Here is a 70042-nt window from a genome sequence, read left to right as displayed (position 1 = left end):
AAGATAGCTTATGAAAGCTCAAATAGTAAAATATTATGGCTCTGAATGGGACATGTAAATCAAAGGGGATATCTTTACCATGATTTCAAAGAGTTTCTGAGAGGTTCCCTACTAGAGCATGCAGTTTTATACCGGTTCTAACTATCTCAATTCTCACAACAAATTAGACTTGGAAATCAAGCTCATGCTCCCACAAACCATGATTTTCAATGATAACAATTACTAAGTGCCAACAATTTTAAGTACTAGGAGAATAAAAAGTTGTATACTAGGCACTTGCAAAGCATAAACAGAGCAACTATTCATCATTTTCATGATAAGAACTTACACGGATTTCCACACATATGTGTTGGGAGTTCTTTTATTCAAAATACAAAATAATTTTTTTGGGGTTTTTGAACATAAGATTACTAATATTTTTCTCTTTATATAAATATATATTACTTTATTTATGGCATGGCATGGCATCTCTCAAACAAACAGACGGGTTGAACAACTTAACTGGATACACCCCCCAAGCTTAGATGAAGTTTAGTTTTGCTGGTTGGGGTTGGGTTGCTGCGTGTGGCCGAGGCCCAAATGGGTGAAGACACCAGGGACATCATAGTGCATGGCCATGGTCATCCCCTAATTCTGCTGGTTGAGGTCGGTGTTGTGCTCCAGATCCTAACTGAACTGATCCTGCCTCAGGCTGAGGGAGTTGATGCGGTTCGTGAGGTCCGTGATCCCCTGCATAATTGGGTTCTCGTAGTCGTACCATGCCGAGGTCGACGGACCCACCTGTGGACCATAAGAACTCTGAATACCTAGGGTAGTAGAACCCCTGCTTGTGGCCGTACCCTATGCTGCCTCCAGTGGCATTCGAGCCACCTTGAGTATAGTACTCATAGGTGTCCTCGAAGCTCATGTGTGTGTTGGAAGGTTCAGGTTGTTGGGTAGTGTCTGCCTGGGGTTGTTGCTGCGATGGTCCTGCTTGATCCTGTTGGGTGCTGCATCGTGCCCGGCCTCGTGTTATCAGACCTGCAACACTGCGGCGTGCCTGCTCCTTCTTATCCATCTGCAATGTTAGTCGTTTGACCGAGTAAAGAGAGAGTCTCGGGCATGGGAGCTCGATTTCTCTGTCGTACCCGGGATAACATATGAAAAGAGAGTTGCCCGGCCCCTCGCGCATCAGATGTCCCTGCACGAAATGCTCTAGGCCAACTTGGAGCTGGTACACTTCTGTTGAAGGCAAGTAAGTGACCTTGACATTCTCCAACGCACCGACATGCGCAGCAATGTGCATAACCAGAGAGGTTATGTCAATGGGGTTCTTGCCCGTGATCATCTTCTGCCAATGAGCCAGCATGCTCATGACGGGAGAGTAGCTCACCTTGCTGGCAATAGCAAAGAGGCACTGCAGCTCGAGAGAGCTGCAAAGGCACAGGTCGGAGCACGGGTGGACAACCATGCAGAGCTATTTTCCTAGCAGTCTAAGCGTTGGATTATGGATTGATACTACACTGTTCTTTCTGCTAATAGGTTCTTCACAAATTGAGTTCCACCAGGAGCTACGGTAATATTGATGATCTTTAGTGAGGGCATTTGGGTCTAGCAGGCATTTTCTATGAAAACCAAGTGCTACACTGAGCTATTTCACTGTTAGCTCAAATTGTTCATTAAAGAAACGGAAATAAATTTTAGTTGTTTTAGCCGTTTCTTCAACACTAAGTGTCATGAGGAATTCCATGGTTAGGAGATGCGAACATGTCTCGGTGATGTCAGCGAAGTTCTCCCAACCGGTGTAGGCGAAAGCGCGGTTCATGGCCTGCTTCAGGCCCATCTTGATGAGGAAGAGGGGCTCCAGGACCTTGACGTGACCGTAGCTCTGCTTCTTCAAGAGCTCCAGCGCCTCCCACTTGTAATCGTTAGTCGTTCCGGACTACGATCTGTTCGATCATTTCCAGGACACGAATGCGAATGAGGATGCGGCTCCTAGGCACCGTGGGACTTGTGTCCTCCTGGGAGATACTGTCTTGGCGGCTCGAGTCCACTAACATGTTATCCCGGGGGGACGCCGAACTCTGCGATTGCCTGGAAGAACCGGCGGAGTTGATCTTCTTGAGCGTCTTCTTTATGGGGTTTCACATGATGCCTGCAAAATAGTGCACGAATACCCAAAGGGCTAGGAAGAGAGATTAGCCAGTCGTTAGTCGTCCTTGTGGGGGTTTAACCACCACAATTGTACGTTGTTCAGACGTGCCAAAGCTTTATGAAAAGAAATATTTTTGTATTTTCTCAGCTAATGATGATTAGCACTAATTGCTTACTATTTTTTTATTAGCACTAACCTTGATTAGCGCTAATTACTAGCTACTAATTTTTTTTCGAAGGTGAGCTAGCACTAAGACCCTTCACTTAATTAGCTCAAAAGAGCTTGATTAAGCAAAGATGCTTAGGAAAGGGAGAAGAGAAACTCAGGCGCAGGGAGATGCATGCAAACCTGAGATGGTGGTGCGACGTGAGTGCCGGGAGCTTCGGGTTTTATAGGCGCGCAGAGTTGGGAGGCCGGCCGGCCTGGGGCAGGCCGGTCGGCTTAGGAATGGCGCCGGGACGCCACCACGACGTTCTACGCGTAGACCTGCAGATGATCATGAGATGTTGGTGGCGACGGGATGTGAGCGGCGAGGAGGCCGGCCTGCCTGCATGGGGCCGGTCGGCCTGGTGCTGCACCACCACGCGCGCTCCTTTCTCTAGCGTATTCCTTGCTCATTATTGTGGCCTCCTACATGTGCACTCAAGCTCGAATGCTGCCACGACAGGACAGAAACGGCGAGGAGATGGCTGGTCAACCGTGATGGGGTCATTCGGCCTGCTCATGCACTACGTTAGGTGCTTGCTCCCCTAATTGGCATCCTGGTCATTAGTGCTCTTCCCTGCAGCTGCACCCTGGCCATATCATGACATGTGGGGCTGGCCGGCCTGCAAACTGCAAACTGGCCAAAATTTTTCTCTTTTTTATGCAGTTCAATTAAACCAAAGGTTAAAAAAATAAGCATGCACTTTGCAGAAATTTAAACATACCATGATGAGGTTAGAAATAAAATTATGCAAGGAAACAAACTATCCTATATGGAAATGCAAAGAATGGGTAACTACCATGTTACCTCATGGCGAGAGCTCGGGGTTTGAGTCCGGAGCGGGACTCTCTATACCTTGGGTTCGATTGTCGTCACCGGATGGAGATGTCGTCGGTGATGACACTTTCTTTTGCCATATCTTTCTTGTGGACGGACTTACTTTGATCTCTTTTCACTCGAGTTCCTAAAATTTCTTACGTTGAATCCTTCATGTCAGACCCGGAACTACGAGACTGCACATGTAGCATAGAATATTCTGGAATAAGGAATGGGGCATGTCACATACCTTATATCTGTTGTAACTACTCGATGCGAGTAGTACTAGTCGGAACAGAAGGAAACTACCCAAGTAGTACTTGGGTAGGACTCCTAAGCTAGTATCGGTCTAGAATTTCATGTAACCCTGTCCCTCCAGAGTATATAAGGGTGGGCAGGGACCCCCTCCAAAAACAATCAACCACCAACAACCAATCCAAGGCAATACAAATCAGCATACAGGACGTAGGAAATTACGCGCATAGCAGCCCGAATCTGTCTAAACCTTGTGTTGCTTGCACCTTTGAGTTCCTGATCTCGGCGACACCCTACCTACAATCTACCGCCTTGGGGGTATCCCTCGGTGGGCTTGCCGACAGCTGGCGTGCCAGGTACGGGTGTTCATCGAAGATCCCCTAGCGAGCTTGATGGCATCTTTTCAACCTCACTATCGCGCTGGAAGAAGGCGCGGCTTTCATCTTCGGGTCCTAGGTCGCATCACCAATGTCTCTGGTAGCTTTGACAGCCACCTCGTCAACCCTAGGGAGCCGGAAGCATCAACTCTGACATCCAGCCGCGACATTGATGAACTCCTCGACAATCTCAGCAAAATCCAAATTACCGATCTAATCGGAAATCACGAGAGCGAATCCGGGTCCAACTCGGCTCCTACTCGCAATAGGTCCGAACTCGAGTCTCCGTTCGGACATCACGTTACAGCCACCGTTTATCGGGAGGCACTACGATCCAAATACCTATCCGCGTTGGAAAAGGACTTCGATGATCTACTTCAACTTGGACTCTGACCTCAGCTCGCACGGCAACATCGACCTGCCGCTACTACTTTGACTTCGCGAGGACACTCAGCGACCCGCCGACGACTACTTCGACTACTCATCTCGACTAGAAAACTAGTCGGGAGTAGGCCTCAGACCGTCAATAACTAGTCGGAATCAACTCAGACTAGTCGAGCTTCATCAACAAACCGTCACGGCTCCATCGACGAGCGCTATAGCTTCATCCACAATCACCCACGAATCAAGCTAAGTCACTTATACCTTTCCTGACTTGTTGTCCAATTCTTCCTCCCATACCGATCATAACGAACCCCGCATAGAGAAATCCAAGTCGAGCCATGAGAGACCCTCAACAACCAAATCCAACCCTTTACCTTCCACATCCCAAGATTTGCCTGTTGAGCCCTCTCCCGAACCACGAACATCGAAGGAAGAAGAAATTCCACCTTCGAAGTTCTCTTCCCCATTCGAGGATGACCCTCTTGAAAATCTTCAGAATACCTCAAAACATCTCTGTAGGAAGGAACCTTCTTCTATCCATATCTCTAGATCCAGAAATCCTTTGACAGAATCTTCGCTTAGGCTCACGGTACCTCTTTCTCCTCCCGATCCTCCCAATGAAGCATTTCTCAAGAAGACATAATAGAGGAATGGTCGAACGGAGTAAGATACTTTTCCGAAGCAATTTGGATTGATTCACCCTCCACGATCATTCCATGTTCCACAAGGGGAATCGCCATGGAAGCCTAGTTTATCCCCAACATGGAGGCTAATATCATGCCATGGCACTTAGAATACACTCTTCTCAGTAGTGTTCCTCTAAAACCATCCGACAAGCTCTTTAAAAGTTGTCACTTAGGACACATCCTTGAATGTCGGGGGGTCACAAGTGTCGCGCTGATCACAATAGACAAAATTGAGGTCAACTTGGACTTTCACATCTTTGATATTCTCGATGTTGATCTCCTCATAGGCTACCCTCTAGAAAACCTACATCATACACCTCTAGGGAACCTCTATGAAAAGCTTGGGAAACTGACTTCCGCCACACCTTGCTTAGAAAATCCTTTGGCAAAGCCCTTTCCCAAGCAAAAACCACTTGAGGAGATGATGCATGTACCTCCGTTCATATCATTGGAGCCCGTTCTCTTCAAGGTCATAGAATCTGCCACTTCAAAAGAGTACGTCTCGGGAGAAACCTTTCACCTTAGTGAAGGCGAGCAATCCTCATCATCCTCGATCAAGTTTAAGCCTCTTCTCACTGGCCTACATTATGTTGTTCTCGATCATGATCGGGATACAACCATGATCTTCCATGATGAATCTCTTGAGATCGAGAACCCATGGGCCATGGAGTCTAGTAAAGCGTTGACTTTGGAGTCCAAAGAAAAGGATTTTGCAGATGAGCATGACAGCTTTATCCTTGAAACACCACCACCATGCCCATATAGCACCCCTCCAGAGTCATCCACGGTTAGCACCGCGAATACTTTCGAGGGCTACAACCGCCTTAAAGTCCTCTCTAGTAAAACATTTAGAAGGCTGGTTGTAGATGAATATGTTTATCATAAGCATTGTAAATTTTGTCGATGCGCTGTGTCACTAACCTTACAACTTAAGCATTAATGGCACAATCAACGAATGGTGGTGAAGGTGGGAACTACATCGCCAATGGTAAGCAATGGGAAGAATCCCCATGGTCGAGTTTTTGATCGTAAACGAAGCACTGCCGAGAGATGGCCCCGAATTCCATTTCCCTTTTCCAATAAAATCTCCCTTTATCCAATATAAGCAAGAACATATTTCTAGGATAGTATGCACCTTCGGGTATTTTTGGTCGCCAACCATTTTAGGTTGAGATTAAAAAGAACGACGGGCACGTGATGCCCAGAACATGAGAGCTGCACCAACTACACACTTGGTACTCCTTGGTGATGGAACACATGCTGAAGGAGACACCGACATCACACACTTGAATTTTGGAATTGTGAGACACAAAAGACCAAGTGTGGGGGAGATTGGTGAACACATGCCAAAGGTGTTGGTTTTGTCTTCCCAAAGACAAGGAGAAAAGGAAAAGATTAGAAAATAGGAGATGAAAAAAAGGAAAAAAAAAGAGAAAAGGGAAGAAAAAAAGAAGAAAGAGAGAGAGAGAAATATAGGAAAAAATAATTAAAAGAGAGAGAGAGGAAGAGAGTGAGAGTGAGCCAGCAAGCTCTACACGAATCAAAGGCAGCCATGTGTGCATGCCTTCAAGCTATGGCATTATACTTCAGCAGAAAACATTTTGCCGCCTAGCTCCACCCAACCTTGCTCTCGCGCATGTTTGCAAAGTCTTGTCATAATCCTCATCCGCTCCCAGCAAAGTGTAGCTTCACTCTAGCAGCTCCTGCGCACATACAAGCAAGAGGAATACTCCTCTTCCTTTTTAGGCCTTTTGGCACTTGCTCACGTGCACGAGAGGAGACAAACTTTGCGCCTCCAATCCCAAACTATTGTGCCAACGGACCATGCTTCCAATGAACATGGTTCCCACACATGAGGCACAAGTACCAATCCCTGAGCTGGCGTGATCAAAGTGTCTTCCTCCACTACAGTCCACATCAAAATGGAGGAACGATCGACCACCATATGTGACCACGTCACAGCTGCAGCAATTTTGAGACATCCATCCTATATGCTGGCAGTAAGTACACTCAGGTACATTAAAGGTAAACCAAAGTTCACCACTCCTTTACTCATTTTTTATCTCCATGTGCGTGTAACTTGATCGTGTAAAATTCATGCTTCCTTTGTTTACGCTCGTACGCTCTAGTTTGGATGTCTCTTAGCTAGATGCATCCATAGGCTTTTTAAATTAAGCATGGTGATTAGGTTAAATGACCTTCTTTAATCAATTAAGACATGGTGTCGAGTTCGACTAATGAACAATCGAGTTACTACTATCAACTATAACAAAAAGAAATTTAAGCACTACTCTCCGGGATTCAAACCGGTAGAGTTTTGTCTCCACGTGTGTCTTCTGTTTTGTTGAATTAAAACTCGTACAAAAATAAGTGTGGGGGAGGACCTCACCCAAACACATTGCATAGACCAGTGGAGAGCAACACACTGAAGCCCAAGGTCTAGAGGCCCACCCCAGCCGAATCCATGGTTCGGTAGAACCAAGGCAAAACCCACAAGATGCCAAGCTTCCTTCAACACACTGGTTTGCACTTCAAACTCGCACACCTCCCTGTTCAAATAAAATTATGACTCTGAGTGTTCAAATATAAAATTTATAAAGTGGCTCTTGCACTCCATGCACTTCATGATAGACCTGCATACTCTTTATTCCTAGACTTCACCTTCTATTTGTGAAAAAAAAATTATAGGGAACCCATGCTATCTAATGATTGACTTTTGTGATATGGTTGGATGAATGGAACCAAAACTCTTCCTTTCAAAGTACTTGGATAATTTTTTATGAAAAGTTTTCAAAATGCTCTGGCTCGACTCCTCAGTTGTTAAATTCCTACCAAAGCCAAAGAATGATCACCTTGAAAAAACCTTATGATCATGCTACTTGTCTTTAATTTGAGCTTTGTCAAACTCTGTGACCCTTGCTAGAAACCTTTCATCTTTTATAATTAGGATCACATACACTCCACTAATTTATATGCTGACTTCTACACTGGAAGTGCGAAAAACATGCCATGCTTCCATCTCCTAAATAAAGACTTCATGCACAATATGACTTTTTCCAAAGTACATAAGAAAGGTATGGGCTATGCAAAAGAAAAAAATGATGGAAAAATAAAAGCATGCTCAAAAGCATGATTTGGATATATGCAAGTCCAAGAAAAAAGAGGGAAAAAGAGAGAAAGATAGCCGAGATCCTAAAATAATAAGAAGGATAGAAAGTCATACAAAAAAAAAGAGAGAAGAGGAGTTCATACAGAAATCCACAAAATTTCCACACACTTGCACATCCTGATGAGATTGCATGACTTGTTTCTTCTCAGATCCAGCTTTTGACTTAGTAACATATGAAAAGCAAGTATGCCCCTTCATCCCTACCCTGAGCTCCACATGATTAGAGGTAGGTGAAAAGGAAGGCATCACTTGGCCTTGGTAAGATTTCCAAACAAAAGAGAGATTCGAGAGAATAACTCGAGGAGCAGAGCTATCTCTTTAAAAGATGCAAGGAAGGCTAAGGAACCTGAAATCTGCATCATTCCAACCTTCAATCACTAAGATAAGTTTGGTAGACACTTAAAAAGTTCACAGGGTTAGGAGAAGCTTGGAATAACTTGTGTGCAGGTTACTTTCAAAGGAGTTGCATCCTCCTTAGTCCTTAAATCTTTACTTGAGAACGAGCAAAGTGCTAGTGTGGGGGTGTGTTGTTGATGGTCCTTAAGTCACAAATCAACCGTGAACCTCTGCATCGATCAACACTACTTAAACACCAAAACCTAGAATAGCGATTTAACTCTAACCATTTTTACAAGCTTTGGTGAATTATGATATGCAGGCACCCTTGAGAAAATACAAGGAGAAAACACCAAAGAATGCAGAAGAATGCACAGAAGATCACACCCTGCGTTGCACAAGGATAGAAGGGCCAACTTGGCAGAGCAAACTGTCGTAACTTTGTGGGAAACCTTGAGAATCAAGCCAATGGTCCACTTACCAATCTCACAGCCAAAGGCGGTGTTAGGAGGGCCCACCCAGGGGTCGGCAGAACCCCAGGGTAGGCTGAACCTGGACGGGTTCCTGGCCTTCTTAATCTTGGCGGGAAGATCGATCTTATCCTCCTAAAGGTGGTTCTTGGTGTTTCCATACAAACCTCCCCGGGAACCAACCTATCCAAGCTATAAAAGGAGGAGAGGAGACCCCCACAACACACACCACTTTGGAGAAGAAGAAGAGAAGGGAGGATTCCACCTTTTAGAGCTACTTTATAGAGTAGGTTAGGGAGTGTGTGCAGCAGAAGTCCAGGAGGAGAGCCGGAGTTGTCGGCCTCCCTCTACTTGTACCTCGACAGATACGAACCTCTTTTGAGTAAGTATTCGGGTTCTTCTACGATGGTGAGTTCTTATTAAAGCTAGGTCGTTCTTATCATTCGTTCGTAGGATCATTGTGCACTCTTGAGCGGTTTTTTCTAGCTTCAGGATTTGAGTCTTAAGACGGAATCTGGCAGGGGTTAGAAGCAGTAATCGATAGCTAGACGTGGTGTCTAGGCTTGAAGTTACCTTTGGTTGCTACCCTTCCCCATGGTCTGTCAGGGTAGGCGGCAGGTGGTGAAAGCCATGTCCGTCCCTTGTAGTTCCCCACGTTTGGGTTGGGCGTAGAGCTAATAACCGGATATACTTGGTAGACTAGGAGTAAGCCGGTGCCAGAAGCAAGCAAGTAATAGCTCAGCTTATCTTTCCTAAGAATCTGTATCCTTAGTCAACCACACTACCCAGAACCATCCTATCTTCTCTTTTCCTTGGGTAAACTAGCTAGCAGACCGTTACACCTCCGTTCCATAAGATTTATACAATACCATGAATACTTTCCTGGTGAAGTGCTACAGCGGTATATCTGTGCGCTTGCGGATTTATTCGTGAATATTAAAAAATACCTACAACAAGCTCGACTCGACTCTAACTACCAGACTACTAAACCTACTCTAAAAGTGAACTAAGAGAAGAGAACTCCTACATGTGTCCCAACAAGTGATGGATGCCCCTCTATTTATAGTGTGGAGATGCTGAGGAGGAGGTCGGCGAAGCGGTTATGCAGGTAGCGTAACTCCTAGGCCGGCCGGCCTAAGGGAGGCCACCCGGCCTCTGATCTGCACCGACTTCAATCTAGCGGGTTTTATTGAGTCCTGGAGGCGGTTGGGATGACTGTTGAGGCGGGGTCTCTATCTTGACGCGAAAGAAGAGGCCGGCTGGCCTAGGTGGGGCCAGCCCACCTGGAACTTTGTCCCAGGTCATCAGATCAACCGCCATCGGTCTTCAACGGTCTTGATTGCTTGCCCACAACCGGCATTGGTGAGAGTTGTGCTCGGTTTTCTGGTGTGTGAGCCCTTCAATCCATGGGTGAGACCTTTCGGTCCATCCGATCAAACCGTCTTCAAGTGCACGGCCTTAAGAGCAAGGTGAGTGTGTTTCCTTACTTCTGGATTGATGATGTGGCAATCTGTGAAGGTGCCAGGCCAGCCGGCCTCTGGGAGGCCGGTCGGCCTTGGATTTTTCCCGTTTTGCCTAAAATTTCCATCACGTATTCCTGTAATCACAACTCATCCAAAACTTGTGAAACTTGATTAATTTTAATAAAATATGTATGGAACATGGTGCAAAGCTCTATTTTATTGCCGAGAAGTTGACGGTTACAATTTGTTTCAATGGCCATCAACAACCACCACACACGACGTAGGGTATTACACAACACGCGGCCCTAACATATCTAAATCTTGTGTTGCTTGCACCTTCGAGTTCCTGGTCTTGGCGATACCCTGCCTATAATCCTACTACCTTAGGGTATCCTTAGATAGGCTTGGCGGTAAAATAGAGCTCTAGAAGCTGGGTTCCGGAGGGCTGAACAGGGAATGTGTACAGAATGAGAATGAAGTGGTTTTCTTCTCCCTTGAACTGATTGGTATCTTGACTGGGGCGGTTGGGTATTAACAGCCTCAACCCTTTACATGTTGGATGCATGATTACACTTTGGCCGTCTTGGGAACAGCGCATCCAGTGTCTCCGGCACCAGCCCCTCCCGGGAACACTTCTATAGTTCTTTATTTTATTGGTGTTTAATAGGAGTTTAAAATGAACACGTGCACATGCTATGTTCTCACAAGATCACCGGAAATAATCATAGTTTGCCTAATACTTTTGGAATTAAAATTTTCCATAAAATATCTAAATATCTAACAATTCCTACTGAGTGGGATACTGGGATGTGATTTGGCACCCAAACTTGCTGACTCTCGCTTCTTTGGTTGATGGAGGAAAGCCATCTCCAAGGTACCAAAGAACAGACGCAAGGGACTCAATTCGTTCATAACTCTGATGGCCTGGGAGCACTGAAACACCGTATTGCATGTGTGTTTGAAAACGCCAGTCAAAATATTCAGGAGGTGAACAGGGCTGTTAACATCGAGAGTAGTTTTTGGTGCTTGGTAGGTGCCTCTTAAGTTTCAGGAGTTCCTAGGTCACTGACCCGAGTGCTTAAGCTCTGGAAGGTCTGGCCGGTTTTCTTCTTTCCATTTCCGTGGCGCGTCTGTATTTTTGGTGCCCTGGTGTTTGTGTGTGGGGTGTTCTTCGTACTCTGTTTGGGTCTTTACTGGACTCACTCGTACTAGCCTATCAACCTGTGCTCCCGCAGGTAAGAATTAGAATTAATATAAAAATAAAATTTATAACTAATAATTATAATTATCTATCTTAAGCTCTCTTTCATCTATTAAATATTCAAAGGTACCATACTATAAAGATACACGCTTATCATTATCTAGTTGTAATATATTTAGTTAGTAACAATATTTTCACTTTGTATCACACCTCCATATATATTTGATATATATTTAATTGAACCATATGTTTAATCTATGTGAGCAATATAAAAATTGGTATTCTTATATCTTCCCTCGTACATGATACATAATATGGGTAGTATTTTTATATAAGTAATAATATAAATAATATATTAATAATGATAGATATAGTAATTTATAATTTTATATCGGTACATTTTAATAGTTTGTTATAATTATATAACTTAGATTCAGATTTAGGAGTTATTTTGACTTTTAATAACGACATAATTAGATAATTTAGATACAAATTTAGAGAGTTATTTGATATTATTTTTATAATGGCATATGTGGATAATTTGCATGAAGATTAGAGGTTAATTTAGCCTATTTTCATAATAGCAAAGGTGGGTAATTTATTAGAAAAAGTAACAGATTCAATAGCTATTATGATTGCCAAATATTTCTTTTTTTATGAAAATTTCTAGAATTTCTCTATTTTATTAGAATCACCATCCAGGATCCTAGATGGCTTCACGTCAAGGCTTTAAAAGCAGCCTCCAATTAGTAGTAGTAAGATATTCCTTTCTCTACCTAAAATGAAATGACATGCAACTCTCTAAATGAAACGCAGCTCTCCTGCGTAGTTCGAGAAAAAAAGATTATAGCACATAGTTAAACAAACATAATTTTTTTGCATAATCTAGAAAGCATGACCCGTCTAGTCCAATATATACGATCAGGGAAAAAGACACGATGACGGTGAACGCACAACCATTGCTTTTTTTATGCCACATAACCATTTCTTTGGCCTTTGCTTGGAAAGGTGTTTTCTTAGACAACACTCTCTGTGAAGATCAAGGTAAGGAGATGAGATGTCACATGTTCTTTACAGGCAAGCCATCAGTAGTGCGGCTACTCAACTTCTCTAATAAAATGCCATGGGATTTTCCACCTGCTAAACCAACAAGGTGTGATTTGTTTATCTGTAGTCCCAGCATGGACTGGAACTACTGGGATTCAAAGGTTGAGACGAACTCTTCCCAGCTGCAAAGTGCGTGTGCACGGATGAATTTTTCCTGACAAAACTTTTGAAGAGACAACAAATGCAATCGTGAGTGACTAGTTTCATATAAAACACACCCAATCTTGATCTGGAGACCCCGGCCCCACCAGTGGGGCGACTCAGGCAGCACCCTTCCTCCACCGCCGTCACCCCCCTCCTGGCTTCCTCTCCACCTCGCCGCCGCTCTGCGGGGCACCAGAAGCCCACATGCCTGCTAGGATGGCGGCGGCGGTGGCCCGCGGCGGATCCACAACGTCGCGCCGGTGCCGAGCTTGGGGCGGCGGATCCGGCGCCCTAGGGACCGGATCCGGTGCCCCCATGGCCAGATCTAAGGGGCCACGATCTCTCTCGCTCCTTCGTCCTCATGGTTGATCTCAATCCCTCATTGACATGGCCCCCTGCGGGTCGGTGAAGGCGGCGGCTGCGGGGCAGTACGCGAGGAGCGGCCGCGTGGGCGTGCACCGACGGCACGCGATGGCGCGGCCGCGGACTGGCACGCAACGACAGCATGCGAGGAGGGAGCTGTAGCACGCTGGGCGCGGCCGGCGCAAGGAGCAAGGAGGAAGCGATGGCCGCAGCCGCTGCGGCCATGGTGGTGTGACGGCCGGCGCGAGCAGCGAAGAGGAGGTGGACGCTGCAGTAGCCGTGGCCACGGTGGTGGCGTGTTGGAGGCCTCGCTGCTAGGGCCAGCGAGTTGTGTGGAGGCTGCGCGGCAGCGGTCCGGAGCGGAGGCTACATGGCAGCAGGGTGAGCGGTGCACAGTTGGCGTACGGTGTGGAGGTGACACGTCGGCAAGCCGGCAGCTGGCGCGACGTGTGTGAGGAGCTCGGGTGTGGTGAGCGCTTCTGGGCGACAAGCGCAGCGGAGGTGGAGGTTAGCGGCATGGTGCGTGGAGGTGGCGGAGCCACCCCAGTTGGCTGTCGTGGCTGTGGTCCTGGAGTGCTAAGCCGTGACCAAAGGATCAGAATGTGTTGACGAACGTTATTTTAAAATCGCCCGCTAATTTCTTGGTGAATAAATGGGCCATAAATATAGTTTGTATTGGTTTGTATCTAATAAATTCCATGAGTTTGGTGGTTTTGAAGTACTTTGCAGGAATATGATCAAAAAGATATTAAACAAAGCATTTATAATTATGGTGCAAAATGAACTTGAGAAGAAATCCAATTATATCATCACAAACAATCTCAAGTTTCAAGTTGGAGTCAACCATTGCTAAGAGCTCGTCGAGACAGTCGAAATGGATATATTATTGGCATAGTTTGGAGTCCACATGGAAAATCTATCAATGAAACAAACCATTAAGAGGTGCTGACATCATCGCTGACGTCATCACCGTGGCGGACCCCACCAGCAGGTCAGCGCCGGCCCGCGGGAGCTCACGCAGGCGCGCAGGCGATCCCACCTGGACGCGTGGCGGCTTCCCAGTGGCGGGGAACCGCTGCCGCGGATCGCCCCCACCCCCCCGGGCGCGCGCTCGTTCCGCGCGGGAGCCGACCCGCTGGGACGCGTGGCACTGCAGGAGAGGCTGGCGGCCGGTTTTTCCTCTGGATTTTCTCCCACAGCGCTGCACGGCTCCGGTTTTCCTTCCAGGACTCCGGTTCAGATGGCTTTCTTCCGGTTTTGCACACCCACCGCCTCCAGGAAGCTTGGCGCGCGAATTTTGGGCGCCAACCGACCTGGGAACGTCGTCGGTTCCCAGGCCAGGTTGCGTGAGGGGACAAGGAAAAGGGGAATCTTCCCCTAAAATCAAAATCAAATGTAGCTTCTCCACTTCTCCAAGTTTGTTTCCATTATAAATAAAGATCTCTCTTTCACCGTAACACACACAACCAAGGAGCAATTCTTTCATTCTATTAAAATGTAGAGTTAGGCTAGTATATTTGGGAGTTAGAGTTGGGTTGAGCGTTGCCTCGGAGTTCCGGAGTTGTCTTCGGAAGTTCGGTAAAAAGCTCTTGTATATTTTTTCTTTTCTTATGTAAGACTCTTGAGTTATTAATATAAAATATCTTCTGCTTTTATTTTGAGTTAATTAAGTTCTGCATTTATTTCGTGGATAATTGTGGAATGTCTAGTTAGACTTAAGTCAGGTTAGATTGGCACTAGCGATTGTCATAGTCCCTTGTATGCGAGTTTCACGTTCTTTCTCTTAGGCTCTTTTCCTTGGAGCCTTAGGGATAGGGTGCTCTCTTATTTGGAATTCCAGGAGAGTATTAAGTTATATCTATAGTTGTGGTGCTTAGAGCTATCGCTTAACTTGATTTGCATCCAACCCTACGAATACTAGTGGTAGCCGGCAGGTGATGACTGCACAAGTTCCCCTTCTCATCCCTTTTTGGAGCTTGTCCGGTCCGAGCGCCCCAAGCATACTTGAATTAACTATAATAGTTTCTCTTCCCTCTGCTTCCACTTATAGTTCTCTACTAGAGTTGGCTCAAGTACATAAGAAGTATCTAGGAACCTGTCTCGTCTCATTGTCCTCACACCTAGCTAGACCGCTCTACTGTTGCTTATTTAGGATGTCTCCTGTGTGTGTCTTTGAATATCACTCCTATCATTCCGTTTACCCCCGCTCTGGTTTAGCTGGTATTTTAATTACTAGATATATCCTTGTTAGTTATCGATAACTTTAGCTATTGCTTCCCTGAGGAAAAATACGATATTCCCTGAGGAAAAATACGATACTCTGGAATATTTCCGGGTGAAATGCTACAACGATAATTTTGTGCGCTTGCAGAATTAATCTCGTATTAAATCTGTGAACATAAAAAATACCAACAGAACGCTCCAGGCGAAAACCCTTGCTGGCATTCCTGCTGGTAGCGTCGAGGCGGCACCCTAGGATGTCGTTTTTCCCGTTGGGGGAGTCTTCTTGGAGCTACAACCTTGTTGCACGGGACTCTCTGGGTGAAAACCCTATCCAGATCCTGGACGAGTGACGGCGGTGCCTTTTGGCGTCGTGCCCTCCTTGGAGGCGTCATCTCTAGAGACCCGTTTAGGCTTGAGGTATTTATGGTCTATTGGTCATGGGCGTCAACGGATGGTGTTGGCTATTCCGCCGCGTGGCAAGCTTAACGGGTGTTGCCGAGCCTTCGTGGTGGTGTTCATAGCTATGGTAGTGGCTGGAGGTTGTCGCATGTCTATCGTTTGTGGCTGCTTGCAGCAGACCGCGGCGGCTGGCGTTGCTTGGCAATTGTCAATGCGGCGTGGGACTGCGTCGAAGGATGGCGCTCGCGGCATCAGCATCATGGGATGACTTGGCTTGTAGCGGACTGCGACAGGCTGCTCAGCTTGGCTGGGCTTTTCGGTGCGGTACATCATCGAAAGACAGCGCAAGCGACTTCTTCGGCTTGCTGGCACGGCAGCAGAGGTCATGGGCGCGGCTGAAGCAAGTAGGTGAGGTTGGCCTACGGCGGCGGCTCAGCATTGATGGAGATCTAGGGATGTGGGGCAACATTGATCTCCACTCCGACGGCAACAAAGGAAACGGAATCGTGGCATGGAGTACTGCGGTGGGCGTGGCGAGGCCCCCGCGCCCGGTGATTCTTCGAGGCGATGAGAGCGAGGTTGAAAGATATCTAGGCCCCTTAGTGGGTTTTGGTGGTAGATGACAAAGCACATGTATATTTAATCATGTTATCAAGCATGTGTGCAGGTGCTAAGGGTGATTAAGCAAAGAGTATTATGAAGCATGATCCCTCAAAAGGGAAAATAAAAAACGGTATTTCAAATTTACTTGAAGAGGAGATTTTATTTTGAAATTGAGTATAGGAACGCTATATTATCAAGAGGGACTTTGATCTACAGATGTTGACGTGGTAGTTGTGCTCAAGAAAACCTAAAAAACCATGAGAATCAAACCTACCACTATAAATAGTCTTCTTGTGAAATTCCCTGCTAAACCCGAGTGTCCGGATCCTAGTCCGGAATGTCCGGACAGAGACATACGGAGTATCCGGACATACACCCGGAGTCTCCAGATAATTGTTCCCTATCCATAAATTGCTCTGGTCCGGAGTCTCCGGACCCCATTGTCCGAAGCATCCGGACAAGTACCCAGAGTATCCAGGTACCCTTTAGCCAATGCCTAGTTTTCTGTGAAAGGGAGTATAAATACCCCCATACCCCCTCACGCAGACCTCTCTCTTGCTCATTTAGACCAGAAACGCCCACAAGCTAAAGAAGAACTCTCTCACTCCCCCTTTCTTCATTCTTGAGTGATTACCTTTGGGGGATTCAAGTGAGATTGTTGCGAGAGCAAAGATTTGTGCTAGTGAGCTTCCATTCCATCTCTTGAGCACATCATCCTTGTCTAGCCGGTGGATTCGAGTTTGTTACTCTTGGAGCTTCAAGCTCCTAGACGGCTAGGCGTCGCTCGTGAGTGCTCAAGCAAGTTGTGAGCATCACGGAAAGTTTGTAATCGTCATTCCTCTCGGAGGAACTCATACTAAGTGACCTTAGGTTTGAATGTTGGTCTCACCCTTGGGAGAGGGGCATAGGGGTTCTTGAGCACCATCTCTTGATCCTTCCTCAACGGAGATGTAGCTCCTTTTGGAGTGAACTTTGGGAAACAAATTATCTCTCTCTTGTGCTCCTTACTTGTTTTATTGGTTAATTGCTTGTGAGACTAACTTTCTAGGGTTTGAGGTCGATCTACTATTATACAAGTCTCTAGAGCAAGACAACTGGTAAGATACACTCCAAAGGTATCACTAGCTCTTCTAAATTTACTCGATCATCAGTATCTCCTTTTTATGTATATTGTTTCATACTCGGATAGTCCGGACGTTATCTCCGGAAACTCCGAACACAAAGCCCGGAGTATCCGGACATCTGTGTTACTGACAGTGTTCAGAGTATTTTAAGTTTCATATTAGCCTATTCATCCCCTCTCCTAGGCATCTTGAGGTCCTTTCAGAGGTCCAACGATGGAAGTGGCGAGGTCCCCGCACGTTGTGTTATTGTGGTGGTGACTGCGAGACAGCCTACCAGAAGTCCAGTTTCGGTGGTATCACTCCGTCAGGTGGAGGGTGGTGTTGCAGCGGCGTGGTGGCGGAGGGTCCAGCATGGCGGTGGTCTGCCCGGTGCGGTGTAGTCTGCATCTTTCGGTTCCCTATCGACGCAGGGTCACGCCTAGAGGTTCTCGGCGACTACATAAGTGTGGATATTTTGGCGGGTGCTGCGGGCTCTGGTTTCTGCTGTGTTTGTTGCATGGAGTGATTTCCGACCAGGCACGAGTTGTGCGGCTTGTGTCGTTGCCTCAATCTGACCAGCCTGAGTTGTTGAGTAGTGTTGAGTTCGACGTATGTTTATGCCCTAATCCAACCTGTCGGTGCTATTTCTGTGGTTTTCTTTTACCTGGCTATGGCCTTCTAGGATATAACCTTATATTTTTCTGCTATACCAGTAGAAACACACTCATCGAGTGTTGTTTAAAAAAACAAATGCAATCGTGACCAGTGATCGGAATAAGTTTCAGGAGACTTTGAGCCTGTTAGACCTACCTTTTGTTACAATAACAAAAAGGAAAATAACAAACTTGTCATTGGCTCATTGCCCTGCCTCTTTCGGTCCTCTTCTAGAGCCGGAAGGGAAAGGGTCATCTTCCAGCGTTGCAGCAAAATTCAACAACGCCCATTCGTGCTGCTGTCCCTATTGTGCACCAACCGACCGGGCACCAGAGTACAAGATGGGGGGTCACCACTGGAGCTCGTGAGATGAGGTCTCATGATCCTCCTCCTCCTGCATCGCCTCCTTCCAAGAACCTGAGGTATCCCCTTCCATCGCCTCTGTTTCCTGCTTCAATGCAAAACAATTTTTTTTTGTCTACATGTTTCTGTTGGCCCTGGGAGGTCTACTTTTAGTTTTGCTGATTTTAGTCTTGAGTTTGTAAAGATGTCCTAATTTTGTATATATTTTTATGTGAAGTAGTTTATTCCAAATCGTAGTTTTTTTTTGTTTACTCATAGAATATGGATCCTAATTAGAGGAGGGACGAGGGCAGCCTTCTTTTAGGAACCATCGATCGATTGGTGTACGCGTGTGTCCATCTCTTGATCTACTCTTTATCCTACTTGGGATATCTTTGTAATCAACTTCATTTCTCATTGGCACAGGCTCTAAAGGAAACCTCAGGCTGACTTGAAGACAACTTCTGTCGAAGTGAATTTGTATATATCTGAGGGTTGAAACTTTTTAGTTTAGTTCTTAAGTTATAAAAGCCTTCGACTACTATGGGTGCGATCCAGAAGCTTTATGAGGTCTGTAAAGGATCGTTATCTGAAAAGGGACCTATATCTTCTGAAGCCATCGATAAAGTCCGTGTTGTATTAGGTAAGAACTACTACCTACCTTCTGGTATTGATATAATCTTCAGAAAATCAAAGCTGGAGGACACAAAAATCGATTAGAACGAAGCAAACTTCTATGGAGTGAGAGTATAATTTGCACAAAGCGTGTTTCTTTCACTGAAGCTATGTATTGGTTGTGAAATTAAAGTACTGTGAAAAAATTGAAAGACACAAGCATGGCTCATGAAAAAATTAACAGATCTGTTCTTATTGTTCAAAACTTCCTGGCAGACAAGATCACACCTTGTGATGTTGGACTAGAGTGTGAAGCTCAAGCTGCACGTGTTTGGCGGAGTACACAAACCCTGAGTAGGAGAAGAGTTTTTCCTTCCAGCCCTGCGATCAGATACCGTCACATTTATGAGTGCAAAAGCTTCTCAGTAAGCCATTAACAACTTCATCTGCCATACATCTTTTTTCTGCATTGCATCATTCAAGTGTTCAGCAGTCCTCCTTCACCCTTTGCCTAAAGGTTGTTGTCGTTCATGTTGAATGTACAGATTGGGATATTTTGCATACCAGCATCGTCCAACATTCCACTCCACAACCATCCTGGAATGACTGTACTCAGCAAAGTTTTATATGGCACAGTGCATGTCAAAGCATATGACTGGATTGATAAAGCTGAACCTCTTAGCTTATTGAAAGGTAAGGTTTCCTTAATCATAAGTATTTATGATGAACTTGACTAACGAATTAAATTTACCCTTTAGGTTGTTCAAAAATGTATAAAAACCACGCTTTTGATATAGTACCCCAAACTTGTTTGGATGTTAGACCTGCCCAATGCCCTCTGATATAACAGTATTCAAATATAGTATTGCCAAGTGAATGCCTTCAAGTACATGGCTCTGACTGCCCGGTGCTTTCTATCAATTTTGATTGCACACTTTCTTTTGTAAATTGAAGTGAGACATGCCAAGGTTGTAAGAGACGGTGAAATGTCGGCGCCTTGTGGGGCGATGATTCTTCATCCAGAAGAAGGCGGGAACATACATGCTTTCAAAGCCATCACACCATGTGCTATCCTAGACATTTTAACACCTCCTTACTCTTCAGAAGGTGGGAGGCACTGCTCCTACTTCCGGAGCTGCCCAAAGTCAGACACATCGGGTTAGTGTAACAATCTTTATGCATGAGCATATATGTACAACACTTGCTCTACTTATTGTGATGTGAATTCAGGTTCTTACTCACCTTTTGGATTGCTATTGTTTCTCCAGGCGTTTTATTGAACCATACAAAGGGATCTGAATTTGTTTGGCTTGAAGAATACCAGCCCCGTGACAGCTTTGTCATTAGAAGGGACCTGTACACAGGGCCTGCATTAAAGTTATGAGAAGATCATGCTCAGCACAATAATTGCTTTCTTAATTTCTTAAGTTATAAAGAAGTACATAGCCATGCAAAGCATCCCATTTCGCCTTTGTGCTTTGCACTTTTATTTAGAGGCACGTAATTATTCCATAAGGTCTGATTTATGTATTTTAAGGTAATTTTATTGTACATTTTCTATGTAACTCGCTGACAAAATATTTATATAATTATATAAAAGTGGAAGGTATTTTTGAGCCTTCCTTTGGATACAGGCCTCCCTCTTGGAAATATTGTTAGCAGTGACCTTAAGAAACTTTGGGGTTAGCAGGGTACTGTATTTATTTTATTTTTGTTCGTCATATTGCGTGAGTTTGCAATTTGGCATATGCTACTAATTTTGTTATTCTGTTCAATTCTTTTTCTGTGTGTGTAGTGTACATGATCTTTATATATAAGGCAATTGCAGTGTTGAGTCCTACCTTTCCCATACAATTCTTCCTGAGAGAACATAAATAACTAAAGTAAAGAACTTTGCATCTATCGTGTACATGTAATGGTCTAAAACCAATAAAGCACATCTATTATGTCAAATTCTTTTTCTTCAATTGGTGTTAATGATGTTGTAGAGGGGAAATATTCGGGCTCATCATGGCTTTGCTCTCCTCCATTTGTGATATCATCCGGATCTTCTCCTACTCCTTGATCAAATAGCTTCTAGCTATGCTCCAGGATCTCTCATTCTGTATACTGCTAACTTGATGTCCAAAATTAATTGGCATCCAATCAAGTTGATCCAATTCCTTCAATGGTCTAGCATTCTTCAAACTTGGGCCTACACTCATGTTAGTTTCAAAAGCTCCAATACACGTAACAATCTTTGTTACCTCGGGAAGTGGTTCTTTAACTCCTGGTGTGGTCGTTTCATCTTCCTTCAGCTATGGTTCATCTTTTCGAAAAAGAAAAAATTCAGCAAGCATCTCAGGCTTGCTTTCGTCGTTACGCCCCTCCTGATAATGTTTCTAGCGGTCTATAGATTCATTTCTGCCGCGTCGCTTATCCTTTGTAAGATCTGCAGCTTCTCTAAGCGTTTTTTCCATCAAGTTACCTCCTGCCCACATATCTACATACTCGGCAGAGTGACAGGTTAGTGAAAATAAGATGATTGCAACAGCACATCATTAGGAATTTCCAATTTCTGGTCTTGTTCGAATAGTACATTAAACCGATTCCAAGCTTCATCAATCACATCATATTTTCCTTCTTGCTTGAAATCAATCACTTGCAGCTTTAAATCTTGAAACTTTTTATGGGAAAATATTTCAAATAGAATTTCTTCGTGAGATCATCCCACTTTCCCTTCACTTTAACAGAAGCAAGTGTGCACCATCTTCCATTTCACCTATAAGAGAAATGGAAAAAAAAAATCCACTTGAACCAAGCTGTCGGAACTCCTTGTTGCGACATGTTGCATATCATCTTGAATCGCTCAAGATTTCTATATGAATTGTCCTCCTCCAGTCCTCTGAAAGGATTTGTCGCTACTTACTCCTCAAAACTTGCATCTCAACTTGCTCCAATGATGAACTTGATAATTCCCTTAATGATATTTCTTCTATTCTCCAATAACTATGCCATAAAAGCTTGTTGATAAGGACACCAATTCGTCAACCACGTACCAGTTGTAACTTTCCTTTAGAATATTCCCACAAGGTTTATCAATTCATGAACAAGTGGATGCTGGTTTTTATTTTATATTAATCTTACTAATGAAACCAAGCAAATGGATTTGTATAGACTAAATAACAATTAAAGTAAATAGAATAGACTAACAAGAGAGCAAACAAAGATAGATAAATGTTCCCTCCCTAGAATCTTGGTTTGTTACCCTTTCAAAAGAATAAAATCTAGGTTCATTAATATATCAATATATTCGTTTACATGTCATAATATTTACACATAATGAAACACTTACTAAGAGTAGTCTCAGTTAATGATAACACAATGAAAGTTTCATTAGAAGTGGCATAACATCATTCTTAGTGGGAGTTCCATCAGTATTAAATGATATGCCACATCAGCAAATACGATGTTATGATAGGATATTTAAGAAGAGAGAAGAGATAGTTTTATCACCATAAAGCTAGGTGTATATCGTTTCCTAGACACAAAACACATTGAAACTACCATTGAGAGCTATTTGATTTCATCCAATCCGATGCATTGCAATAAATATTTGTACCTTGCATTGAAAATGTAACATAAAACAACTACGCATTAGAGGTACAGTTTCATTTATCAATTAACGTTAGGCTAATCACAATGTGGGTTTCATGTCCATGTTTCCAAGAATGTCACGTCAACTTTGTAGAAGGATGAAACACCCTCTCTCAATAGAGAGTTTCATCTCACTATTTCATATGCCAACATACTACTTAAATACTGCAAATAAATAACCAATAGAATTTACTCAATTGTGTGAAGATGAAACAAAACACTCTCAATGGAGGTTTCACACGGTTTCCAAGTTCTTGGAAATGGGTTAACATAGTTTCATCCTCATGAAATTCCATGAAACTCTTACTTCTTAAATGATATGCCATATTGCTGATGTGGCAGGCTAATTAATGCCATGAAACACCCCATGAAACTTCCATTGTGAATAGCCTTAGTAAAACTTACACTCAGAATGGTCTAATGCCTCGAGCAACGCAAGGGCTTAATCTCGTAATCTCATTAGTTAACCACTTAACCCTGAATTAGAGGTTAGCCAAAGGGTGTATCCGCCAAAATCACACGCGCACGTCTCCTCTTCCTGGGCGCTCCGCGCGGCCCCAACCTTCCAGACATCCGCGGGATCTCCTCGTGCCTGCCTCCATGGCGCCGCGGGGCCACCACCTGACGGAGGTGGCCCTCCTCGCTTCCGCCTCGCCGGACCTCGCCGCCGTGGATGCCGGCGAGCGTGAGGGGTGGCTGGACGACCCCACCGTGCTCCCCTCGCTCGGGCCCCGCGCGCGCGCCCTCGCCGTGGCCAGCGCGACGCGGTCCGTGCTCGTGATCGTCCCGGTCGCGGGAGGTGGAGGAGGCGGGGTCACGGTGAAGCCCGCGGTGGGGCCCGAGGAGGGCCGGATCTCGGCCGTAGAGTGGGTCCCGCTCACCACGGAGGACGGTGAAGAGGAGGAGGGGTTAGCAGTGGCGGTCGGCACGGACACCGGGTGGCTGCTGTTCTACTCGCTCGCCGGCGATCTGTTGCACAAGCAGGTCGCTTAATCCATCCAGTTCTCTCTGTAGATATGCTAGTCTGGGAAATATAAGAATTATCGGGTCTACTTTTTAGGCCAGATTGTTACAATATATATGATAGCTTTTGTACGATCTTTTAGGATTCACACTAATGCTCTTACTAGTGTCAGATAAGATGCAAGGATTTGCTTGAAATGTGAGGAATTCTAGCAGTGCAGATTCCAAATGTACGTTTCGTGTCTAGGTAGGTGGTGTGAAACTGCATTGATGGATTGCTCCCCCTAAATATACTTTGTAATGTAGGCAGCACATGTATTGTAGTGCAAAGAGAAGATACTCTGTTTAGATTGCTCCTACAGTCATTAACTATATTGTCTATCTCCGATCTTTATCAAACACACATCTTTTTAATGTCATCCTTGGATGTGTTTATTTCAGAGTGTATATCCTTCAAAGATACTGAAACTCAACTTTCGTGAGCGGAAGGAGAACGCTTGGGAAGATTCAGGTTCAGATGAACTTTCTGTAGTTTTTCCTGGTGTTATCGCACGCTTTGATGGGGCTGACCTTCAGGTTTGTGTGAAACCCTCCTTCATTTCTCTATTAGAAACGGATAGCCTGATGCTTAATCGCTAGCGTCGTAATGATCAGGCTTTCTGTGTCTGTTCAATGATAATAATAACTGATTTCTTGGTTATTCACAGAACATTCTTCAAAAAGCATTTCAAGATGTAAAATCACGTCTGTGGAAAGATAAGTTTGAAGAGGAAGATACTGAGGATGAGGGTTCCTTTGGAAGGATAGCTTTTCAGATTTGGAATGTGAGCAAGTTTGGTTCTTGTGCTGATGCTGCAATTGTTGGTCTGATGCCACCTCCCTTGTTAGAACTTCAGGTGACTTGCTCACTCATGATTCTTCTACTGTTGTTAGATATCACTCTTACATAAATTCATTATGCGTTTACCATTATTATTTTAGTTTTATCATATCCCTGTTTTGCTACCTTTAGTGGAAGCTTTCTGAAACTACGATTATATTGAATTCAGCTGCTTTTATATTGCTGGGCAGTCAAGTCAGCGCCACTACTGTGCCATCACAGTTGGAGAGGATGCTGTAGTTTCAGCATATAGGTGAGTTTCATTGCGCACTGGCTTTTGCATTTCTGATTGAGGTGATCATGATACTAGCTCTGACATAGTGACATTATTTGTCAGTCATTTCATTGTGAGTTCTGTAGACATGGTTTATCGACTCAAATTATATTGCAAGTTTGCAACAGGAAACTTATCAGCTTCCATTCAAATTTGAATTGCAATCAGTTCAAAATAATGTCCATCTGTTCTAGATGTTGGTAGAGGAAAGTTATTGAGTGATGTTGTTAGTTTTACACATCTCATAACACATTGTTGACTCTGCAGGCTATCAGAAGATAGAAGCAGGTCAATTGTTGGAGCAATTTTGTCAAGAGGTGTAGCTGCAACATTTTCGACAATATCGTCTTTGTCAAAAATATTATGGCGGAGTGAGCCATCACCACCTAAAAAGTCACGGCCAAAGCCTCAATCCTTTGCAAAAAGTAATGGCTAGTAGTTCAAATTCAACATGTTTTAAAAATACTGAATTTATTCCTCACAGTCACATATGCTGCAGCATCACCCCTAACTTGCTTAAAAGACTCGCCGAGGAAGGGAGAACGGCTTACACTCTCCCCAAGTGGTACATTGGCTGCCATAACTGATTCACTTGGGCGGATTCTACTGCTGGACACTCATGCCCTTGTGGCTGTACGGTTATGGAAGGTAAAGTTCTTGAGTTCATTCTTAAATAATCTAATCTAAAGAAATAATGAATTGCCAAGTAATATATAACTTCCAATAGTTAAGACTATTGCCTTCTGGTGTGGTTATTAGTTCATTTTCTTTTGAAGCCATATTGATCTTGATTAGTTTGTTTTCCCTTATTTAGGTATGTTTGTAGCACTTGTAATGCCTAGTCGTCTTGTATTTAGGATTTTAAAGGTTTGTTTTGTCTGAGGTTTAGACTAATATTGGATTCACCCAAAAATAATTGAAGTTAAAACACAACATGTATGGTGAGAATTGCAAGACAAAAAAGGTTGTAAAATGGATTCTCCCTTTCAAAATATGGAAACTTTGTTTTGATTTGAGAGCAAGAGACATGACAGGGAGAGCTAGTAAAATGGATTCTCCCTTTTGCAATATGGATAGGTAGCCTGGGTCAAAATAGGTATCCAATGGTTCCTGGTGATTTTCCAAACCTTGGTTTCGAGAACAAAAGAGAAATTATGTCATGGAGAAAATCAAGCTATAGAAAGTATCACCTGATAGAATTATGTGCCATGTTTTATTAAATATATGATTGGTTGCAGTAGTGGGCACAACTGTGTAACTATGCATTGTGGTGTCCTGTGGTGTTGAGGGCACACCTGGATGTACCATCCTATGATAGAGTGTAAATTGTGGTAGGATCAGGAGATTGCACATAGGTATGGTGGTTCAACTGTGCTCTCACATCTCATCCCTGAACAAGTCTGCAATGGATACACAATTGCTATTGTGGGAGTAGCAAACCAGGGCAATCATGTACAGTCCTCTGATCATGCCACCATTTACCACTAGGTAGCACAGTACCATCCCATGCCACTGCAACTCAAGTGCTTGTATTTCTAGGGCACTATGAGATCTTTAAGTGACTAAGACTCAAGTATTTTGAGATGAGAGCTCAACCTTTATCTAGTAAGTTTATATATAGGTTCCTGCTGGTTTTCCAAACCTAGATAGCAAAAGTGTAGATAGTAAGGGAGAGAAATGTTATGTTGAAAATCTAGTTACAGAAACTGTCACCTCCATCTGATGGCTTTTATATACCATTTTTCAATCAAATTGTTGATTGGTTGTAGCAGTCGGTAAAAACTGTTTGCCAAGCTTGCATCACTTTTTTGGGTTGAAGGGGGTTGCACTGTCCTACGATTGTTGTAAATCGTGGTAGGATCAGAAATCTGCACATAGAAAATATTGTGGTTAAAGTGTACAATGGATATAAAATTACTGTTGTGAGACATGATCCCAGGACTGCACATGATTACTTTAGTCAGCAACTCACAATACCATTGTATTTCCATTTCTTTTATCATTTTTTTATAGGGCTATCGTGATGCTTCATGTCTATTTGTGGAGATGCTACTAAATAAAGACAAGGCTTCATCAAGTACAATGCGTATGGAATATGCAAAGAGTGACTACTGTTTGTGTCTAGCAATTCATGCCCCACGGAAAGGCATAATAGAGGTAAGTCTCATGGTTGCCTAATTGCTGATTTCTTGTTTAGCGATCATCTTTTGGTTTTATCAGTGCTGAACGAAGACATTCTGGGTTGTTTGACTTTCTGTTGGTCTTCAGTCACTTAGAAGAGTTTAAGGATTTATTACATGTTTTCTTCAGAGGGTGATAAACAAGCTGTGTTGTGAGGTTAGCTAAAGGACTATTTACTTTCTGGTTGAGACTTGTAATTTGTTGCCCTTATGTGGCCAGGTTTGGAAGATGCGAACCGGGTCACGCCTTTTAACCATTCCATGCCCCAAAGGAAGCAGAATCTTACAACCCTCAGCGAGGCTCTCGTCGTCATTCTCATATGCCCCGCTGGAGGTTTACTTGTTCAATGGAGACTCTGGGCAGTTGTCAGTTTTGAATAGTCACGTTGGATGACTACTGTGTATTGTTCTTTTGTGGTGTTAAATTGTTCCTGCCAAGTGTTGTACAGAAATATTTGTTTTTTTAACAGTGCTTCCAATTTTGACGATCAAGAAAAATGAATAAAGCTGGGTTTTGTGTGACATGTTTCATTTAGCATTGTACCATTATGGTGGAGTATAACAATCTTGTTCAGTTGACTGCTGTCAGAAATTTTAGCGTCTAACTGTGCTTAAATAGAAATATCAAGGTTTTGCTTCAAGTTGGTTTGCAGTTAGACCTCTTCACTAAGGTTATGTCCAAGTTCTAAGCAAAACACCAACAAAAAGCACAACATGGCAATCTTTCAAACAAGGACTTGCCCTAGTGGAGAAAATATTTGGCTACATGAGAAAACAAAGTTTGTTGATTTTTAGGCAGTAAATTATAACTTGTAAGCTAAAGATAAATGTGGTGACAAAACATCTCTGCAGAACATTAGGGGTAAGGCCCCGTTGTTTGGCAGAGCGCCCTCTGCTCCGTTCCACACCAGATTCAGCAGAGGGCTGCCAAGCGCGAAAATCATTGCCCGCTACTCCCATGAATCAGTGAAGTCGATCTGCTGCAATGTGTTTCCTGTCAGCGTTGTCGATCTCCTGTTGTGTTCTTAGGGTGTTAGAACTGTACATGTGGATTATACAAGCCCAAATTGGCAAATTACCTGCTAGATAATCCCAACAGACAAGGCTTGCACCATCACATTGCAAGTAGATGTTCACAACGACAACCATGACTATCTGCGGCACCAATGGAAGCTGCTCAGCACAAAGCATTCTAATACTGTAAATTATAAGCTTCACATTGCAAAGCATACACAAGAAACAGTTGAACTGCAGATTCTCATATTGTGGGCCTGTTTAGTTCGGCAGGTGTAAACGCAAAAAAATTTTGCGCAAAGCAATCTTACCAATTTGAAGTACTAAATGAAGTCTATTTATAAAACTTTTTGCATGGATGGGTTGTAAATCGCGAGACGAATCTAATGATGCTAATTAATCTATGATTAAGCAATAATTAGCGGATGGTTACTAAACAGAGCCTGTGTATACTGTCATCTCTTGCATAACAAGCCTAGAGTTCACAACAACACATTTTTGCATTTACGAGGTGGGAACTAAACAGGGCCTGTGTATACTGTCATCTCTTGCATTGCATGGCATACACAGCATGAACAACACATTTGAAATCTGAACTGCACAGTCTGATATTGTAGATTAATCAGCTCTTGCATAACAAGCCTAGAGTTCACAACAATAGCAAACCCTAGATGGAGACATTATGTTTGAATCAACATGAATTCACACAAAAAGTAGAACAGAGCGTACATTAGAAGCACACTAACAGGTAGATTTTACTCTCCAAAAGTTCAACAATAACAAACATGTACATATTGGAAACATATCAAGTTTAAAGTCCACCTTAGTCCAGCTTAACTGTAAATCCACCATGGCTGGGTAAGCCCTCCCTGGAATCCTGAAAAAGTACACGCAGGAATTAGGATGAGCTTCTGAGAATGAAAAATCTTTCCAACAGGTAATATGAAACTCAAAGCACCTTAAACGCCCCTGGAATCCACTAGCAAAACCCCTCCAAATCGCACTATTTTTGAGCACTTATCTAAAAAGGATTAGCAAACATGGCACATGACAAGTAGTTTAATGCAAGATTGAAAACTGTGTCCCAAAATGTTGAAAAATTGAAATGCACCTTTGTATTTAACAGTTACACACCAGCGATGTACATGAAAATGAAAAGAAAAATGCAAGTTGTATATTGACTGACTTACTACAATTACACAACTGTCAGCAACCATGAGGTACTGACACGTAAGCATCCCCACTTGGCATTTGTCTTCCCAAATATGCCTAGCGAAATAGAGTGCATAAACTTTGTTGGCAGTGTCATGCAATAACTAATAAGCTTCCCTCCAATAGTCTGACACCTCAGATCGTTGTTTCACACGCAGACCCATCTCACCCAATATCAAGAGCATCACAGAATTCTGTTGAAACGAAATGCCATCTTCAGCATCAGGATGAGGCTCACTTGATCCTACAAGGCTCATCCCTACATCTTTTTCCACCACCTTCTCCTTCATCACCTTCCTCACTTTTTCAACATCATCCCATCTGCCTTCCGCAGCATAAATGTTTGACAGAAGCACATAGGAGCTGAACTCTGTTGGCTTCATTTCAATCAATTTCTTTCCAACAAACTCTCCAAATTTGGAACTGTCCTGAGTTCGAGTGGCTGCTATTAGAGTGCCCCATAATGCAGGTGACACCTTCACCTGCAAATTATTGATGAGCTTCTCTGAATCTCTGAGCAGTCCAGCACGGCCAAGGAGGTCCATCATACAGCCAAAATGCTCAGCCTTGGGCTCAAAATTGTAGAACCTGACCATCCTATCGAAACACCACCAGCCTTCAAGCACCAACCCTCCATGAGCACACGAGCTCAAAATGCAGATGAAAGTCGTCTCATTCGGTTGAGGCCCATTTTTCTCCATCTCCATGAACAACTCTAGGGCTTTCTCGCTCTGCCCATGCAATCCATACCCGATGATCATTGAGTTCCAGGATGCAACACTCTTTTCGCTCATCGAATCAAATATCTCCTTGGCTGTCCCCATCACCCCACACTTGGCATACATTGTCAGCAGTGCAGTAAGCAGTAGTACGTCTGGCACAAGTTTCTCCCACCTCTCTCGGACCAAGCCATGCACCCATTTCCCCCTCTCAAAATCACCCAAATTACCACAGGCTGTCAGAACACTCACGAACGTCTTCTCATTTGGAATGCTTTCCCCCACAGCCATCATCGCATCAAACAGCCTCAGGCACTCGCGCCAGTCTTTCACCTTTGCATATAATGCAAGAACAACATTCCACGACACAATGCTCCTCCTTGGCATGCCATCAAAAACCGTTCTCGCCATCTTGATGTCCCCGGCCTGGGCGTACCCATCGAGCATTGAGTTCCACGACACAACATCCCTCACTGGCATTGCATCGAACATCTTCTTGGCGCTCTCCATGTCCCCAAGCCGAGTATAACCAGCGAGCATTGAGTTCCACGTAACCACGTCCCTCTCTGGCATTTCATCGAAGAGCTCCTTGGCGCCGACCATGTCCCCCTCAGCCGCGTACCCAGACAGCATGGAATTGTACGAGACGAGGTCGCGCTCCGGCATTTCGTCGAACAGACGGCGCGCGGCGGGCAGGAGGCCCATGCGGAGGCAGGCGCGGAGGAGGGTGTTCCAGGTGACGGTGTCGGACCGGGGGATGTCGGCGAGGAGGCGGCGCGCGGAGGCCGGGGAGCCGAGGGAGAGGTAGAGCGCGAGGAGGGAGTTGGCGAGGCGGAGGTCGGAGGGGAGGTGGCCGGAGGCGAGGGCGAGGGCGTGGAGCGCGCAGGCGGCGCGGAAGGAGTGCGCGTGGCGGTGCTTGGCGGAGGAGAGGAGCAGGAGCGTGAGGTGGTCGCGCGGGAGGAGGCGGAGGAGTGCGGGGAGCCGATGGCACGGGACGTGCGGGAGGAGGGAGTTGAGGAGGCGGGAGGCGAGGGCCGGGTGGGAGGAGGAGAGGCCCGAGGTGAGGACGAGCGCCATGGACTGGAGAAGAAGGAGGCGCGGCGAGGCCGGCCCGGCGGCGACGCGGAGACGCGGTAGCAGGGCGGTGATCGCCGCCGGCGAGTGGCGTCGGGGGAGGCCTGGTGGTGCGGAAGGCATCAGACCACCAGAGGTTGTGGCGCGAATCGAGGTGTTCAGGAGGTCGCTCAGTCGTTAATGGTTTGAACTTCGTAGTATTCGTGAAGCTTGATTGAGCGAAGAAATGGAGAATCAGAGTGAAGAGTTGCTGTACTAGGACCTGTAGTGGCAGACCAAGATCTGCACTTTTCAAAACCTGTTCCATTGCTTTAACTGAACTAAATACTGCAGGGTGAGGAAACAACAATATACCGGAGCAACAACTGTATTCATTCGCAATGGAGGCACTTCATGGGCTCCGGTTTCGGTGCAAGTCCGTCAAAATAAGGTGTTTATTAAAATAATGGGTGTTACTGCACTTACTGAATAAGGTAATTTTTTCTGCTAGGCAACTGTGCTGGTGTTACTACACAAATTAAAATTAGATCAGTGTAATGGTGTTAGCCATGCATATTAATTTGCCTAGTACCAATGCGCTTAGATGTACACTATGTCAAAATATATAGAAAAACTATGTATAAAAAAGTCAAAACGAATTGTAATTTGGGTTGAAAAATCTTTTTACTTGGAAAAAAAAGTGTATTCACGTTCGTTTCTTTATTTACGGAAGAAACGCCTTAAGTTTTCTGGAAAGCTTTTCTTTTCTATTAAGACGATCAATATCTTGTATAGATCTCACCCGGTTTCTAACGAAGCGAATCATTATCACAGTATATATCATGTCTACAAGAGCCCTGGAGGCACTCACATTTGGGACAACGGGTGCAAAACTGAAACAGGTCGACAATAGCAAAACAATTACCAACAAAGCGCACATCATGCCAGGACATTCTTTCAAACAAGGATTTATCGCAAACTACCACCAGTGAAGAAAGACATTGACAGGAAAAGACAACCTACACATAGCCAATATAAACTACCTTTTTACACAAGAAAACAACTTTAGCCGGATTTGAGGCGGCAACAAGCATAACACAACAGGGCGATACCAAATCATTCAGAAGGACGCAGGAGCTGTATACTCCAAAACATCATACAGCGGTGCAACTCCTGTTAAGTGTTGTGGTTTTCTCTTTCCATTTTGTTCTTAGGGGTGTTAGGGCTGTACAAGCAGATTCACTAAAACACGGCCGGGAAAAAGCACTGCACATATCCTTTTGGATCTGGTGCATGCACAACGTCTATGTTAGCATCAGTTTGCTCGCGCCAGTAACTTGCCTAGCTGTTCATATAGATCATGCTGCTCCTCGACGGTGAGATTCCTTAGTATCTGCATTGAACAAAATGGTGTTTAACAGCTATATTTCTTTATCGCACAAGTGAATTGGAGTCAATGTATAAACATGGCGAATCCAAATTACCTGCTCCAGGATGGTCTCAACAGATAGGTCCTGTACCATCACAAATGATTGGTAATAGATGTATGCAAAGACAGCCATGACCATCTGCAAGAAATCAATTTTGGAGTTTCTCAGAATATAACATGTAATAATGTAAACTACCAGCTCTCAGATGGCAAAGCACGCACGGAATGAAAAACACAGATGAAGCCTGAACTGCACTTTAATATTGTAGACAATCAGCTTTTGCACTGCAAAGCATACACAGAATAGATAACACAGTTGAAGTCTGAATTGCATGTCTTGTTTAGTTTGACATTGAGAAGTGCACAATGCAGAGAGAGACATAACTATATAGTTTGTTTAAGATCAGAAACTATCAGCAAGCCTGAATTCACAGCAATTAAAACACATATCTATGAGCAAGAATAAATGAGTCAAACATAAGAAACAGATGCAGGTGTTCTCTTTGAATCAACATCAATTCACACCAAATACAGATTTTCAGAACATGCATTAGACTACAAGATGCACAGTAGCAGAACTCATACAATCACCACTAACAAATGTGTACATTTTAGAAACAAATCAAGTCCAAAATGCATACTTGGCAGTCCATCCTATCTGTAAATCCACCATGGCCAGGTATGCTGTCCCCAAAATCCTAACAAAGTATGCACAGAAATCAGGATAAGATCTGGAGAATAAAATATCTTTCGAACCAGTAATTGCAAACAAAATACGCACCTTAAATTTGAATGCCCTCTTGAAGCCACTTGCAAAAAACCCTCCAAATGGTGCTATTATTGAAGCAAACAAGCCAAGAGCTAAGGCATGCCATTGAACAGGCATAATTGCAACTTCTCGCCAGGGAAACTGTAAAGTACAAACAAACTAATTGGAACTCTGACTAAAAGAGAAGGAATGTTAGCTATTATCAATTGGATAACTGAGTATTCAAATTGCTTGCTCACCCATTGTGGCATCCATCCTGGTAAACTATAACTTTCTGGTGTAAACATGGGACCTGGGTCGCAATGAAGCCATCCAGTTGACAAGTCCTACAGAGGGAGTAATGGAATAAGATAAAGATCGGTGGCAGTACATTTCAAATGCATTGCAATGGATGCTGCTCTATGAGAAAGGAGGTTTTTGCCACTGTCACAATTGCTCGATCTCTTATTTCCCATCGGTGTGCCTATGACATGTGGACCCAGGCCCTACATGTCATAGAAAGAGCTAATAGAAAATAAGGGATTGAGAAATTTTGCAATGGCATGTGAAGAACTAATCCAAGGAGGAACTATACCTTTCTTGGGCATGTCAACCACTGGAAATGGCCCATGAAATTAGCAAGCTGCCAAAACATGTAAAAAAGTAAATAATGACACTAGATCCATCTATACAAACACTTAAATTTAAAAAGTATTAGCAAACATGTAAAAAAACAAGAAGTTCAAATGCACTTTGGTGAAGTCTCAAACACTTCTACAATGAAATCAGCCCACACATTCATTAAATCTAAGAGGATCAGTAGTTGCTCTCAAAACACAAGGCCTGGAGCATTTTAATGACCATAAGCGTACAATTTTGTGATTAATTTTGCAGAAAGTAGCCAATTGCAGTGTCGCACACGGGGGCACCAACCAAACAATCCCCACCATTTTTTAGCACATTCCTGGTACAAAATATATTATTACCACAGGACAGGTGGATATTGAAAATTTTATGTTCGATTGGGTTGCTACTCCAGTTAATTAGGCATGTCCATATTTGTAGAAGGCCACCAAGAAAACAATTGAACAAAGATGGAGTATATGTACCACATAAATCAGTTACATGGCCATTAGCAACGGGAACCAACAATAATATAGAAGGCCAGTAAGTATTTACTGACCACAAATGCAGAAAGCATGGTAGTCACTGATGCACCTATAAAGCCTTCCCATGTTTTCTTTGGAGAGAGCTTAATCAAGGGTGTTTTCCCAAAGAAGAATCCAAAGAAATATGCAGCAACATCATTGATAGCAATTAATGAAGCTGGTAGGAGGAACCTACAAAAGCATCTTTCTGTCAGCCTTACATTAATCAACTAGGGCCCAGTTGAATGAGAGAATCTGAATCAGATTTCAAACAAATAGTAATAATCCCCAGAGAAATCCCCCACATCCAGACACAGTTTAGCTGCCAAAGCTTGATCAATACCACTCTGCATGCTACGCAAAACTAAATAAAGATAAATGGAGTAGAGCACAAATCAATAGGTACAAAGATCTTAAAACAAAAAAGTACAAAAGTGCGTAAAATTATTTTGCCTTTTCTTTACCTAAGCTAAATTGATGCTCCATAAAAGTGACATGTGAAAGATTGGAAGAGTTACACAAAAAGAATAGCAGGTTTTTTCTATTGTTTTGAATTCATACAGTTCTAAGAAAACTAATGTAATCATTAAACTATAGCTTGGTTCAAACACTCTTTGAATTGAACTTCTTTAATGAATGAGAACTTTTAAATCAGTAACTCTGCAGCTAATCTCTCGCAAATTTTAAACCACCAACAAAATTTTACGAGCAAAATTACAAACACAAGCATAAAGTAGTAATTAGTAAAGCAAATAGGCTCATAAGCTGGTATGTTTATCCACACTGTTCAAACAGAGCACTGGCATTCATATTATATTATCAGATCAAAGCATCAGAACATGCTGTAAGATAGAAACTTACCAGAATATTCCATCGAATATGTTTGCCACAGTGAAAGATGACTGCGCAAATACCATCAGAAGGATCATATGAGTCCATGCATACTGACTGAACTGATATTTGTATGCCTTTTTCTTTAGCGTGACAATAAACCAGACAAAACCTAGATGATACATCAATTAATATGGTGGCAACAAGTAAGCAATTTTTCAAAATTTACGAGTGCATTTGCCATATCTATGTCAACAAAGGCACTTGTTTTTTTTCTCGAACACGCAGGAGGACTGCGCATCTATATATTAAGAAGAAAAGGGGTGGGGAAAAGAGCCCCAAGTGTTACAGATAAGGGCCTGTAACCTTGTTAGTAAGTCAACTATCCGAATTGACAGTTATGGATTGATGTGCCATAAAAGCTTAAGTGCTCAAGTACCAGACTAAAAGGTGCCAGCATTCAGAATTAAATTGCATTGTACGTCACATTACAAACAACCTACCCAACCACCTTTACTCAATAACAAATATCAACTAAAACGAGCACCAACTTACAATGGAAAATAGAAGTTTATAAAGGAGAAGACTAATACAGTAAAACTCAAGCAATAATCCTCTGGCCTTCCTGAATAAGCCTCAATTGGAGAACAAAGTAAAAAACAATTCGTCAGCCTACAGTTCTATGCAAATGGACTATTTTTTCTTGGCGATCTGAACACATCGGGTCTAACACCTGCCTATCCAAACAAGCACTAAAATGTTGAAGTCCCCCTATGTTGTAATTGTCATGGCCCTTATTTGGGAACACACAAAAAAGATGGTCACAGCTACCTGCTATGTAGAGGAAGTAGCAAATAAACATCTGATACTTGATGACCCCACTCACCAGCTTGTACAACAACTTATCTGAAGTGACAGTGTTGACAAGCTGCCGGCTAAGGAACCGGCCATATGTAAATAGCATTGCAGTAAAGAAAAAATGCCTGCAACAACACAAAAAAAATGAAAACCTCAGCTCATCTGATTAATCAATCGACCATATATCCTACCACCACCTCACCAGTTCAGCATCCTAAATCCCGGGAGCTGCCGATCCTCATTGGCCTTCCTAAGCAGGTTGAAGAGCTCCTTGGCCATGAAGATTTGTATGACCACCACCATGGCCCAGATGTAGAGATGCCCCATGTATATCAAGAACACGAACCCAGCCATCATCCACAGCGAGGAGTAGGTCCGGACTAGCATCGACTTGTACTTGTTCTGGTCGTTCAAGAGCAGGTTGGCGCCATTGGCCTTGTTCACATCGCTGAGAACCTAAACAATAAGGGAGGATGCGCAAAAGATTTCAAAGATCGCGACATATGAGTCCACTACACCTAGACCGAAGAACCAGAGGCAGTGTCTGTATGGATTATGGACAGGTAGAAGGATCACCTCGCTGGAGCGCTTCCGGTGCCTGAGGCGGCCGCCGTGCGTCGGGCTCGGGGTGCCCGGCGTCGCGTCGCCGGCGCCGCTGTCCCTCTGCATTTCTCGGGCCCTGCAGCGATTCCTCCGAGCAAGCTTGGGTTAGTTGCCTAGAATTGGTGAGATCGATCCAGGACCGTATAGGAGGGTGGACGGATCTCCCCTCCGCGCCGGTACAATGCCAGTAGAGGAGGAGGAGGAGGGGGTCGGCGACACTACGCGATAGAGACTTGGATGTGAGGACTGAGGAGGACTGGGTTGTCGTATAACGTCGCCGGCGGTGAGGTCGCCGGCGATGAGGCGCGGCAAAATGGTGGCGGCGGTAGGAGAGACACACAGAAAGGGACAGGGAGCGCCGAACAGGAAACCCTGGGGTCCCTCTCCATTTTGCGGCTTGCCAGTTTTGTCCCTCGTCACGGCAGAATCGATGGCACTTTTGGAATTCGAGGTAGGTGAGGGCATGGTTGGTTGGACTACAAAATTTGCCGTCCCAGAATATACTCCATGGATTTCAAAATGTACGGTTTGATATATTTAGATATATATATATATATATTATATCTACATACATAGTAAATACTATAAATTTAAAAGAATCAAAATGAACTATATTTTGGAACGGAGGAAGTAGGCATATTAAATTTATTTATCAAAATCTAGGTAAGAATAGTAATTAATTGGATGTTAAAATATAATAATTTGGTTTGATACCAAATTACAATATTATAGAAGGAAGTGTGGCCTGAACAGTCAAAATATGGGTGAGCTAAATATTGCCAATTTGGCAACAAATTTGTACGCGCTAAACTTTTAGAATTCTACTAAACCGGCGCTAAAATTTATAGGCTTGCCCATATTTTATCGGGGCAAATTTTGAAACCCAACTAAGTAGGCCTTGAATTAGAATTTGAGGTTACAATTCTTGACCACTTTCTAGAATATGCATTCATGCTTCTAGTGCTGCACAAATATTCTGTTAAGGCCCTTTTGGAATATAGAAAAATTATAAAATATTATTTTATAGAAAAATTTTCTAGGTGGTTCTTTGGAACGAAGGATTGGCCATCAAAAATACTATGGAATAAATCAATCCATAGAAAATTTAGAGAAAATGTAATGTGAAGTCCAACTTTTTTATTAAAAAAATCCTTTGTGTCTATCTCTCTCCTTTAATTCCTCTGTGATTCCCTGTGTTGCATGCAAACACTCTATTAGAAACATTCCTTTATCATCAAACACGTAGAATTTCAAGTGACATGCAACTCAATTTCTATGTTTCTATTCCTATGTTTTGCTAATCCCAGGTTTCAAAGAGGTTCTAAGATCATTCTTCATTCAAGGTTTCGTTACACGGTTTTAAAGGTTGCCATGTCATCTAATATATTTGAATTGATAAATGAAAAAAATCTCTCAATGCAAGGTTTCATAAGCTAGCTATCATTTAAGTGTTGTATCTAAAGTGATCAATGAGAGTTGACGAAAAGTGTGGAAATAAAACTCACACCCTCTCAAAGTAAGTTTCACTTGATTTCAATTCCAACGTTTTTATAACGGTGACACCATTATTATCCTGATAAAACCACTCACATCTCTCTCGTCACCAATACTTTGACATTTTACCATATTAGCTGATGGGGCATCATTTCATTGAAATTTAAATGAACTTTTATCAAACCGCAAGTGGACAAATTGTTAGCTAGTGTCAGACCCGGGATCACAGAATTGCGCATACAGCATAGACTTCTAGAATAAAGAATGTGATATATCTTATACCTTATACCTGTTGTAAGCTACTCGACAACAAGTAGAACTAGTCGGAATAGAAAGAAACTACTTGAATAGTACTCGGATAGAACTCCTGAACTCGTATCTTGCTAGGATCTCTGTAACCCTGTCCCCCAGACTATAAAAGAGCGGGTAGGAATACTCTCCAAAAGGATCCACATCTAAGTCAATGCAAACCACCACATAGGACGTAGATTATTACGCTCCTTGCGGCGCGAACCTGTCTAAATCTTTATATTCCTTGCACATTCGAGTTCCGGATCTCGGCGACACCCCACCTAAAACCTATTACCTCGAGGTATCTCTCAGTGGGATTGGCGGTAAAACATTGGCAGGTAGGGCGCCAAGCAAGGGTGAGCATCGACGATCCCCAGGAAAACTTGATGGCATCATTCAATTTCACCGGCACTATGCTCGACGAGGGCACCACGTCTTTGGCTCCTAGATCTGCATCAACAATAGTTTGGGTGGTTTTAACAGCCACCTCTCCAACACTAGAAAGCCGGAGGTATCTGCATCAACATCCTCCTGCGACATCGACAACCTCGTCGATGATCTCGGCGAATTTTGACTTTCCGATCTAATCGGGAACCATGCAAACCGTCTCCAGGCGATCCCTCATCTCCTAATCGACACCGGCGATCTAATCGACGCGGGAGGTCTAATCGCCGGAGTGAATCGGGTGGATTGCAACATCCTAGGTGTATCAAGCTCGTAGAAGCTGCTCTTAAACGCCCTAGCGACCCGAGTTCCTCGACCCAGAGTCGCGCGCTCCAAGACTCCTCAACACCCTCTCGCCGGCCCAGGCGACATCTTCTCCGGAATTGATCGAGTCGACCGATCCATCACTAATTGCATCAAGCTTACGGAAGCCACCCTCCATCCAAAGGAGTCAGAAGCGACCGCAGCAGCATTCAGCGTACAATTCAACAACTCATTGACCAATTCGCCGAAGTGCCATCTCCTGACCCAGTTAGGGAAATCAAACACAACTCCAAGTCTTTTGGAGGAGGACTTGGACTGTCTACTACAACTTGGAGAAGGAGAAGTCACCGCGCGTCGGGGGTCCTACTTTCGACAACTTTTCAGAATCCGATAGCGACGCCATACCTTTATTAGGCAGTCACCAGAGTCCGATGAAGAGATCAACCCCGTTAGACGAGCTCGTGCACTGGAAGGACATGAAACCCTCCAAACTACTCGACCTCAGCCTACCTCGCTTTGCTACCGACTCTGGTGAACTCCCGTTCCAGGAAGGGAGACCTCTCGATTCTTCTGACGAAGAAGAAGATCAGACCACCTGAAGAACAAAAGACTTTGCACTTGCACTAAAGCAACAATGATAAACCTTTCTGTGTCTTTTTCTTTACAGCTTTGCCTTTTGCCGCGCTGCTATACGTGTATACCTTATCTCTTGATATGATAAGCCATGTGGAACAACAGTTTCTCTCCTCAATTATTTGAGCTAACTAGGTGACTCTGATGTGACCACTTGCTTGTTAGGTTCTGTTTGGATCCGGCAGGCTAAATTTTAGCCCTGCCATATCGGATGTTTAGTTGCTAATTAGAAGTATTAAATATAGATTAATGATAAAACTAATTGCATAACTCCTAGACTAAGTTGTGAGACGAATCTATTAAGTCTAATGTGATGCAATAGTAAACATATGCTAATTATGAATTAATTAAACTTAATAGATTCATCTCACGAATTAGCCCTAGGCTTCTACAATTAGTTTAATTAGCTCATGTTTAGTCCTCCTAATTAGCATCAAAATATAGGCTAAACTTTAACTCTTGGGATCCAAATAGCCCCTTAGTCAAGTCATCTCTAATTGTAGGTATGAGCACTTTGCTTCAATATGGCATCTTTGAAAGAAGCTACAAACATGACTGCAAATACTAGTCTCCCAACTCTCCGTGATGAACGAGAGAAAGATGCTTAGGATATTCTCTCCTGTCAAAAGCTGCACCGCATGGACAGCAAGAATTTCCAAGGTTCCCGCTTGGAAATGCAAACTGCTTGCTTGTATAGCTGCCCTTTTTGACTATTTTTATTGTGCTTAAATTATAAAATCGCTTACTAGCAGATCCAAGTTGATCATTATCTTACCAATTAATGATCAATTCGTGTCTGCTAATAATGCTTTTCTTTACTAGATATCTGCTATAGTTGGTAGCATAAGAATATCTTTCATGTACCTATCGTGCTGTGTTATAATCTTTCCAGATAATTATTGCTCTAAAAATTGCAAACCTTTTAATTATTGCTCTCAAAATTGAAACAGAGGTGTGGGTGTGTATATGATTATTTTATCTCCCAACAAAATAAGAAAATCACACATGGTTCTAGAAATTTCAGTGAAGCTTCAATCATCTCATTTGTTTGACTTCACCGTCACCGTCCAAGCCAACAATGTCCATAAAATTAATTCGAATAAAGTACTCTTTGATCGCCTTCTGTGACTTCCGATGCAAGGATAGAGTTTCAAAAAAAAAAGTTCATTATTGCCTAGTTCTTCTAAAAAAGAAACATAGTTTGACTTGCAACCAACTCCATATACGCTATCACTTGATACGATAAGAAGCCATGTGATATGGTACAAAAACTACTCAAAATATTGTGGCCAGGGATAAAGGGAATTGCTTCATTTTGTGGACTCTTTTGGTTAAAATGATTTCTATAGGAGTATCGGTTCGTTTTGTTTTTTTTCTCAATATGATATGCTCAATGAAAGCAACAAACCCGAAAGGCTCATCCATGTCTAGTAAAGAATAATTAGCATTGTGCCTTTGTCCAATAAGGGGCAAAGATATGCTTGGAATATCCATTTTGATCAACAATGCCCTAGAATAAGTTATAGATTAAATCCACATTCTTTTGAAAATTATTAGAATATAATTCCAATAGGGACCACAGCAACGGCATTATTGAACATTACCCCATAAATTGGAATTGATACCTTAGAAAAGTGGCCTTATACTGTAAGCAAAAGGACACACCTTATTTTAATTTGAAAGCACATCTTTACATATCTCTAGTCCATCGTTGTTAAACACGTGGTGTAGCATATTACAACTTGCAAGGTTCACATCCTTGTTTATGTACCTACAAATCAAAGAAGAATGTTATTCCCTTTTACTTTCTTTGCCACCAAGTGTGCTTTATACGAGGGCATAAAGGACCAAGCGTGCTTCGCCATTTGATTATGTTCTTATCAACTTATCTTATCATGAGCATCTTATATATTATTAGACTTGATCATCCGTCGGGTCGGGTCAGTTTCAGGTTCGGGTTAGGTTAGGTTAGGTTCGGGTCGCAGGTTTTTTCTTCGGCCCGAGCCCGGCCCGACATGTGGTCGGTTCATGTCGGGTTCGGGTCGGGTAAAACCTAATTTTTTAAGTATAATTCTAAGGTCGGATCAGGTTGGATCCGGTTTTTTGGATTTTGGGCTCAAAATTTTGGCCCAAGCCCGGCCCATACATTGGTCGGGTCAGGTTGGGTCGGGTTTTTTCGGGCGGGTCGAGTTGGGTTTTTTCCTCGGGTCGGGCGGCCCATGATCAGGTCTATATATTATCATGAGCATTATCTTACCAATCAACTTTTTAATTGTTCAAAACACATTTGGCTCTTATTGTGCTATAATGCACAACTGATTGTTCCTATTATATTCTAGCACCATGTGTTAGGTTAGCAGCATAAGGCTTCGATCAAGGGATCGAAGCTTTAAACTTACCTCTGTCATATGTGGCTATTCTCAAATTCTTCACTTTGTGTATTTGATACTTTGAGCCTGCTTGGTTGGATATCAATTTTTGGTAGCAAACCAAGCAGACTCTTTATTTCTTCTACGCACCATAAAATTTCTCTCATTTTAAAATCTTTCTTTTAGAATAAGGAAAATTCCTAGAATCAGTCATAGCTGCATCCATCCTCTTTATTTTTGGGTCCCTTATATCATAATTTTTTAAACTAGAGTTTTGCTATTCTTAATATTTTTATACTCACTAAAAATTGCCAAAAGGCATATTATTCACGTCATTTTTTTTAATTTTGCAGAGTCAAACTACTGCTGCTCCACACATCGAGTCCCAAGAAAGTGAGAGCTTACATCACTATTTTATCGCTTATATATATGTGGTATAAAGAAGCACGACAAATACTAGCGTATTTGATGTGATACATTTTTGCTTGCGACGACTTTGATGGAATACCTCTAGAGAAAGGGTACAAGATTGTGAGAAACTCGTGCCCAACCCAACTCGCCCTTGTGATCTTTAGAACTACATGGGGACCAAAGTTATGCCTTTTCTCGTCACATGAAAAAAGAAAACACCTTCCTTTTTGTTTTTTGTTTTTTTGCAAAAGTCAGCATGCAGGAGCACAAACTGGAGAGCTGATGGAGCCTCTCTCAAAAAGTATCAAGAAAGGGAAGTGCAAGCCACATGATCAATCTAGTCACACATCTCTAGCTCTAATAGTCTAATTGGTGCAGTCAAAAGGGCTTGGTCTCGTAATTACAAGGTCGCAATCATAGAGATTATCCTAGCGACCATTGACGTGGCTCATGTTCTGTTCCGGAGAGATTTCTCTTGTCCGCAAACGAGGCCAGCATTGCATAATGGTTATATGTGGACCATTGTCCATTGATCCTGTTTTGTTTGGACTGGGATAATTAAATCACGATGAGATGAACAGCGCTGCAGTTTCTATAGCTATTTCCTTTTTCAACATCTCAAGGACAGCGATGCGTATATGATGACTTTGTTAATCTTAAACCGAACGTGCATACAACACGTATATACATACGATGTAGTCTGCATTGTATTAGGTTTAAAGAAAACCTATATCCTTTTCAACATCTCATGAACCAAATAATAATTACTACTACTAGCTACGAAATGACGGCACTGCAGATGATATCTGTCCTCTGGGGGAGAGGAAATCAGGACCGTAAATCTGGACACAGCAAACTGACAATCTCGAGCGTCTAGACAGTTCCATCTTTCTTTCCCCCCACTCTCTCTCCTCCTAATAATCAACGCTAAATTAAATTAATTTGATAAACCCTTTATTCTCTCTCTCTCTCTCTCTCCCGTACATTCACCCGGCTGTTATCGATCCTTCCTTCTATAAAGTGCCCGCGAGAATCCGCTCCGCCAACCATCCAGCCTCCTCCTCCTCCTCCTCCTCCTCGGCCTCGCCAGAATCCGCCACCACCAGCGGCAGCGCGGTGGTTCTTGCTGCTCTCGGCATTTGGGTTGGGTTGGATTAGGGGGGGCCAGCATGGCGGCCTTGGGGGCGAAGCTGGAGCGGCTGTCGTCAATCGACGCGCAGCTGCGGATGCTGGTGCCCGGCAAGGTGTCGGAGGACGACAAGCTCATCGAGTACGACGCGCTCCTCCTCGACCGCTTCCTCGACATCCTGCAGGACCTCCACGGCGACGACCTCAAGGAGATGGTATAGATGCTACCTTCCATTCATCTCCTCCCTTCTTGTCCCAACTCGTCCGTGCTCTTGCTCCCTTTCCTTTTTTGTCTTTTCGGGTTGAAGTTTGGATCTGAACAATCCAGTTCAGTGTGCAGCTGTTATTATCGTTATTTTTTTTTCCGGTCTTCGTTTTCTTCCTCTACTGTACATATGCCATTTTATGTTTAGTGAGTTTTTACAGTGAAAAAGTACCCAATCATTGGTCAAAGGCATGAGATTTGTACCATTAGTATGTTTTGTTTTCGTACGATTTCCTGGCGTGCAGCTTCAGTACAGGTGGAGACTTAAGAGTGTGTGTGGTTGACTTTTGACTTCACAGTAACTTACACTGGGTAAATTTTAAATAAAAGGTAGTTACTGCTTACTCGGGTTGTTTTGAGTAGGAGTTTGGAAACTAGGAGGATGCTCAGGTTCTTGGTTGATATATTTCTTTTTATTCTTTGCCCATATGATTGTTGCTTAGTATATGAAGGAGGCTGTCCATCTCAACTTCCTTCCAGAATTATCTTTTGGTCCAATCAAGATAGTTTTTCTTTGGCCTTATGAGTCCGCTTTTGTTAACACGTTATCCGTTGATTAGTCGAATATTATTAACACTTTAATCATAATCGTGTTGGTAAAACATGACATCATCTGTGGAAACTGAAAAATGCCTTCGGTATCTGGTATGGATCTCTAGTTAGTCATGTATGTGGTCTGCGAACTGACTTGGACCAACTGAACAATGAAACTTGCATATTTTTTGGTCATCTTTTGACTAGTAGACTAAATCCTCTTCACCTCTTGGATGGCAAAATGTAGTTGAAAGAACATTATCTCCAGTTCAGATATACTGATTTAGTTGAAGTATTTACTGATTGAGAGTGACTGCAGCTCTTCTTTAGGAGAACTGACATACTCCCTCTGTTTTTGGTTCAAAAATGAACTAGTTAGCTTGCCCTAATAATCATATATTTTAAAACAGAGGAAGTATCATGTTACTTCAGGATGTATATGGAATTGTCAATCTAAAGAGATGCAGTACGTTGTAGCTTGTAAAAATGTGTCACCCCTTCTTGTACCTTCTCTAACAGAACTTGAACAAAATGTGTCACCCCTTATTGTACCTTCTCTAACAGAACTTGAACATCCAGAACGTATGACAGATCCAGCCATCCAGGGATAGGCTATGGAAAACGTTCTTTTAGAAATAGTAACACATAGACATAGGTTTGGAACTTTGGATTAAAACAAGCCTATGATGAAGTGGCCATATCAAGGCTTTCTTGCATTCTGGAATTGTGACTACCATATTATTTTTTTTTTGACTTTTGCCAGTCGGCCACAACAATATTGGCAGATCTAATTTTGTTTTTGCGATAGTTATGTAGATTCTATAGAGAGCAGCAACAAAACTAAGAAATAGAGCTATGTTTTCCTTTTCTTTTTCAATCATGGATTATTAATTGGGTTGGCTTGCTTAATAGGTTCAAGAATGCTATGAGGTAGCTGCTGAGTATGAAACGAAGCATGACTTGCAAAAGCTTGATGAACTCGGCCAGATGATAACAAGCTTGGATCCCGGGGACTCTATTGTGATTGCCAAATCTTTTTCACACATGCTTAACTTGGCCAATTTGGCTGAGGAAGTCCAGATAGCATATAGGAGGAGAATCAAGCTCAAGAAGGGAGACTTTGCTGATGAAAACTCAGCAATAACAGAATCTGACATCGAGGAAACACTTAAGAGGCTTGTAGTTGACCTCAAGAAGTCACCTGCTGAGGTATTTGATGCCCTTAAGAGCCAGACTGTTGACCTGGTTTTGACTGCACATCCAACGCAGTCTGTGAGGAGGTCCCTGCTCCAGAAACACTCAAGGTTAGTCAGCCAAACAGCGCATTTGCAGCTGACAAGATTTTGTTTTATAACTTAATATTTATCTTAACATTCTTTTTTTCAGGATACGAAACTGTTTGGTTCAACTCTACTCTAAAGATATCACTCCAGATGATAAGCAGGAACTTGATGAGGCCCTGCAGAGAGAGGTGCTTATTGCAAATCTAATGTTCAGTTGATGCATAAGCATGATCTAGTCATCAAATCCGTTAAAGTTGTGACCAAAGAGGTCCATTCTTAATTTGTTACCTGAACCTTTTCAGATCCAAGCTGCCTTTAGAACTGATGAGATCCGAAGAACGCAGCCCACTCCCCAAGATGAAATGCGTGCTGGTATGAGCTATTTCCATGAAACAATTTGGAAGGGTGTTCCAAAGTTCTTGCGCCGAGTTGATACTGCACTGAAGAACATTGGGATTAATGAGCGTGTTCCTTACAATGCACCTCTTATTCAGTTCTCTTCTTGGATGGGAGGAGACCGTGATGGTGAGGGACATCTCTATCTATTTATCTTGTCTTCCCATGATTCTTAAAATATGGAATATCTGCATTACCTATTATCTTTGTTGCTTGTATCTGTTGCATGACCTATTATCTTTGTTGCTTGTATCGGTTGCATGGGAAGACGACTACTATATGTCTCTTTTTACAACACCTAGTAGCATTTATCTTTGTATTCTAAATTTGGGATGCCTCTACAAATACAGGAAATCCAAGAGTCACGCCAGAGGTTACCAGGGATGTCTGCTTGCTTGCCAGAATGATGGCAGCAAACTTATATTGCTCACAGATTGAGGATCTTATGTTTGAGGTAGCTATTACTTTGATAATCTGAGTATAGTTTATAACTTCATTTGCATCTGATACTTGAAGTTAACAACTTCAAATGATTGCAGTTGTCTATGTGGCGATGCAATGATGAGCTGCGCATACGTGCTGATGAGCTGCATCGCTCTACTAAGAAGGATGCCAAGCACTACATAGGTAGGTATCAGTGACATCATTTAGGTCTTCTTAGTGATGATCTGTTGTTAGGCCATTGTTTGACATTCTATTATTCTAATGATTTTACCTTTTCCATTTTTGCTGCAGAGTTTTGGAAGAAGGTTCCTCCAAATGAGCCATATCGGGTGATACTGAGTGATGTGAGGGATAAACTCTACAACACCCGTGAACGATCACGTGAGCTTTTATCCAGTGGACATTCTGATGTTCCAGAGGAAGCTACACTGACAAGTGTTGAGCAGGTTGAGATTTATCCTTGGTCATTACAAAAATAATATTGACTTTTGATTTTGCTTAGTAGGTTTCTAATCTGTAGAGCCATCTCTTGCAGCTGTTGGAGCCCTTGGAGCTATGTTACAGATCACTGTGTGCTTGTGGTGACCGTGTGATTGCTGATGGAAGCCTTCTTGATTTCTTGCGTCAAGTTTCCACCTTCGGTCTCTCCCTTGTGAGGCTTGATATTAGGCAAGAATCAGATAGGCACACTGATGTCCTGGATGCCATCACCACATACCTGGGGATTGGATCTTACCGTGAGTGGCCCGAAGAACGCCGCCAGGAATGGCTATTGTCCGAACTCAATGGGAAACGTCCACTGTTTGGCCCAGACCTTCCCAAGACTGAGGAAGTTGCCGATGTTCTAGACACATTCCATGTTATTGCTGAGCTTCCTGCTGACAATTTTGGTGCATATATCATTTCCATGGCGACAGCTCCTTCAGATGTCCTTGCTGTTGAGCTCCTCCAACGTGAGTGCCATGTAAAGACACCCCTTAGAGTAGTCCCACTGTTTGAGAAGTTGGCCGATCTTGAGGCTGCCCCAGCTGCATTGGCCAGACTTTTCTCAATAGATTGGTACAGACAGAGAATCAATGGCAAGCAAGAGGTCATGATTGGGTATTCGGACTCTGGCAAAGATGCTGGTCGTCTCTCAGCAGCTTGGCAGCTGTACAAAGCTCAGGAGGAGCTCATCAAGGTTGCGAAGGACTTTGGTGTGAAGTTGACAATGTTCCACGGACGTGGTGGGACAGTTGGAAGGGGTGGTGGTCCCACTCACCTTGCCATCTTGTCCCAGCCACCAGACACAATCCATGGATCGCTCCGAGTCACAGTCCAAGGTGAAGTCATTGAACAGTCCTTTGGTGAGGAGCACTTGTGCTTCAGAACACTGCAGCGTTTTACAGCTGCTACCCTGGAGCATGGCATGCATCCACCAAATGCACCGAAGCCAGAATGGCGAGCTCTTCTTGATGAGATGGCAGTTGTGGCAACTGAGGAATATCGGTCCATTGTCTTCAAAGAGCCACGTTTCGTCGAGTACTTCCGCCTCGTAAGTCCTTGTTCTTGGCCATTGTAAGCTGCAAAACAGAACTTTTGAAATAGGTTTAACCTGATCATTAATTTGAATCTAGCACAATTTTTACTGTGCAAATTTATGATTTGCGAACCTAAAGAAAATGGTCACTGAAGCCATCCGATTGACGATTAACCCTACATTTAGCGAATATTTACTATGTGATGTTTGTGTTGACAGGCAACACCTGAAACAGAGTATGGCAGGATGAACATAGGAAGCAGGCCATCCAAGAGAAAGCCAAGCGGTGGAATTGAGTCGCTCCGTGCAATCCCGTGGATTTTCGCTTGGACACAAACTCGATTCCACCTCCCGGTCTGGCTAGGCTTTGGAGCCGCATTCAAGCATGTCCTCCAAAAGGACATCAGGAATCTCCACATGCTCCAAGAAATGTACAATGAGTGGCCGTTTTTCAGGGTCACCATTGATCTTGTTGAGATGGTGTTCGCCAAGGGTAATCCTGGGATTGCCGCCCTGTATGACAAACTCCTTGTTTCGGAGGATCTACAGCCACTGGGTGAGAAGCTGAGGACCAACTATGAAGAAACCGAAAAGCTTCTCCTTCAGGTCTGTTAAACAAAACACATACATTTCTTGAATTTTGTTTCAACTAGGATTCCAGCATTTTATAATATACTGAACTTCATTTTGGACTTCAGGTTGCTGGGCACAGGGATCTTCTTGAAGGTGATCCCTACCTGAAGCAGCGGCTCCGCCTACGTGATGCCTACATCACCACCCTGAACGTCTGTCAGGCCTACACCCTGAAGCGGATCCGTGACCCAGACTACCACGTCGCGCTGCGCCCCCACCTGTCCAAGGAGATCATGGACTCGAGCAAGCCGGCAGCAGAGCTCGTGAAGCTGAACCCGGCCAGCGAGTACGCCCCAGGGCTGGAGGACACACTCATTCTCACCATGAAGGGTATAGCTGCCGGTCTTCAGAACACTGGTTAGGACAAGGAGGGGATCTATTCCTTCTGATCATCTGCTCTAGGCCTTTGTATTTTTGCCGATGTAAGCTGCATCTTTGATCATCTCCCTACACCGTGAGAAAATAATGGCGTTTTCGCTGAAGTGGCAGTAAATAAGAGGGAGACGATGATCATGTCTGATCTGTTCGTAGACAGTTGTGATGTAACTTTACAATGGAACATGGCAACAGCCTAAAAACTGTGGTGTCTGCTTTGCCTCAAGTATTTCACAGGTTGGCTCTGAATTGTGAGAATTGTGCGTTCCAGCTAGGTCCCAAGTCCCCTTTGCAATCTGTTGCTGGCTTGTGAGTCAGAATTGCATTACGGTGTGCAGTCCGTGTCACAATTCAGCTGAACCGTAAAGCACCTACCTACGCTGTCACATACGGACACGATAAGTGGGTGAAGGCGTGAAGCCAGCGCACAAGCACAACACATTTCAGAATCTGGGTATCTTTTATGTTTCATTTGTTATTGCAACCATAACCCTCATAAGCCTTCTCATCACTACTAGATAGATGGAAGACAATTCCACACAAACAACGACACCACCGACATGAAACCCATAACCAAAACTATCTCCCTAGGAGAAGCAAAGATGACTGACGAACCAGCATTAGAAATCTATCTCACCCCACTATTACGAAGATGAGAAAACAAAATACCATTTTATGTGTTATCCGAGGAGCTCATATATACCAGGTCTTAATGGACCCCATTCAAAACGTGGAGCTCTTTATTACGATCTTAACATTCCATATCCAAGTGTCAATATACAATTTCCCTTGATTTGCAAAACCTTAGGTAAGGTTCCTCAGCCTAGAATGCTATCCAACGTGTACTAGTAACAAAATAGGAGTTCCATTTCACATGAAAAAAAATTATAATGTACTTTAGTATACACTAAAAAAATTAAAATGCAATGATTCTTGTAGTGAAAAAGTGTTTGGTAATGGTTCACTACATTTCACGCGTCGTCCCTCGCAGAAATAAAAAATAAAAAAAAATCATGCGTCGTCAGAATATATGCTCTCATATGAATTCGTACCCTCCAGAAAATAAAAATTCCTCCACGTGTCCTTGATCTGTAAAAACAGTAAACAACAGGGACCAGGGTGCGCAAGCAAGCAAGCGACCATTCTCTTCTCCACCAGCGCCGCCTCCTTTACCCCCAATCTTTCTCCGCCTCCGCCGCGATCCCAAGGACCACCAAACCCTAGCACGAAGGCGCCTCCTCTGTCCAACCATGGCCAACAGCAACCTCCCCCGCCGCATCATCAAGGTGAGGAGTCCTCTCAGCCCCTCGAATTTCGGTTTCTTTCCATTCTTTTTAGTGCAAACATAGTGATTTTTGGTGGTTTACTTCCTGCAGGAGACGCAGCGGCTGCTCAGCGAGCCAGGTGAGATGCTTCATGAAAAGATGTTGGTTTGGTGCCCCCTTTCGTTTGTTTCTTTTTTCCCTAGGATTTAGTTACAGTAAGCTTATTAGCCCCGAAAGGCCTCTGCCTGTTGTTTTTCATTTAGCCAAAGAAATATTAGAACGTCTAATTTTATCATGCATATGGTCTAACTGTGCGAAGATAGTTCCACTTTTATGTCATGATTGTTCCTTTGGAAATTTTGGGTTTTCTTCGATGGGTTTGTGATGTTTCAGGGGTTGTGTGGCTTGTTGTTTTTGCAGCTCCAGGAATCAGTGCCTCGCCATCTGAAGAGAACATGCGTTACTTCAATGTCATGATCCTTGGCCCGTCGCAGTCGCCATATGAGGGTGAGGAACCTATTCCTCTTGTTCTTCTGTTCTGTATTTTAATTGCCTTAGACATCATGTATATGTTGAATTTAATAATATTGCCCTTTAACTGGCTTTAGAAATGTTATGGAATTGAGATTATTGGAAAATTCAATTCCATACCATTCAAAATGTATAAACTTTAGTCAAATACCATTCAGTCACATTAGATCACCTTAATAACATTGGACAAAATGCTTTATCAAGATTGTACAGTGCCTTCCATGGATCCATGTCTTTCTGGCTTGTTTTATTATATTTTTACAGTGTTGGGACAACACACTACCGAAGATACACGCTAACACACTAGTTTCACGCAGAAACACACTAGGTGCCGCCGTGCCGCCGCAACCTACTTGGAACTGATCCACTTGATCAGCTCCACTCTAAGTACCTAAAGTTGCCTCCGGTCAGCCTGTAAGCATCCGGCTATGGCAACTCCTACTCTGCAGCCCAGGCAGTCCTCTACGGCAACCTGCCAGCAGCTACACACACTCCTCTTGTGAAGAGAACAACCAGACCACTCTCCTTTGGTGCTGCTTGAACTCTTGAGGGAGCTAGGCCCTCTCCTCTCTATTTATAACACTAGATACACATTACTACACAGCCATAGTGGCTTACATGCCAAGGCAAAGACTTGACTTAACTTGGTCCCTAAGGCAAAGACTAGACTTGACTAGACTTGGACCCTAAGTAACTTACATGTACCTACTGCACTACTAGTCAAGATTATTGCTAACATACAGTTTCCTCCATGTCTGTTGGGAACTATGCGATCTGACTGTTTTTTATAACAAAGAAGTTTAGTAAGCTCTAGTGGATGCCTCCGATGCTCTTCTCTTATCAATTCTCTAGACTGTAGTTCTGCCCCTGGTGGCTCATGGCAAAAAGTGCCATTGCGGCTCCACTTTGCTTGCTCTCTCACTCTCTCAGCACCAGTGAGCACCTCAACTTCATCCTTCCCCATACATTAATCTGAGACCAGAGCTTCCAAGACCTGCAAATCCTATAGCAAGCCTCATTCTCAGCCAGTTTTCCCGATGGCCTGCATTCTCTCGCTCCAAATCAGAGACCTGTGTGGTTTCCGTTCATCAATCTGTGGCATGGTCCTTTTTGGCATCATGTCAGAAACAGATTCACCATAGGCCCATGCTCCAGGTTTGATAGCAATATTTATGCACCAGGGTGCAGGCCAGCATGAAACCAAGGGGGCAGCAGTGCCGGTGGAGATGACTTGCTGTGACTGGGCATGGAACAATACAACTGTGGTTGATTACATAGGGCAGACAATGCAAGCAAGATGTCTGTGGCTTGGGATGAGTGAAGATGCATCGATTGAACAGGGGCACCAGCCAAACAAGCTGGTAACTCTAGTTATGTGAAAAAACATTGAACTAATTGTTATTGCTAGGATATTTATTTTTTAACTGTAAATATTTGGAAAGTGGGATGGGTGGTCTTTACTATTAATTTCTCTAACTAAGATCCAAAGTATTTTCTGCAAGTGCTGGCAAGCAAGTCATACTTGCTAGCTTTTTTGGTGTGTGCATGTCTGTTTCATTGCCCTGAATGTTTTTGTGTTTTTCCCTAGTATTTTTTCTTCAAAATCTTCTTATATATTTTCTGTTGTCTCGTGTGATGATTATTGCATTCTTTGCGACCACTAATGCATCCTTTCTCTCCTACTCAAAGAATGCAAAACAAAGCAGTGGCAATGCAAAACAATTTTTCTTTTGTGCTCTCTAATTTGATGTCTGATAACTGTTGATTGGACTACTTGTCAGGAGGAGTTTTCAAGCTCGAACTATTCTTACCTGAAGAATATCCAATGGCTCCGCCAAAGGTGCTTCATTACTACTGTAATCTTGACTAGGTTTTCAGTAGTGTTATGGTTTTATAAATTGTTAGTAAATAATTAGTAGTTCTGCTGATGCTCGCCAAGCTTAATTTAGGCTAAATCATATGATTTTTTTAGATTTCATATGTGTTGCTCCTCAATGAGATTTAGATTTCAGCTTCACATTTAACTGCAGATCATCGTATGATTTTTTTATCACCCCAGCCACTCAAAATATTCTTGCAAATTTCAGTGACTTCAGTAAACTTGTATAACTTCATTCATGCTTTTATTTGACTGACTTAGATTTGCCCTCTACTTTTTTCACTAGTATTTCATATCTTTTTGGTAAGTTTAATTTAAGATCCATAGAATTTCTCAATTTATGGTTTCTGACTGAAGTTCTGATTCTGAACACAGGTTCGCTTTCTCACAAAAATTTATCACCCTAACATTGACAAGGTAAGTTTGTTACGTTCGTGCTTCCCTCTTATGGTATTAGGATTTACTGTGTTGCTTAATACTTACACTCATGCAGCTTGGTAGGATATGCCTTGATATTTTAAAGGACAAGTGGAGTCCTGCCCTTCAGATCCGAACAGTTCTTTTGAGGTGAATACCTCTGCTTCATTGCTTTTCTGTATTAAAGTCAGCCTGGTTTATTTGGTGTCTTGGTGTGATATTTGTTCTTGAAAGTACAAACCATATAACAGCTCCACTAAACAAGCTATATGATTCCTGAAAGGGCTTGTTGATGTCTGTGGCCATTATAAGATTACAGTATTAAGAGATGCTACATAGTGGCAAATGTGCACCTTCACAGCTTGTATTGCACTCTATAGTCCTTGACTACTATAAAACAGGATTATCATATAAGATGCATTATTTTACTAGCAAAGAGCCTCTCAGAAATAAGAAATTGTCAGGCTGCCTTTCCATAAAGTGAATGGCGTGTACAATGTAGTGGAGGAAGCTGCAGTTGCTGCCGTCACTGCATATTATTTGCTGGAATGCCATTAGAGTGGGAGCAGAACATTTCCATGTTCCCAAATCAACCTATGATCAGGCATCTGCATCATGTTTGCTGCATTCACAATCAGTTCACATAAGCCTGGTGTGTGTGTAGTTTGTATCCCAATATCTCAATTGTAACATGAGTAAGGATGCACACAGCTCATATGCCTGCTTCAGAGCTGCTGGTGTTTACACAGCTCATATGCCTGCTTCACAATCTTCAGAGTTGCTGGTGTCTATGCTTTTCTGGAAATTTTACTGAAACAGAACAAGAGAGAACAAATAACTTAACTCGAATAACTTAAATGTTATCTGATCAGTTCATTTTATTTGCACTTATGTTTCTGGTCTTCAGCATCCAGGCGCTGCTCAGTGCCCCAAATCCTGACGACCCACTAGCTGACAATGTTGCAAAGCACTGGAAAGCTAATGAGACTGAAGCTGTAGAAACAGGTGAGGGAATAACTTAATCTTGTTCACCTTTAGCTGCAGAATTTGGATGGATTATTCAGCTCAATGGTGGTCTTGAATGACAGCCAAAGAGTGGACCCGTGTATATGCAAGCGGAGCATGAGCTTTGCACAATGCAATGCTCGCTGCTTTGGTAATAATCTTCGTGGTGGAGCTCAACTCGAATGGCCATTGGCTGGTACATTTGAAACTGAAGGGGTCAAGTCATCTGTGGAGATTTATCCTCTTTATGGTGTGTACTTGAGTCTGATGTACATTAGTCTAGCTGGGCATGTAAAGTGTTTCTTTCGTACGTCTGGTCCTTGAGAGAACATATGCTTATATATATATATATATATCATAATAATTATCCTGAAATGATGTGTGTGCCTGTTATTTCTTGAATTATCTTTTGCATAATAGCATCCTGGCCAGGGGTTACAATGCGGCCTCACCACTGAGACTTCTGGTTGCTACAACCTTTCGGCAAATTTGATTCTCTTCTTATTTGAAATCTTTGCACACTGAAAGCAAGGTTTAAAAATGATGTCACCCTGCATTGTTTTAGGATGACGATCTGCCACACGTTGAATGGCTTCTGGCCCATTACCACCCCTATGCGTGCGAGGAGTTTTTTTAAAAAAGGGTTAAAAAAATAAAATTTGAAAAAGGGGTTGCGGCTTAAAACATTTCGAAAAATGGGTGCCTTCCGTCCAATAAACGAGCGGGATGAGACATGCCGTCCATCCAACGGGCGGGGGGTCGGCGGGGGCTCGAAAATTTTTTCGCAGGGGCCTCTTCGCGAAAGTTACGCGACGTCCCGCCGTTCCAACGGGCGGGGTGTCTTCCGAGGAGCCTCCCGCCCGTTGGGAGGGCGGGAGGTTACCCCGAGGGGCATCCCGCCCTTCCAACGGGCGGGATGTCACCCCCCCCCCACTATTTAAGCCCCCACCCACCCCTAATTCTCATAATATTCATCAAAAATCAACAAAAAAGAAAAGGAGGAGAGGAAGAGAGGAGAGGAGAGGAAGCGGCGAAGCCCTGTCCACATGTTAGTTTGGAGGTATTATAATCGTATAATTATTAATTATTTTTACGAATATTTGTTAGGGTAGTTATACGTAGAATAGTTTTCAGTATTTTCAATAGCTTTTAGAAATATTTGTTAGGGTAGTTCTATTTTAAATAGTTTTGAGTATTTTTAATAGTTTTTAGATATATTTCTTAGGGTAGTTATATTTTGAATAGTTTTCAGATATATTTCTTAGGGTAGTTATATTTCGAATAGGTTTCAGTATTTTTAATAGCTTTTAGAAATATTTCTTAGAGTAGTTCTATTATAAATAGTTTTTAGTATTTTTAATTGTTTTTAGATATATTTCTTAGGGTAGTTATATTTCGAATAGTTTTTATAATTGTAATAGTTTTCAGATATATTTCTTAGGGTAGTAATATTTTGAATAGTTCTCAGTATTTTTAATAGCTTTTAGAAATATTTATTAGTAGTATTTTAAATAGTTTTTAGATATATTTCTTAGGGTAGTTATATTTTGAATAGTATTTATAATTTCAATAGTTTTCAAATATATTTTTAGGGTAGTTATATTTCGAATAGTTTTTAGTTTTTTTAATAGCATTTAGAAATATTTGTTAGGTTAGTTCTATTATAAATAGTTTTTAGTATTTTTCAATTGTTTGTACGAATATGTGTTACGGTATAATTTCAATTTTTCATGCAGATATGGCGCAGACACCGGAGCTCCTTGACGCGCACATCGACGAACGGCACAGGTCGTACCTGGCAGCGGTGGAGGGGCAGGAGCTTCACGAGTTGCGCCCTCGTGTAGCAAAGGAGTTGTTGCACCTGGACGACCGCTAGCTTGACAGGTGATACTTTATATTTTTTTACGAAAGTAATGTATAGCTTGTACGATAATTGTAACCACAATGCAAAATATACAGGTTACGTGAGGCTGGTTTGCTGCCACTCGCACGTATGCTTCAGGCCGGCGACGGCCAAGCGGATGCAGCTGGACCGCTCTCTACTTGTAGCGTTGGCGGACAGGTGGCGTCCGGAGACGCACACGTTCCACTTGCCGTGCGGGGAGATGGCCCCCACGTTGCAGGACGTGTCGTACCTGCTCGGGCTTCCCATTGCGGGTGAAGCTGTTGGCCCGGTTGCCGTGCTACCTTTCTGGAGGGCGGAACTGCAGGAGCGGTTTGTTCCAGCGAACCCGCCACTTGTTGTGAACGTACCTGATTTGCCCGGCCCCGCCAAGAGTTGGGTAATACAATTTAGGGTACGTGCAATTATTTTTTAGTTAATTTAATTGAATCATATGTGACTACCTCTAAGTTTTGAACAAATATATTTCAGGCTCAGGATCTGCACCCTCTGGCTGGGCAGTACGAGGTGTCGCGATACCTGGAGGCATATCTGTTGTGGTTGTTCGGATGGACTCTTTTCTGCAACTCTACCGGCAATTATGTGGACAAGGTGCTCATGCAATACGCCGGGCGATTGCGGATGCAGAGCCGGGCCAGGTACCTAGGTGGAGCTGGGGATCGGCAGTGCTTGCAGCCACGTACCGAGGCCTTTGCCAGGCTTGTTTGAAGACGGAGAGGACCGCCGTCATCACAGGCTGCCCACTTCTGCTGCAGCTATGGTCGTACGAGCGATTCGCCATAGCACGTCCCCTAATCAGCGAGGAGCCTTATCCGTCCGAGATGTATGGGATGTGGGACGCGGATAGCCCCACGATGGGTTCGCTTGGACCGATCGACGGGTAAGTTCTGTTAAGCTCTTTAATTTACCGTTGTACGTTTCTGCATATGAGGAGTACCGATGCAGTTGTGTAATTTTGCAAATGAGCTGGGCACATCGGCAGATCCGAAAAGCATAACCTCAGTTCATGTCCGAATTTGATCGGATGCGGCCACAGGATGTCATCTGGACACCGTACACCGCTGCGGCTATCCAGACACGTGAGCCGCACGGGTTGTCTTCCCTCTGCACGCGTGACGAGGAGTACTGGCTGACAAAGGCGAACCTAGTGTTCGATATTCTCGTCGAGCCGTACTGCGTCGAGCGTGTGATGAGGCAGTTCGGGCGGCGACAACACTTTCCTCTCCTACCTCGAGCGTTCCAGGCCGTGCCGCGCAACGTACACGAGTAAGTTTGTGATAACTCATTTTGTATTAATTATATATTCGTTATCATAAAGCAATGTTGTCTTTCAAATGTTTGCAACAGATATTCGCGCAGGGGATATCATGCCAACGAGGTCAACTGGGTCGTCAAGATGCAGGAGTACATACAAGGGTGGCTTGACGCACGTGATGATGTGTGGGACGAGGGGCACCCACACATGGAGGCGTCATACGCCGCATACCTCCACTGGTACCTCCTTCGCACGCGTCCGTACGTCACTCTTTCACGCATTGATGACGCGGAGCTTCAGCACCAGCCGACCATCTCGGACACGTATCCCTCGTACCGTGATCAGGAGCACCGTGGCGCGGTACGTCTTTCGCAACTTGAATTATTTAATCTTTTTTTATAAAAGATCGATAACAATATTACTCTGCATCCCATTACGTATGCAGATTGATCTGATCAACTACGCGGAGGTCGAAGCGTCATCTCAGATCACGTTGCTTGAACGTGGAGTCCGTGTACCGGAGTCACAGTACAAGGACACCTTGCGTAAGATTCAAGACAACTTGACACGAGCGTTACGTGCACTGACGTGTCGCGGCAAAGACGACGTGGGGGCCTCTAGTTCATCTCATGCGTTGGCCCATGTGTACACAGCTGGCCCGTCGACCTCTGCAGCACCGCATGCAGCGTCTAGCGGTACTGCCGCTAGTTCAAGCTGTAAGTCCTTTATAATTGCCATTTCGATCACCTTTGATTTACACGACTAATTTTGTTTCTTTTTATAGTCATGCACTCGACGGCAATGGGACCTCCTCCTGCAAGAATGGAGCCTCAGACGTTTGGCGCGTATGCTCTAGGAACGTCTCTCCCGTCAGGTTTGATGCCAGCTGCACCAGCTGCAGCGTACTCTCAGGGCTACGCTCAGCATGCATGGTCGACGGGAGCTCATGCGTACGGTGGTCCATTCGGTGTGCCGGACTGGGACGACTGGGAGGGCGGCTCCGCCACTTGGTCAGAGCTGGTGGGCGGCGGCGCCGAGCCTGACATCATTGGTCCATCCCAGACGTATGACGCTCCAGGTGTACAGTCCCAGGATGACCTCTTCATGCCTGCACCTCCTTCCCCTCGTCCTCACCGTGCTCCAGATGCATTTACATACTCCGAGGATCACATACGCCGACGGGCTAGGACTAGGGGGGGGGAGGACCAAGAGAGCGCGAGGTCCGGGACATGCGGGGTAGATACTCCTGATTCGGTCGACTTTTTATATTTAAACTGTTTTGTATGATACTATTTTCTTTTTAATTCGTTGATATATCGTAGTATCGTAATATTTGGATTCTACGTTGCAAAACGTTATCGTTTAACCATATTCATACGAATTTTAGATAGAGCAATCTTCCTTGTAAAATTGAATTAAAATTTTAAATGTATACAAAAGAGTATGGCGAATCAATATTGTATTTGAAAATAGTCTAAATTTCAAATAGATTGTAAATCATAAATTCCAACAGAAAATAACAAAAAAATATGCTGTCAACATCCCGCTTGCTGGCCGGCCGGGATGCTTCCCGCCCTCTGATCGGCCGGGATCCCTCCCTCAGGGACCTCTTCGCGAATAAGAAACTTTCTTATTCGCGAAGGGGCCCTCGGGAGGGGCCTGCAAAAAATGTTTGGAACATCCCGCCCTCTGGATGGGCGGGATGTCCCCGGCCCCACGCCTCCCGCCCGATCAACGGGCGGGAGGCACCCATTTTTCAAATTATTCCCAACTGGCACCCTTTTTTAGAATTTCAATTTTTTAACCCTTTTTTTTAAAAAAGCTGCGGCTTCTGGCCCTGCAGGGCGCAGGCGCACAGGAGACCCACTGGTGGGCTAGTCCGGAAGTATGAGCAAAGATATATTGAAAATAAAAATGATAAATTGAGCGGCTAAACTATATTTTAATTGCACTATTGAATTTGTCATGTTGAAATCTTTGAAACAAGATGGTATTTGAATGTATTTAGAGATTTTATAGCTAGAACATTTTCTTTATTAAGATAGAACAATTTTTTTATGAAGTTGGAACAATTTAATTATAAAGATGGAACAATTGTTCCACACTTCCACCTTCACAATAAAATTAAATTGTTCTACATCTCCAAAAATTGTTCTAAAAAATATATTTAAATACTCTCAAGTGTGATCTTGTTTAAAAGTTCTCACAATAAGAAATTGTTGGGAACGTGACTCCACCAAGCAGTGGAGAGAGAGAGAGAAGAGAGCTCCAAAGGTCCAAGTGAGAGAGATAGCGGTACAAAACATGTGAGCAGGTGTTGGAGTGCTCAAGTGAGTCCCTCCTAATGACCCCTTGAGTCCTTTATATAGAGGAGGAAGGGTGCCAATTTGCATCCAGGCCCCTTGGTGGGTACAACTTTTACAAATAGTCTCCTAGGCCCTTACATGAGGCCCATCTTCTAATTGAGCTGGGTCATTCCCCCAACAGTAGCCCCTTATCTACTTTAGTTTGATTGATACAACAAAACATAGTAGCTGAATATATATACAAAGTGGCCCAGACCTATCTATAACCTTGGCTACGAGGAGTGTTCTCATGACCGCCCGCTCGTACGCCTTGCTAAAAGCTCCATCCAAAAACCTAGCGGGATAAAACAGACGAAGAAAAGAGCACGCACGCCTAGCAGGTCCATACATACACGATGATGATAATCCAGCTAGTGATTGACTTCGATCATAATGATGATGTGAGTCTTCGGCAATGATGAAGGCATAAACTTCGTCACTTGACTTCATCACATAGGCTTCAGAGCCTTGGTTCCCAAGCGCTCACACCCTCAGAGCCGGTTGAGCCTCATCGTCTCCTCGGATCACTCTTCATTGTAGCCGATGTAGTCGAAGTAGGGGATGCAGTGCCTCTGGGTCTCTGCTCATGAGCGCCGGACAAGACTTGATGCGCCAAGTGATGCTAGTCCACCATGGCCCCACCATAGACCCTCTTGGCCGGGGTTCGTAGCGGAAGCAGCAAAGATGCTTCGGGAGTGTAGTCGAAGCAGCCGACGTCGTGGATGAAGTCGAAGTAGTTGTCGCCGAGCCCCTCGAGCTGAACGCTGTCGTCGAGGAGGAAGGCGAAGTAGTTGTTGCTGAGCCCCTTGAGTTGAACACCATTGACAAGGATGAGAGTGAAGTAGTCGTTGCCAAGCCCCTCGAGTTGAACACTGTCGTTGAGGACGAAGGCGAAGTAGTCGTTGCTGAGCCTCTCGAATCGAACACCGTCAATGAGGATGAGAGTGAAGTAGTCGTTGCCAAGCCCCTCAAGTCGAACACTGTCGATGAGGACGAAGGTGACGTACCGAGGTAGACGTCGAGCCCCTCGAGCTGAACAATGTCGGCGAGGCCGAAGGCAAATTAGTTGTCGCCAAGGTAGATGTTGAGCCCTTCGAGCCAAACAATGTTGGCGGGGCCGAAGGCGAAGTAGTCGTTGCCAAGGTAGATGTCGAGCCCCTCAAGCCGAATAGTGTCGGCGGGGCCGAAGGCGAAGTAGTCATTGCTGAGGTAGACGTCAAGCTCCTCGAACCGAACAGTGTCGGCGAAGGCTCATCCTTGATGAAGGCCGATGACTGACAAGGTCCATTTCTGATGAAGTCCGGCGAAGGGGTTTCATTTTTGGTTCTGCGGATGCCTTCGACTCTTGGCTCGAGAGGGCTCCATTTTTGTTTCTGCGACAACCTTCGGCATTTTGCTTGAGAGGGTTTCGCCTTCTGTTTTGCAGATGCCTTCGGCTTTTAGCTCGAGAGGGCTCCATCTTCGGCGTGAGCACTCTTTGCTCCACGCTCTGGTGCAATGCAATGCAAATGCACCAGATCAAGGATTACGTGTATGCGATGAAATGAATGAATGAATGAATGAATGAATAAATGGATGTATGCTATTGCAATGGTAGCAAAAAGACGACGGGTTAGCCTGGCAAATAAGGCACAACCTTCGGTTGAATTCCACTTCCTCATGTGATGGAAGCCCCATGAGTTAACTGGCATCAAGCACTATCGAAGTCCAAATAGAATTCCAGGAGACCAATTTGATGAAGTGTAAAAACTGATTGACATGGCATATCCAATTCTGAATCAATTACGGACCGAGATAACCGACATTCCGTATGGTACCCTTACTTCGGGGAGAAAACCAATAACCCGAAAGTATGATCCTACAAAATGCGACGAATTATGCATATTATACGTGATAATTCAAGTGATGGGAATAAAATGCGAAACACAACGAAGTATAAATATAAAGCGCTCTTGAGATGAGAATGTGTGAACATTGTGAAAACGAAGGGTAAAGAAAAACAGTGTTTCTTACCTTGGTGAGAAAAGCCTGCAAAAAAGGGAAGTGAAGTTCTTCGAACCGAAGGGTTAGTATAAGCGTTAGATTAAGTAGTCTTACAAACGAAGGGTAAAAGTGAAAGACGCTTCACGAAGAGACGCCGACGGGCCAAGAAACACATGTTCATGGACGTCGTTATCCTGAAAGTAAGGACGGGCCATGGCCGCTTCTCATGAGCGTTTCTATCCCTTCCGCCGATGACCCCTTTGAACCGAAAGGGTAGGTTGCTTCGCTGGTAAAAAATAGACTCTCCATATATAGAGGGAAAGTTAGACGAATCAATATATAAGAAGCTAACTTTTCGGTAACTGAGCATGCAATCATATCAATGTGCTTAAACAATGATAATGCTCAAAACGTAAACACTTGAGGCATATGATAACATAAACAAAAATAAAATTAACTGGAGGCTTATCACTCCTAGAGCCTATGCCGAAGACAGTGAAAACAGCAGTATCCATAGACTAGAAAAGTGGCTCAGTGGTGAGAACGGAAGGTTTAACGCCCCCTAGGGCCTTGTCTCGTACGACCCTCCTTCGGCATGTTGGTTAAATTTTATATATTTAAATTTTTTAACAAGGAGACAGTTGTTCATGCATACGACATACCTGGAATCCAATATGGTAATGTCACCGAAACCCAACAAACCACCGTTGCAGCAGTGAAGACCACCTGAGCGCATGCATGTGTTTTTCTGCCTTCGTTGGCTTGTTGCTGCGATCCAGGCCGAAGGGCAGGCAACCCACCAGCAGAGAGCGATTTCTCCCACCACTGAGCATTCTTGCCACAGGATGAAGACCATCCGTGGACTTTTAGGATCCTGCACACAGGCAACATTTTGCTTGCAAGCCGAAGGTTCACACAAAATAGATGTTCGGCAAGTATTAATTTCAAGGGAACCTTCACATGCGGAGCATAGGGTCCGACTAGTTGTGAACAAAATGTTAACTTCCAACATCTCCGAAGCTCAAGATCCAAGATCGATCCTGGCTGTGCACGACGTTTTTTTTGTAAAATTAGGGAACCTCCGTACCTGTGCCGAAGCTGCCGCGCTCGCTGGGCTGGAGTTGGCTGCTAGGCCGGAGCTGAAAATGCGCCATGGGCCGATGCTGATGCGGACCGAAGGGGTCCACCGTCGGTCCGTCGCGCTGCCAAGCCCGCCGGAGAAGCAGCCTCGGATGAGACCGAAGGGAGCCTGCCCGCCCGGGTTCTGCAAGACCGAAGGGCTATCATTGCCTGCTTGGTGGGTGACGGTTCCTCTCCTGCCTCGAGGCCCCGTTCAAGATCGAAGGGTGCGTCGGCGTCTTGCACTCTTGCATGCATTCTCGTCTCGTGGCGAGGTTTGATTGGCCTGAGCTTTTTGCCTTGCTAGCGCCTAGTTTCGAGATGGCACCTCGGTCGTGAAATTGCTCCGAGATAAAGACCCAAGGGTAAAATGAACATATATTAGCATATGACATCATATGCTAGTGAAGCTGGCTCTTGGTGCATATGAGCTGATAAAGGCGTGGCATGCAGCTATGCAGGTTCAACGAACGTTATAATTGCACGCAACATATGATAAAAGAATAAACTAATACGTGAGCTGCAGGGAACCGAAGGCAAATAAGCACCTGACGACTAATCCCGAGGTGCAAATGAGATGGCGGGTAATAACCTCGTTTCTTGTGCCGAAGAAAGTAATTTGTCAAACCGAAGAGTGATGCCCCATTAAAAGGGAGAGCAAATAGATAATAATGCTGTGACGAAGGCATTTTAAGAATACTGAAGAAGGTAGAACACTGAAGATATGTTCAGAATGCCAATGGAGACATCTCAGGAGTAGAACCGATGAAGGTTCCTCGACCAAAGTATAAAACCAACTCTGAGCTGGGTAAAAGTCAGCCAAGGTATTTTCTCCGAAGGGTAAAAATTAACTCCGAGTCATCGAGAAAGGGTGAAAAATTAATTTCAAAGGGATAAAAATCAACCTCAAGTCACTGACGAAGGATGAAAAATTAATTCCAAAGGGATAAAAATCAATCCGAGGCCACCGACAAAGAGTGAAAAATTAATTCCGAAAGGATAAAAATCAACCTCGAGTCATCGATGAAGGGTGAAAAATTAATTCCGAAGGGATAAAAATCAATCTTCAATCACTACCAAGACGTTAAAATCAACTCTGAGACAACACTGAAGGGTAAAAATACCTCGGGATCACGGTCGAAGACAAAGTAACTCACATTGAGATATCCCACTAAAAATGAGACTGAAGGGGTGAACATCTACGAAGGTATTCTATCAACCGGAAGTTGATGGACAAAAGACCAACGAAAAGAAAAGAAAAAATAGGGCAAGCTGATTAAATCTCGCAAATACGAGCTGACGAAGGCTGTATGCAGCGGCCTTTGCTGCCTTCACGTGAGAATGAAAAGTAGAACAAGGCGCATCTTGTGCTAGCTATGCAGAATCAAAGTTGAGAAGTCACGTGTATCAAAAGTAAAACATAAGATGTTTCGGTTGGGACTTTTCCCACTTCGATAAAACAGAAGGTTCAGTCATGCCACCGAAGTACGTGGCCCTTGGTAAGACTGCCCGAAGGGGAGGATCAGACATGCCACCGAAGCTCATCTTTGATGGTGGAGTTCTGACCGAAGGTCAGTCAGGATGGGTACCGAAGCTCTTAAACCTCCGATGAGTCCCTTCGAAGGGTGAGGAATGAGTAAAAAGCAATTCCGAGTCATTACCGAAGGGTTGAAACCAACTTCAATTCACTGTCGATGGATTAAAACTCGCTCCGAGTCACCGCCGAAGGCCAGAGTTAACGCCGAAGGGAAAATAATTCGAATCATTACCGGAGGCTCTCTTTCTCTCTTTAGTTTTTTTTCGAGCCAAACACACGGTGGACGTCAAACTGTTGGGGATGTGACTCCGCCAAGCAATGGAGAGAGAGAGAGGAAGAAAGCTCCGAAGGTCCAAGTGACAGAGATAGCGGTACAAAATATGTGAGCAAATGTGGAGTGCTCAAGTGAATCCTCTCCTAATGACCTCTTGGGTCCGAGGAGGAAAAATGCCAATTTGCATCCAGACCTCTTGGTGAGTACAACTTCTACAAATAGGCTCCTGGGCTCTTACATGAGGCCCATCTTCTAATTAAGCTGGGCCATTCCTCCAACGGAAATCCAATGGTGAAATCACAATTTGACACTCAATTTGACAGATATGGATGTTTTTTCATCGAATCGCCGTTTGCACGGACCCGAAGCACATGTCAGCCCTGCAGTGCGTTGGGTAGTCTGGCGTTGTACGTGGGCTAATAATTAATTAAGAAAAATCCCTATTTGATATTGGTAAAGTTGAGATACTTATTTGATATTGAAATTTTTAACTTTTTATTTAAAGTTAGAACTTTCATTCCCTATTTGATACTTCCGTCTATTCTATCAGCTAACTCACACGAATGGCAACATGTGGACTCTCCTCTCTCTTTTCTAGGCTAAAAGGACTATTAAATCACCTTTAAAATTCATGAAACTTTTTGTAGAGATATGATGAATGGATATGAATTGATTTTGAATAAAATCACACATATATAGCATTTAAAATTTTAAAATCAAAATTCACCAAAAATTATCTAAGTTTGTAGGGCACAATATTACTTTCCAAAAATTATGCCAAAATATATAATATTCCTACGATGGGATGAAAGAATTTATAAAATTACTTTAAATGATAAATTAGAAAGAAATTTAAAACTTATTTAAGAAAAACAAATTTTAAAGTTGTTTCAAAAATAAAATATTGAAATAACTTCAAGATTCACTAAGTAATTATAAGTTAAGATAATTTTATAAATTATTTCATACCATGATAGGATTATTAGGTATATTTTCATAATTTTTGGAAGGTAATGTTGTGCCCTAAAAATTTAGATAAAGTTCAAAAGCAGCCTAATTTGGTGAATTTGAATTTTAAAATTTTGAATGCAACATATGTGTTTTTATTCAAAATGTATTCATCTCCATTCATTATTTCCCTACAAAAAGTTTCTGGAGGTTATTTAATAGTCGTTTTAGCCTAGAAAAGAGAGAGGAGCGCCCACATGTTACCGTTCGTCTGAGTTAACTGATGAAACAGACGGAAGGTCAAATAGGGAGTGCAAGCAAATAGGGAATTAGAAATTTTCAATGTCAAATGAGCAATTCTCAATTTTACCAATGTCAAATAGGAAATTTTCTCTAAAATAAAAAATAAAGATCCAAAAAGTCATTTTCACATGCATTTATCTTAAGGGAATGTATGTTGGAATAAACTACTACAGAGCAGCTCATCCGTGTTTGGTATCAATGTCCCATCTGCACCGGCTTGGTAGGCCACGCCGGGCTCGAGCAGATGCACCAGCACGAACCAAAAATGTCCGTGTCAGCTTTATTATTAGTTGTGGTTGGGCATAGATATTTTCCATAATAGGCCTAATTAAAGGTCGGCACATATATTCTAACTATCCATACTGACTGTTTATGACTCCGGGAGGAATTAATATAATGCTTACTGCGTGCTCTTCGTGTGAAAACGTTAACTTGCATCGGAAGGATCCATGTAAACTTAAATTAGAAGTTGGAAGCACAGTAGCAATAGTATGGGGTGTGTGTGTGTAGGTCCTCCCATGCAGGCCGGTTCAGAGGATTTAAAGAGAGAAATCTGTAGCCGTCGACCAGAAATAATATGAACAAAATCTGTTCGTCGTGCTCATGATTATTTGAATTCTTTGCATTTTTTTCTGCTCTGTTTTAATGGATTAGGGTCATCGCTGCAAAGAATGATGACCGCGACTACAATCCTCCACCGATCAATGAACTGGCTGTCTCCCGACTTACCAGCTTCATGTGTGGAATGGTCTCTATGATTGCGTGGAAGTATCGTATGTGTACAAGAAAGACTTCAATCCATTTGTCACCACAAGCGTCTGTATGGTTTTCTGTCATCTTTAGAAGATATTGATTGATAGGCTTTATGAGCCCGCCTGATCTGATTCGCTTTTCTTTATTCGAACCGCTTTCATCTCACCAGTGTGGGCCAAGCGGTAAGGTCCCGGCCGGGGACAGCTCCCCAGGCCACCAACTATCTTCTGGAAGTATTCCCTGGTATTTGGAGAAAAAAGTGTAGCTCACGTTGGCTAGAGGACGGAAGCCTCCGGTCCCGGAACGGTACGGCGACAGCCACTTCCGTGGTCACGTTGCAATGCACGGGGCATCACCTTATACGATTGAATAACTGAGGTATCCATCTTTTACATACACGTGTCAGTGTGTGCTCTGAGCAGCACCGGAGGCATGCATAGCTAGAAAAATAGGCATTCGCCACGTTAGTACCGGATACATTATGATCCATCACAGAGTTATCTTTTACCGGATCCAAATTTAAAAGACCCCAAAGCCGTATTAGTACCGGACCAAAAGACAACCCGGTACTACCGGGTGGTGTGTTGGTTCGGTACTAAATGGTGCTCCACGGGTTAATTTAAAAGGTAAGCATCTTCCACCTAAACATATGTGATGTGTATGTGGGATGGTAAGAAAGCTACGCGCGCGAGGTTGGAGGTCATGGGTTTGAATCCTCGCAGCTGCGCACATGCATTTACGCGTGAAAAATTCGCATTTACTCTTGGGAGTTTGTAATAATTTTTTTATTTTTCTAGGTGGCACGTTTAAGTACCGGTCGGACTGACTAGTGTTACTTTGTCTAGCTGTGATATATCTTAATTAGGGGGATACTTAGTGTACGCAAGCTGCAAGCACATGTGTGGAGTATGTTGTTCGTGTGCCATCTACCATCACTCTGAATCATTTAGTTGTAACGAACGAGAGAATATGAGCTCCCTAGATAAATGAGAGAAAACACATATACTCCGGTCCCTCACATGAAATTGGGTTTTCTTTTTAGTCCAGGGAACCACATGGACATGATGTCGAATTGTGCACAAGTCTCTGCTCAAGCGCATTAGATCACACAGGTTTGGCAGGAGTACACAAACAACTAGGCAGCTATTGACGATGTTACAGTTTTACATAGGCAGCCAGGGAAGGGCATGCATGAGCCGTTATATATATGTTATCACACACAAGTCACAGGCTCAATCATACATATATATAGTCACAAACAAGCACAGCATACCCCAATAATCTGGAGAGTTTACATGACACGCCCATCTAATATAACATTAGTCAGCCACATGTAACTGATGATGAGTAGATTGCCGGATCAAGAAACCATGGTGGAGCCACCATCCACTGGCAACAGTTCCGGTGGTGCAGCTTGGTTAGTCTCCGCCAACGCCTGCCAGCACAGGCGATGTCCCATAGCAGTAGCTCCTTATTGGGGTCTTGGATGGGCATATCCTGCAGATCAACAAGCAACACAGAACTAATTCAGCAGTCTGGCACTGATGATATTATAAGGTAAAGGAGCTATTGATGATGAAGTACTTCCTAAGGAGAACAGAACAAAAACAAGAAGGATAGATAGGTGTAAACCTGATTCGGAGGCCAGCCGCGAAAATGCTGTCAGACTCCAGGGCAGCAATAGCACCATTAACCTAGTGGACACATGTAATTGTGAAAGATGCACCTTAGTTAGTCTTAATTATCTGTGGTTCAACAGTTGACCATAGATATGAGTTCCATCCTCTTGTTTAATTTGTATCACGCAGACACTGACTTATATTCTTGTTTCAAGAAAGCAAAAGGACTCATGCATGTCAGAATTTTCCATCTGTCAGTTTTAATGCATGGAATGCTGTTTGATAGCTTGCAATAAAATTATTAGTTGAACGGTAACGGACGAACAATATCTGTTTGTATAATGTTGATCTTGTATTTGGTGTCGACAATAATTTTCAAGAAATGAGGGAAAAACGGAGCATATCAGTGCAGGAAGTCTGAGCACTAGGGCATACAATATAAACTGAGTAAAGAACTACAAATTGAAATTATAATTCCTAGATTGTTCCAGCACTAGCATCAATTGATTGGAGTAACTCAGTGCAGAAAAAAGTTACTGCCATATCGATGAACTTTTCAGACTATTACGTACCTCAGCAAACTCAATAAAAGCTAAGTTTGTGGAGCGCTTGTCATTATCCAGAAGCTTGAGGCGGCAAACCTGTGATGCAATGAAAACAAAAGATGGCAAACAATTCATATCATCCTCGACGATAAACACAGAAATGGCACGTGACTTTATTTTGCAATACTAACAAGTGGAGTAACACTTTGCTAGATGATTTTGTCTTGACCTTGCCAAATTATGCCTCACAAAAGGCTTTCAGATTACTAGTTTGGACCTGTAAAAGTTAACAAGGAAGTAAATATAACAACTAAAGAGAAATTTGTGGGCATAAGAATCCTAATTTATGTGAAACTAATGAAAATTTAAGTTTTTACATACAATCTTGCTGATATTGATGCAATAGATTGTCCTCGAGCATATCTCCCACTCAGCTTCAGACTATACACACACAAGAGTCAAACAATTAATAATATATATATTAGTAAATAATTAGGCATTTTTGCATCTTTATTAGGGGGGAATATCGAAGCTTGCCAAAGGATTTATTTGTTCTTATTCCAACCTGAGGAAGGAACCTGGGGTTAATAGGACAGATTGCAGTCCTTGAAGGTGAAACACTCAGAGGGTTTATCCCAATAATGATTCCATCAAGTAATAATGCAGCGTATGCTTCCTCTGAAATTTTTTGAAATACTGAGATAGGGTTTTCCTTTACATGAAATTTAGTTCGTAATGATGAGCAAAGATTGATTATTTTATGAAATCAAAGACACTATTTGAGTTAGAAATAGGTAACTTACCCTCATGTTGAAATTCTACAAACCCAAACCTGAGACCGTTCGAGGGGTCTCCACAGATGCGACAATCCACCACCTGTATGTTGCAACACATGTACAATGCAATGCAACACTGCATCGTGAGATATTCATCATTGCAATTATCAAATTATTCAAATTACACTACTGGTATGAGGTGTCGTTAGTAATACTGACGCACCATATACATGACAATATTATTTGAAAATGCACAAAAGAACTGTAGCATTGAAGTTTAATCCTTCTGATATTGAGCATACATGTTTGCTCAGTTACAGGTTTTGTTGTGTTATCATCAGTGGCACTTAGTTAGCCAGCTGTCTTGTATTTTTACTAATTCCTCTCAAATTTTTGTGCATTATTACTCCAAACAGAACATGCTATATGATATTCATAAATTAAGTATCACCATGCAGACCATGGCACTTTGCTAACCATACCATTGTAGGGGATACTTCAGGAA

At 43.3% G+C, this 70042-nt stretch overlaps 6 protein-coding genes across 9 annotated transcripts; 4 read left to right on the top strand and 2 right to left on the bottom strand.

Annotated features, from left to right (window-relative positions):
* The first annotated feature begins 18323 nt into the window (after positions 1–18323).
* Positions 18324–20680, top strand: LOC112879664 (plant cysteine oxidase 5-like). Its single transcript, XM_025944021.1, has 6 exons — positions 18324–18514; positions 18861–19077; positions 19326–19474; positions 19595–19742; positions 20004–20207; positions 20318–20680. Exons 2-6 carry the CDS (start codon positions 18978–18980, stop codon positions 20431–20433), a joined length of 717 nt encoding a protein of 238 aa, XP_025799806.1. The 5' UTR covers positions 18324–18514; positions 18861–18977; the 3' UTR covers positions 20434–20680.
* Positions 20681–23185: 2505 nt separating this feature from the next.
* LOC112883406 (rab3 GTPase-activating protein non-catalytic subunit) lies at positions 23186–27506 on the top strand. The gene is made up of 8 exons (XM_025948703.1): positions 23186–23669; positions 24090–24224; positions 24356–24544; positions 24720–24781; positions 25070–25227; positions 25302–25450; positions 26816–26959; positions 27203–27506. Exons 1-8 carry the CDS (start codon positions 23286–23288, stop codon positions 27374–27376), a joined length of 1395 nt encoding a protein of 464 aa, XP_025804488.1. The 5' UTR covers positions 23186–23285; the 3' UTR covers positions 27377–27506.
* Positions 27507–27705: 199 nt separating this feature from the next.
* On the bottom strand, positions 27706–31294 carry LOC112879667 (pentatricopeptide repeat-containing protein At4g02750-like). 4 transcript variants are annotated; one of them, XM_025944024.1, is made up of 5 exons: positions 29187–31294; positions 28955–29017; positions 28819–28873; positions 28062–28137; positions 27706–27996 (listed from the first exon to the last, which is right to left on the bottom strand). In XM_025944024.1, the coding sequence occupies exon 1, from the start codon at positions 31122–31124 to the stop codon at positions 29313–29315; it is 1812 nt and encodes a 603-aa protein (XP_025799809.1). In that variant the 5' UTR covers positions 31125–31294; the 3' UTR covers positions 27706–27996; positions 28062–28137; positions 28819–28873; positions 28955–29017; positions 29187–29312. The 4 variants fall into 4 exon arrangements, with proteins under 4 accessions (XP_025799809.1, XP_025799811.1, XP_025799810.1 ...); XM_025944026.1 differs by having other exon boundaries at positions 28835–28873; XM_025944025.1 differs by lacking the exon at positions 28955–29017.
* Positions 31295–32096: 802 nt separating this feature from the next.
* Positions 32097–37043, bottom strand: LOC112881690 (phosphatidate cytidylyltransferase 1-like). The gene is made up of 11 exons (XM_025946505.1): positions 36571–37043; positions 36197–36450; positions 35968–36119; positions 35167–35308; positions 34341–34497; positions 33753–33800; positions 33418–33504; positions 33191–33319; positions 33051–33107; positions 32465–32548; positions 32097–32373 (listed from the first exon to the last, which is right to left on the bottom strand). Exons 1-11 carry the CDS (start codon positions 36661–36663, stop codon positions 32296–32298), a joined length of 1281 nt encoding a protein of 426 aa, XP_025802290.1. The 5' UTR covers positions 36664–37043; the 3' UTR covers positions 32097–32295.
* A 6500-nt stretch (positions 37044–43543) lies between these two features.
* On the top strand, positions 43544–49338 carry LOC112883000 (phosphoenolpyruvate carboxylase 2). The gene is made up of 10 exons (XM_025948211.1): positions 43544–43846; positions 45343–45734; positions 45817–45901; positions 46016–46238; positions 46460–46563; positions 46649–46736; positions 46845–46999; positions 47089–48087; positions 48292–48678; positions 48771–49338. The coding sequence occupies exons 1-10, from the start codon at positions 43673–43675 to the stop codon at positions 49065–49067; spliced, it is 2904 nt and encodes a 967-aa protein (XP_025803996.1). The 5' UTR covers positions 43544–43672; the 3' UTR covers positions 49068–49338.
* An 846-nt stretch (positions 49339–50184) lies between these two features.
* On the top strand, positions 50185–54552 carry LOC112882999 (ubiquitin-conjugating enzyme E2 36-like). Its single transcript, XM_025948210.1, has 8 exons — positions 50185–50366; positions 50457–50484; positions 50766–50852; positions 52658–52716; positions 53131–53172; positions 53249–53322; positions 54080–54177; positions 54261–54552. The coding sequence occupies exons 1-8, from the start codon at positions 50331–50333 to the stop codon at positions 54296–54298; spliced, it is 462 nt and encodes a 153-aa protein (XP_025803995.1). The 5' UTR covers positions 50185–50330; the 3' UTR covers positions 54299–54552.
* The last annotated feature ends 15490 nt before the right edge of the window (positions 54553–70042 follow it).

Source organism: Panicum hallii, chromosome 2 (genome assembly GCF_002211085.1).
Source record: "Panicum hallii strain FIL2 chromosome 2, PHallii_v3.1, whole genome shotgun sequence".
NCBI lineage: Eukaryota > Viridiplantae > Streptophyta > Magnoliopsida > Poales > Poaceae > Panicum > Panicum hallii.
This window is presented reverse-complemented; position numbering and strand designations above follow the sequence as displayed.

Bases quoted from the DNA above. Each gene is read 5' to 3' on its own strand.
- LOC112879664 (XM_025944021.1), top strand. From the start codon at position 18,978: ATGGGTGCGATCCAGAAGCTTTATGAGGTCTGTAAAGGATCGTTATCT. The intron at 19,078-19,325 runs GTAAGAACTACT...ACTTCCTGGCAG, and splicing joins TAAAGTCCGTGTTGTATTAG to ACAAGATCACACCTTGTGAT. The intron at 19,743-20,003 runs GTAAGGTTTCCT...TGTAAATTGAAG, and splicing joins ACCTCTTAGCTTATTGAAAG to TGAGACATGCCAAGGTTGTA.
- LOC112883406 (XM_025948703.1), top strand. From the start codon at position 23,286: ATGGCGCCGCGGGGCCACCACCTGACGGAGGTGGCCCTCCTCGCTTCC. The intron at 24,225-24,355 runs GTTTGTGTGAAA...GGTTATTCACAG, and splicing joins TTGATGGGGCTGACCTTCAG to AACATTCTTCAAAAAGCATT. The intron at 25,451-26,815 runs GTAAAGTTCTTG...ATTTTTTTATAG, and splicing joins TGGCTGTACGGTTATGGAAG to GGCTATCGTGATGCTTCATG.
- LOC112879667 (XM_025944024.1), bottom strand. From the start codon at position 31,124: ATGCCTTCCGCACCACCAGGCCTCCCCCGACGCCACTCGCCGGCGGCG.
- LOC112881690 (XM_025946505.1), bottom strand. From the start codon at position 36,663: ATGCAGAGGGACAGCGGCGCCGGCGACGCGACGCCGGGCACCCCGAGC. The intron at 36,451-36,570 runs GTGATCCTTCTA...CTTATTGTTTAG, and splicing joins ACCGGAAGCGCTCCAGCGAG to GTTCTCAGCGATGTGAACAA. The intron at 33,505-33,752 runs GTATAGTTCCTC...CTCCCTCTGTAG, and splicing joins GGTTGACATGCCCAAGAAAG to GACTTGTCAACTGGATGGCT.
- LOC112883000 (XM_025948211.1), top strand. From the start codon at position 43,673: ATGGCGGCCTTGGGGGCGAAGCTGGAGCGGCTGTCGTCAATCGACGCG. The intron at 46,737-46,844 runs GTAGGTATCAGT...TTTTTGCTGCAG, and splicing joins GGATGCCAAGCACTACATAG to AGTTTTGGAAGAAGGTTCCT. The intron at 48,088-48,291 runs GTAAGTCCTTGT...TTGTGTTGACAG, and splicing joins TCGTCGAGTACTTCCGCCTC to GCAACACCTGAAACAGAGTA.
- LOC112882999 (XM_025948210.1), top strand. From the start codon at position 50,331: ATGGCCAACAGCAACCTCCCCCGCCGCATCATCAAG. The intron at 52,717-53,130 runs GTGCTTCATTAC...TTCTGAACACAG, and splicing joins ATCCAATGGCTCCGCCAAAG to GTTCGCTTTCTCACAAAAAT. The intron at 53,323-54,079 runs GTGAATACCTCT...TCTGGTCTTCAG, and splicing joins ATCCGAACAGTTCTTTTGAG to CATCCAGGCGCTGCTCAGTG.